Source organism: Bufo bufo, chromosome 10 (genome assembly GCF_905171765.1).
Source record: "Bufo bufo chromosome 10, aBufBuf1.1, whole genome shotgun sequence".
In the NCBI taxonomy this organism is placed as follows: domain Eukaryota; kingdom Metazoa; phylum Chordata; class Amphibia; order Anura; family Bufonidae; genus Bufo; species Bufo bufo.
Window position 1 is genome coordinate 48587243 of NC_053398.1, and position 72089 is coordinate 48659331.

The window sequence follows — 72089 nt, forward strand, 5'->3', positions numbered from 1 at the left end:
GAAAATGGCAAATTTGGGAATACTTTTTCAACCCAGAACAAAAACTGTGCTTTTACGGTCACTACAAATAATTTGACCAGCTAAAACAGTACTGCTTTAGAGGAATATAAATGTCAGGGCTATTTTTAAGGCGCTGTGTGACAGGTATACCTTTAATCACAGAATTAGACTTGTATCTGCACTGTATCGTGTGTGTTAAGTTTTTCAGAATGACACTATCAGCACCTTGAATCTAATATACCCTTTTTGGGATAGATTTAAAGTAGGCCTGATATAGCAGAAACTACCAATTTAGAAAATGGCAAATTTGGGAATACTTTTTCAACCCAGAACAAAAACTGTGCTTTTACGGTCACTACAAATAATTTGACCAGCTAAAACAGTACTGCTTTAGAGGAATATAAATGTCAGGGCTATTTTTAAGGCGCTGTGTGACAGGTATACCTTTAATCACAGAATTAGACTTGTATCTGCACTGTATCGTGTGTGTTAAGTTTTTCAGAATGACACTATCAGCACCTTGAATCTAATATACCCTTTTTGGGATAGATTTAAAGTAGGCCTGATATAGCAGAAACTACCAATTTAGAAAATGGCAAATTTGGGAATACTTTTTCAACCCAGAACAAAAACTGTGCTTTTACGGTCACTCACTACAAATAATTTGACCAGCTAAAACAGTACTGATTTAGAGGAATATAAATGTCAGGGCTATTTTTTAGGCGCTGTGTGACAGGTATACCTTTAATCACAGAATTAGACTTGTATCTGCACTGTATCGTGTGTGTTACGTTTTTCAGAATGACACTATCAGCACCTTGAATCTAATATACCCTTTTTGGGATAGATTTAAAGTAGGCCTGATATAGCAGAAACTACCAATTTAGAAAATGGCAAATTTGGGAATACTTTTTCAATCCAGAACAAAAACTGTGCTTTTACGGTCACTTACTACAAATAATTTGACCAGCTAAAACAGTACTGATTTAGAGGAATATAAATGTCAGGGCTATTTTTTAGGCGCTGTATGACAGGTATACCTTTAATCACAGAATTAGACTTGTATCTGCACTGTAGCGTGTGTGTTAAGTTTTTCAGAATGACACTATCAGCACCTTGAATCTAATATACCGTTTTTGGGATAGATTTAAAGTAGGCCTGATATAGCAGAAACTACCAATTTAGAAAATGGCAAATTTGGGAATACTTTTTCAACCCAGAACAAAAACTGTGCTTTTACGGTCACTACAAATAATTTGACCAGCTAAAACAGTACTGCTTTAGAGGAATATAAATGTCAGGGCTATTTTTAAGGCGCTGTGTGACAGGTATACCTTTAATCACAGAATTAGACTTGTATCTGCACTGTATCGTGTGTGTTAAGTTTTTCAGAATGACACTATCAGCACCTTGAATCTAATATACCCTTTTTGGGATAGATTTAAAGTAGGCCTGATATAGCAGAAACTACCAATTTAGAAAATGGCAAATTTGGGAATACTTTTTCAACCCAGAACAAAAACTGTGCTTTTACGGTCACTCACTACAAATAATTTGACCAGCTAAAACAGTACTGATTTAGAGGAATATAAATGTCAGGGCTATTTTTTAGGCGCTGTGTGACAGGTATACCTTTAATCACAGAATTAGACTTGTATCTGCACTGTATCGTGTGTGTTACGTTTTTCAGAATGACACTATCAGCACCTTGAATCTAATATACCCTTTTTGGGATAGATTTAAAGTAGGCCTGATATAGCAGAAACTACCAATTTAGAAAATGGCAAATTTGGGAATACTTTTTCAATCCAGAACAAAAACTGTGCTTTTACGGTCACTTACTACAAATAATTTGACCAGCTAAAACAGTACTGATTTAGAGGAATATAAATGTCAGGGCTATTTTTTAGGCGCTGTGTGACAGGTATACCTTTAATCACAGAATTAGACTTGTATCTGCACTGTAGCGTGTGTGTTAAGTTTTTCAGAATGACACTATCAGCACCTTGAATCTAATATACCGTTTTTGGGATAGATTTAAAGTAGGCCTGATATAGCAGAAACTACCAATTTAGAAAATGGCAAATTTGGGAATACTTTTTCAACCCAGAACAAAAACTGTGCTTTTACGGTCACTACAAATAATTTGACCAGCTAAAACAGTACTGCTTTAGAGGAATATAAATGTCAGGGCTATTTTTAAGGCGCTGTGTGACAGGTATACCTTTAATCACAGAATTAGACTTGTATCTGCACTGTATCGTGTGTGTTAAGTTTTTCAGAATGACACTATCAGCACCTTGAATCTAATATACCCTTTTTGGGATAGATTTAAAGTAGGCCTGATATAGCAGAAACTACCAATTTAGAAAATGGCAAATTTGGGAATACTTTTTCAACCCAGAACAAAAACTGTGCTTTTGCGGTCACTACAAATAATTTGACCAGCTAAAACAGTACTGATTTAGAGGAAAATAAATGTCAGGGCTATTTTTTAGGCGCTGTGTGACAGGTATACCTTTGATCACAGAATTAGACTTGTATCTGCACTGTAGCGTGTGTGTTAAGTTTTTCAGAATGACACTATCAGCACCTTGAATCTAATATACCCTTTTTGGGATAGATTTAAAGTAGGCCTGATATAGCAGAAACTACCAATTTAGAAAATGGCAAATTTGGGAATACTTTTTCAACCCAGAACAAAAACTGTTCTTTTACGGTCACTACAAATAATTTGACCAGCTAAAACAGTACTGATTTAGAGGAATATAAATGTCAGGGCTATTTTTTAGGCGCTGTGTGACAGGTATACCTTTAATCACAGAATTAGACTTGTATCTGCACTGTAGAGTGTGTGTTAAGTTTTTCAGAATGACACTATCAGCACCTTGAATCTAGTATACCCTTTTTGGGATAGATTTAAAGTAGGCCTGATATAGCAGAAACTACCAATTTAGAAAATGGCAAATTTGGGAATACTTTTTCAACCCAGATCAAAAACTGTTCTTTTTTACGGTCACTACAAATAACTTGACCAGCTAAAACAGTACTGATTTGGAGGAAGATAAATGTCAGGGCTATTTTTTAGGCGCTGGGTGACAGGTATACCTTTAATCACAGAATTAGACTTGTATCTGCACTGTAGCGTGTGTGTTAAGTTTTTCAGAATGACACTATCAGCACCTTGAATCTAATATACCCTTTTTGGGATAGATTTAAAGTAGGCCTCATATAGCAGAAACTACTAATTTTGAGAATGGCAAATTTGGGAATAGTTTTTCAACTCAGAACAAAAACTGTGCTTTTACGGTCACTACAAATAACTTGACCAGCTAAAACAGTACTGATTTGGAGGAATATAAATGTCAGGGCTATTTTTTAGGCGCTGGGTGACAGGTATACCTTTAATCACAGAATTAGACTTGTATCTGCACTGTAGCGTGTGTGTTAAGTTTTTCAGAATGACACTATCAGCACCTTGAATCTAATATACCCTTTTTGGGATAGATTTAAAGTAGGCCTCATATAGCAGAAACTACTAATTTTGAGAATAGCAAATTTGGGAATAGTTTTTCAACCCAGAACAAAAACTGTGCTTTTACGGTCACTACAAATAACTTGACCAGCTAAAACAGTACTGATTTGGAGGAATATAAATGTCAGGGCTATTTTTTAGGCGCTGGGTGACAGGCTCAACTTGCCCCTGATGTAGTATATGGCCAAAAAATAACCACACTATTGATGGTTAAATGCACTTGGGTGACACAGGCTCAGCCTGCACCTGATGTAGTATATGGCCAAAAAATAACCACACTGTTGATGGTTAAATGCACTTGGGTGACACAGGCTCAGCCTGCACCTGATGTAGTATATGGCCAAAAAATATCCACACTGTTGATGGTTAAATGCACTTGGGTGACACAGGCTCAGCCTGCAGCTGATGTAGGATATAGCAAAAAATAACAACACTATTGATGGTTAAATGCACTTGGTGGTAGCTTGTGCTGGCGCACCACAAGCCACAAAATGGCCGCCGATCAACCCAGAAAAAAGTTATATAAAAACGCTCTGGGCAGCCTAAAAAAAGTGAGCAATTTAATATCAGCACTTCAATGATCCACAGCTGGAGATCGATCAGATCACTGAATTAAGTCTTTTGGAGGAGTTAATCTGCCTAATCTCGCCCTAATGTCGCAGCTGAAACCTCTCCCTATGCTTGAATCAGCAGAGTGACGTGCAGCGCTACATGACCCAAGCTTATATAGAGGCTGGGTCACATGCTGCACTGGCCAATCACAGCCATGCCAATAGTAGGCAAGGCTGTGATGGCCTCTTGGGGCAAGTAGTATGACGCTTGTTGATTGGCTGCTTTGCAGCCTTTCAAAAAGCGCCAAGAAAGCGCCGAACACCGAACCCGAACCCAGACTTTTACGAAAATGTTCGGGTTCGGGTCCGTGTCACGGACACCCCAAAATTCGCTCATCCCTAGTGGCACAGTGTAGGCTATATGTGTATAACATAAACATGTTTCACATGAAAACTTACAATTACTTGGCTTGGCCCTTTGGGATCTCGGACACCACTTCATCACTTTGGCAGGGGGCTCGGCGGAGCTGATGTTGTGCTTTATCCTAATGAGAAAGATTTCATAATAAGGATTTGGAGAAGGGGCAGAGGGGTCACAGAGCAGGGAGATTCTGGTGCTGCTACTAGGGGGTCATACCATGGGGGAGTAATAAAGCCCACCATAATGCCCCCCCAGTAAAAAATAACAGTTTTTACTGGGGGGGTGACAATGCAAAAAATGCCCCCTTGTAATGCCCCAGTTGAGCTAATGTCCCCATAGTGCCCCCATAATGTGCCAGTAAAAAATACCCCTATATAGTGCCCCCAGTAAATGACCCCATAGTGCTCCTCTCCCCCCTTCCTCCTAGTGCCCCCCATAATGTACCAGTATAAAATGCCCCATATATCGTGCCCCAGTAGATGCCCTCAGTGTCCCCCATAATTTGCAAGTATAAAATACCCCTTCTTAGTGCCCCCCGTAGATGACTCCATAGTACTCCTCTCCCCCTTCCCCATAGTACCCACCATGTGTCCCAGTATAAAATGCTACTGTACAGAGCCCCCCATATAAAATACCCCTTCTTTGTGACCTCAGTAGATGCCCCTATAGTGCCCTCAATAACGTGCCAGTAATAAGTGCCCCCAATAACGTGCCAGTAATAAGAGCCCCCCCAATGTTCCAGTGACAAGAGCCCCACATCATGTGCCAGTATTGTAATAAGCCCCCCATCATGTGCCAGTAATAAGCCCCCCAATGTGCCAGTAATAAGCCCCCCAATGTGCCAGTAATAAGCCCCCCCCAATGTGCCAGTAATAAGCCCCCCAATATGCCAGTAATAAGCCCCCCAATGTGCCAGTAATAAGCCCCCCAATGTGCCAGTAATAAGCCCCCCAATGTACCAGTAATAAGCCCCCAATGTGCCAGTAATAAGCCCCCCAATGTGCCAGTAGTAAGCCCCCCAATGTGCTAGTAATAAGCCCCCCCCAATGTGCCAGTAATAAGCCCTCCAATGTGGCAGTATTAAGCCCCCCAATGTGCCAGTAATAAGCCCCCCAATGTGCCAGTAACAAGAGCCCCCCTTATTGTGCCTGTAAAAATATTGTAAAAAAAAAATTGTACTTACCTCCATGTCAGCGATGCGATGCAGGCCTCTTCCGGCCTGTGTCCCGCGCTGTATGGCTCAGGCGGCGCGATGAAGTCATCGCGCCGCCTGCGCCGGCCTCTGATAGGCTGCCGGCCTAGTGCCTGCAGCCTATCAGAGGAAGGGGAAGGGACACGCCTCTCCCTCCCCTGCACCGCCACAGCACAGGCAGATTACTATGGAGATGAGCGCAATGGAAGCGCTCATCTCCCTGCACCCGACTGCGGCAGTGCGGCGGCTCACTTGGGGGGGGGGGGCCTTTTAGTTGGGGGGCACAGTGTGATGTAGGGGGGGCCGTGGCCCCCTCTGGCCCCCCCTGGCGACGCCACTGCACAGATGTAGGGTCTTGGCAAAAATGAATATAATTGCTGTAGTTCAAACTTCTATTTGACTGTCACACAGAACTTGCATAAAATGGCCGCCGCCGCCACCCACCTAACTAATAGATGGATAAAAGTTATTTTTCTGTGTCACTGGGCTCAGGGCAGGGTAAAAAAATTGTGCACTGCACCATCAAAACTAAATCTATGTAGATCGCTGAGTTAACTAGCACGTCTGATTAAAGATTCTTTCCTATTCTCTCCCTCACAGCAGCAGCATCCTCTCCCTACACTAGTAACAGCAGAGTGACGTGCAGCGATATGTGACTCAAGCTTATATAGAGGCTGGGTCACATGCTGCACTGGCCAATCACAGCCATGCCATTAGTAGGCATGGCTGTGATGGCTTCTTTTAAGGCACAGAGTTAAACGCTTGTTTATTGGCTGCTCTGCAGCCTTTCAAAAAGCGCCATTAACTCGCCGAACACCGAACCCAAACTTTTACTGAAATGTTCGGGTTCGGGTCCAGGGTCCAAAAATCCTAAAGTTCGGTACGAACCCGAACTTTACAGTTCGGACTCGCTCAACCCTACCGTTGATGTGAGAGGCGCAAAAACCATAATAGTGAAAACCCCAGGACACAAGAAAGCCCATTACACAGTTTTTTTTGTCCTGCGGCGCAGATGGCATAAAGCTGCCACCATGCTGATCTTCATAAGGAAGAACATGCCAAAAGAGGTGATCCCAGGAAAAGTGATTGTCCATGTTCACGACAAAGGGTGGATGGACGAAAATGGCATGAAAATATGGATCGAAAAGGTGTCATCCAAACACCCTGGAAGACTTTTGAAGAAACCGGCCCTACTAGTGCTTGAACAGTTTAGGGCACATATCAGTGAAACCCCAAAAACGAGATTTAAAGAAGTGAACACTCATCTACCCTTAATTCCTGGGGGGCTTACCAGCCAGTTACAACCTCTGGATGTTTCCATTAATAAGCCATTTAAAGTGTTCATAACGGAGGATTGGAACAAGAGGATGGCAGCTGGAAACCATGACCTGACTCCCACTGGATGGATGAAGAGGCCCACTATCATTCTTATGTGAGTGGGTGAAAACATCATGGCAGGCAGTCAACGATTAAAGGGGTTGTCCGGGTTCAGAGCTTAACCCGGACATACCCTTATTTTCACCCACGCAGCCCCCTGAGGCTATCATCGGAGCATCTCATGCTCCGATGCGCTCCCTTGCCCTGTGCTAAATCGTGCATGGCAAGGGCTCTTTTGTTTATCATAACCGCCCGGCAGTGTGTTCAGTAACGTCACCAGCTCTGATGGGTGGGCTTTAGCACTGCCCTAGCCGTTTTTCTAACTAGGGCAGTGCTAAATCCCGCCCATCAGTGCCGGTGACGTCACTCGGCTTCCTGGCAGCCCCATGGAGAGCCCCGATACTTCATCAGATCTCCAAAAAATGCCTTTGCCCTGCGCGATTTAGTGCAGGGCAAAGGAGAGCATCAGAGCATGAACTGCTCCGATGCTCAAGTCAGGGGGGCTGCTGGGGTGAAAATGGAGGTATGTCCAGGTTCAGCTCTGAACCTGGACAACCCCTTTAAATCGTTGTCAGATCCTTCAAAAAGTGTGGCATCAGTAATGCCTTGGGCGGCACTGAAGACAATATGCTGTACGACAAATCTGAAGACAGTGATACCAGTTATACTGTGACACAGAGCGTGATTAACTTGGACAGTAGTGATGAGTAGTGTTGGGTGCGAATATTCAAATAGCGAATATTAATCATGAATATCGGCACTTCAAGAATTCGTGAATATTTAGAATATAGTGATATATATTCGTAATTTTGAATATTATTTTTTTTTTATTACAGTACACATGATCCCTCCCTGCCTCTAGCTTGAGGGCCAATGAGAAAGCTGCAATATCTCTGTCATATCTTAGCAACATACCTAGCATCCAATAGGAAAGTTGCCTACCCCTTACTATATAAGAACCTCCCCAGCAGCTATTTTCTAAAGTCTATTGCAGTTATGAAAGAGAAAGAAGTGTCATTGCTGTGCTCTGTGCTTTGTTGTATTACATTACAGTTAAGGCTTCATGCACACGACAGTATTTTTTCACGGTCTGCAAAACGGGGTTCCATTGGTCCGTGATCCGTGACCGTTTTTTCGTCCGTGGGTCTTCCTTGATTTTTGGAGGATCCACGGACATGAAAAAAAAGTCGTTTTGGTGTCCGCCTGGCCGTGCGGAGCCAAACGGATCCGTCCTGACTTACAATGAAAGTCAATGGGGAGGGATCCGTTTGACGTTGACACAATATGGTGCAATTGCAAATGGATCCGTCCCCCATTGACTTTCAATGTAAAGTCAGGAGTTAATATACCATAGGATCTGAGTTTTCTCCAATCCGATGGTATATTTTAACTTGAAGCGTCCCCATCACCATGGGAACGCCTCTATGTTACAATATACCATCGGATTTGAGTTAGATCATGAAACTCATATCCGACAGTATATTCTAACACAGAGGCGTTCCCATAGTGATGGGGATGCTACAAGTTAGAATATACTACGAACTGTGTACAACACCCGATCTCTTACAGGGGGCTGTGATCAGCACAATTAACCCCTCATTTGCCGCACCTGAAGGGGTTAATTGTGCGTATCATAGCCCCCTGTAAGAGATCAGGGGCTGCCAGGCAGCAGGGGGCAGACTCCCCTCCCTCCCCAGTTTGAATATCATTGGTGGCCAGTGTGCAGCCCCCCGACCCCCCTCCCTCCCTCTATTGTATTATCATTGGTAGCCAGTGTGCGCCCCCCCCCCGGCCCCCCCTCCCTCTATTGTATTAATATCATTGGTGGCCAGTGCGGCCCCCCCCGGCCCCCCCTCCCTCCCTCTATTGTATTATCATTGGTGGCCAGTTGCGCCCCCCCCCCCCCCCGCCCCCCCTCTATTGTTTTAATATCATTGGTGGCCAGTGTGCGGCCTCCCCTCTCCCCCCCCGATCATTAATACAATAGAGGGAGTGACAGGTCTGTGCGGCGCATTGCTTAATGATCTATCACTTACCAGTAGGAGGAGCTCCCGACTGGTCACAGACAGCGCAGCAGGTAAGTATGATGCTTCTAATATTGCTAAGTAACCATGGCAACCGGGACTGCAGTAGCGTCCTGGTTGCCATGGTTACCGATCGGAGCCCCAGCGATTAAACTGGGACTCCGATCGGAACTCTCCGCTGCAACCAATGATCGGGGGGGGGAGAGGGGAGGCCGCACACTGGCCACCAATGATATTAAAACAATAGAGGGGGGCGCACACTGGCCACCAATGATAATACAATAGAGGGAGGGAGGGCCGCACACTGGCTACCAATGATAATACAATAAAGGGAGGGAGGGGGGCCGGGGGGGCCACACTGGCCACCAATGATATTAATACAATAGAGGGAGGGGGGACGGGGGGGGGCACACACTGGCTACCAATGTTAATACAATAAAGGGAGGGAGGGGGGCCGGGGGGGCCACACTGGCCACCAATGATATTAATACAATAGAGGGAGGGGGGGCCGGGGGGGGCCGCACTGGCCACCAATGAAATTAAAACTGGGGAGGGAGGGGGGTCTGCCCCCTGCTGCCTGGCAGCCCCTGATCTCTTACAGGGGGCTATGATACGCACAATTAACCCCTTCAGGTGCAGCACCTGAGGGGTTAATTGTGCGGATCACAGCCCCCAGTAAGAGATCGGGTGCTGCCAGGCAGCAGGGGGCAGTCATGTACACAGTTTGTAGTATATTCTAACTAGAAGCGTCCCCATCACTATGGGAACGCCTCTGTGTTAGAATATACTGTCGGATTTGAGTTTTCACGAAGTGAAAACTCAGCTCTGAAAAAGCTTTTATGCAGACGGATCTTCGGATCCGTCTGTATGAAAGTAGCCTACGGACACGGATCACGGACATAGATGCCAATCTTGTGTGCATCCGTGTTTTTTCACGGACCCATTGACTTGAATGGGTTCGTGAACCGTTGTCCGTCAAGAAAATAGGACAGGTCATATTTTTTTGACGGACAGGATACACGGATCACGGCCGCGGATGACAAACGGTGCATTTTCCGAGTTTTCAACGGACCGATTGAAAGTCAATGGGTCCGCAGAAAATCACGGAAAACGGAACAACGGCCACGGGTGCACACAACGGTCGTGTGCATGAGGCCTAATTCAGATAGTTAGGGAGAGATAGTCAGTGTAGGTTAGATTGATCTATAGTGTAAGTTCCAGTGCAGGGTGTTAGGTAGTGTGATAGGTTCCGCTGTCCATACATACATGCTACAGACATAGTACTGTGATGTCACAAGTTGCGAAAAAATATGCGCATCATTAATTGCCGAAAATTTGCAAGCGTGAATATATTTGAGCACTCTATCTGTATGTAAAGCTATTCTAATGTTCTGCCGTACCAACCATTTTCTCCAGTGTCAGGAAACTTATACCATCTTGAAAAATGTAGCATAAGTGACCCACCCCTGTATTTCGAGCGCATTACGCAAATATTACATTGCCGATGTTTGCAATCAAGAATATAATCTCGAATTTGCGAATATATGACGAATATTCTAAAAAATATTCGCGAAATATCGCAAATTCGAATATTGCCCCTGCCGCTCATCACTAGTTATGAGGAGTTTTTTGGGTTCCCTGATGAATAGAGGACTACTGTACCTGGACATTTAAGTCAGTAATGATGGTTGTTAATGCTGCTGGTTACTACTGTTAATGTTTACAGTGTTAAAATATTGTTCTGTTATTTTAATAAAAATTTGAACACACCTTTTGTTCAAAATATATTTTTTCCTATTTTCACTCTCTAAAACCTAGGTGCGTCACTACCACAGCAGCCTACCTATGCATGTTTTTGCAATGCTCAGTGTTCTACACAAATATACAGGCTCTCTGCAGCCAGCAAATAGCTGTTTTTTTTTTTTTACACGATTCGTCACAAATAAATACAGATTGAATCTAATCTTTTTGGAAAATTCGGAGAACCACCCAAATCGAATTTTATGAAAAGTTTTCTCATCTCTAGCACATGACTGACACCCCAGGGTGTACAGAGATAGGGCAAGTCAATACTTACATCCTACCTAGGATGAAGTTCCTGGTGGAATCCCTATTTAATTGTTAGTGCAGACCACAGTTATTCTCATGTGTGCAGCACGCATGTCCCTGAGATCACTCATGTATTTTTATAAGTACAGTGGGGAAAATTTTTATTACACAGAGTATTATGCGTCATATATAAGAGGACAGAATTAAAGGAGACAGAACCAATCAGTACTTACAAAAATACCCTTACAATATAGATATCATCCTCTGGTTATAGAAGAACATATACATAAAGCTATGAGGATTCCAAGGAGCAGCCTCTTGGAGTACAGACAAAAGGAGGACACAAAAGGGTGCCTTTATTGGTCATGCAGCCAAATGAATATTCTAAAAACAATTGCAGCGGACCTCCAACTCATATTCAATAAAGACAAAAGACTAAAATAAATATTTACGGAGTTACCTCTTCTGGCATACAAGCAACCATCAAACTTGATGAATCTCCTTGTCAGGAGTGCCCTCTCATCACCTTCACAGACGGGCACTTTTCCATGCAACCACAAAAAAATTCAAGACCTGCACACGTCTGCACAAATACAGTACATATACCCAACACCCAACAGACCTATAACACGGACACCTTCTCATGTGAATCCTCCAATGTGGAGTACATAATACTCTGTACAAGGTGTCCTAATGGAGGAATTTATATCAGGGAGACTGCGATGCAGAATGAACTTGCACCTATTCACGATAAACCATCCTGCTGATACCCCCAATACTGTGCCCGTTGTGCTCCCCAATACTGTACTGCAGAAATAACAGTGCCACACAAATATTGTCCCATAATAATAGTGCTCCCAGACTGCCCTAAGTAATAAACTACTACAGTACCAACAATAGCAACCCCTTTTGTAGTTATGCCTCCATATTGCGCCCAATACTACTGCTTCCTCAGTATCCCCAGTATTAATAATGTCTCCATTGGTCCTCTAGAAGAAATAAGATACCGTATAGTGCCCCCAGCAGTAACAAGCCCTTCTAAAAGGCACCCCTGTAGAACCCCCAGTAGAAATAAGGCTGATTTATAAGGCACCACTATAGATCCCACAGAAGTAATAGATCACCCTATAGTGGCACAGTATTTATAATTACCCTTGTAGTAGCCTCAGTATTTATAAAGCCCCACTTATAATGCCCCTTGAAGTGCAACTACATATAATGAACCCCACTATTGTATTATATATTACGTATTATAATGCCCCCATTGTGCCCCTTGTAGTAGCCCCTGTAAGATAATGCCTCTTGTAGTATATATATAATAGACCCCACTGTAGTATATATAATGGTCCCCTCTGTAACATATTTGATCATCCTCTGTGTATCATATATAATGGCCACTTCTTTAGCATATATTATGACCCCCTCTGTGGCATAAATAATATCCCCCTCTGTGGCATATGTAATGGTCCTGCTCTGTGGCATATATAATGGCCTCCCCTCTGTGGTACATATAAGGCCCCCTCTCTGGCCTATATAATGTCCCCCTCTGTGGCATACATAATGTCCCCCCTTTGTGACATATATAATCCCCCCTCGTGGCATATATAATGGTCCCCTCTGTGGCATAAATAATGGCCCCTTTCTGTTGCATTTATAATCCCCCCTCTGTGGTATATATAATGGCCTCCCTCTGTGACATATATATTGACCCCCTCTGTAGTATATATAATGCCCCTCCTCTGTAGTATATATAATGGCCTTCCTCTGTGGTTTATACACAGCGCTCCAAATTATTATGCAAATTGGTTTTACTGTAAGTGTCATATTTATGTCACTTTTTTCAATGAAACTCATGGATGGTATTGTGTCTCAGGGCTCTTTGGATCACTGAAATCAATCTCAAGTATCTGTGATAATTAGTTTAGTCAGATGTAGAGTTGAGCGAACACCTGGATGTTCGGGTTCGAGAAGTTCGGCCGAACTTCCCGGAAATGTTCGGGTTCGGGATCCGAACCCGATCCGAACTTCGTCCCGAACCCGAACCCCATTGAAGTCATTGGGGAACCCGAACTTTTGGGCACTAAAAAGGCTGTAAAACAGCCCAGGAAAGAGCTAGAGGGCTGCAAAAGGCAGCAACATGTAGGTAAATCCCCTGCAAACAAATGTGGATAGGAAAATGAATTAAAATATAAATTAAAAAAATAAAAATGAACCAATATCAATTGGACAGAGGTCCCATAGCAGAGAATCTGGCTTCACGTCAGCAGAGAATCAGTCTCTTCATGCCATAGCAAAGAATCTGGCTTCATGTCAGCAGAGAATCAGTCTCTTCATGCCATAGCAGAGAATCTGGCTTCATGTCAGCGCAGAATCAGTCTTCATGTCATAGCAGAGAATCAGGCTTCACGTCACCCACCACTGGAACAGGCCACTGTCACACATTTAGGCCCAGGCACCCAGGCAGAGGAGAGAGGTCCCGTAACAGAGAATCTGGCCTGATGTCAGCACAGAATCTGTCTTCATGTCATAGCAGAGAATCAGGCTTCACGTCACCCACCACTGGAACAGGCCACTGTCACACATTTAGGCACCGGCACCCAGGCAGAGGAGAGCGGTCCCGTAACAGAGAATCTGGCCTTATGTCAGCGCAGAATCAGTCTTCATGTCATAGCAGAGAATCAGGCTTCACGTCACCCACCACTGGAACAGGCCACTGTCACACATTTAGGCCCAGGCACCCAGGCAGAGGAGAGAGGTCCCGTAACAGAGAATCTGGCCTTATGTCAGCGCAGAATCTGTCTTCATGTCATAGCAGAGAATTAGGCTTCCCGTCACCCACCACTGGAACAGGCCACTGTCACACATTTAGGCACCGGCACCCAGGCAGAGGAGAGCGGTCCCGTAACAGAGAATCTGGCCTTATGTCAGCGCAGAATCTGTATTCATGTCATAGCAGAGAATCAGGCTTCACGTCACCCACCACTGGAACAGGCCACTGTCAAACATTTAGGCCCAGGCACCCAGGCAGAGGAGAGAGGTCCCGTAACAGAGAATCTGGCCTTATGTCAGCGCAGAATCTGTCTTCATGTCATAGCAGAGAATCAGGCTTCACTTCACCCACCACTGGAACAGGCCACTGTCAAACATTTAGGCCCAGGCACCCAGGCAGAGGAGAGAGGTCCCGTAACAGAGAATCTGGCCTAATGTCAGCGCAGAATCTGTCTTCATGTCATAGCAGAGAATCAGGCTTCACGTCACCCACCACTGGAACAGGCCACTGTCACACATTTAGGCACCGGCACCCAGGCAGAGGAGAGCGGTCCCGTAACAGAGAATCTGGCCTTATGTCAGCGCAGAATCAGTCTTCATGTCATAGCAGAGAATCAGGCTTCACGTCACCCACCACTGGAACAGGCCACTGTCACACATTTAGGCCCAGGCACCCAGGCAGAGGAGAGAGGTCCCGTAACAGAGAATCTGGCCTTATGTCAGCGCAGAATCTGTCTTCATGTCATAGCAGAGAATTAGGCTTCCCGTCACCCACCACTGGAACAGGCCACTGTCACACATTTAGGCACCGGCACCCAGGCAGAGGAGAGCGGTCCCGTAACAGAGAATCTGGCCTTATGTCAGCGCAGAATCTGTATTCATGTCATAGCAGAGAATCAGGCTTCACGTCACCCACCACTGGAACAGGCCACTGTCAAACATTTAGGCCCAGGCACCCAGGCAGAGGAGAGAGGTCCCGTAACAGAGAATCTGGCCTTATGTCAGCGCAGAATCTGTCTTCATGTCATAGCAGAGAATCAGGCTTCACTTCACCCACCACTGGAACAGGCCACTGTCAAACATTTAGGCCCAGGCACCCAGGCAGAGGAGAGAGGTCCCGTAACAGAGAATCTGGCCTAATGTCAGCGCAGAATCTGTCTTCATGTCATAGCAGAGAATCAGGCTTCACGTCACCCACCACTGGAACAGGCCACTGTCACACATTTAGGCCCCGGCACCCAGACAGAGGAGAGCGGTCCCGTTACAGAGAATCTGGCCTTATGTCAGCGCAGAATCTGTCTTCATGTCATAGCAGAGAATTAGGCTTCCCGTCACCCACCACTGGAACAGGCCACTGTCACACATTTAGGCACCGGCACCCAGGCAGAGGAGAGCGGTCCCGTAACAGAGAATCTGGCCTTATGTCAGCGCAGAATCTGTATTCATGTCATAGCAGAGAATCAGGCTTCACGTCACCCACCACTGGAACAGGCCACTGTCAAACATTTAGGCCCAGGCACCCAGGCAGAGGAGAAAGGTCCCGTAACAGAGAATCTGGCCTTATGTCAGCGCAGAATCTGTCTTCATGTCATAGCAGAGAATCAGGCTTCACTTCACCCACCACTGGAACAGGCCACTGTCAAACATTTAGGCCCAGGCACCCAGGCAGAGGAGAGAGGTCCCGTAACAGAGAATCTGGCCTAATGTCAGCGCAGAATCTGTCTTCATGTCATAGCAGAGAATCAGGCTTCACGTCACCCACCACTGGAACAGGCCACTGTCACACATTTAGGCCCCGGCACCCAGACAGAGGAGAGCGGTCCCGTTACAGAGAATCTGGCCTTATGTCAGCGCAGAATCTGTATTCATGTCATAGCAGAGAATTAGGCTTCACGTCACCCACCACTGGAACAGGCCACTGTCAAACATTTAGGCCCAGGCACCCAGGCAGAGGAGAGAGGTCCCGTAACAGAGAATCTGGCCTTATGTCAGCGCAGAATCTGTCTTCATGTCATAGCAGAGAATCAGGCTTCACGTCACCCACCACTGGAACAGGCCACTGTCAAACATTTAGGCCCAGGCACCCAGGCAGAGGAGAGAGGTCCCGTAACAGAGAATCTGGCCTTATGTCAGCGCAGAATCTGTCTTCATGTCATAGCAGAGAATCAGGCTTTAGGTCACCCACCACTGGAACAGGCCACTGTCAAACATTTAGGCCCAGGCACCCAGGCAGAGGAGAGAGGTCCCGTAACAGAGAATCTGGCCTTATGTCAGCGCAGAATCTGTCTTCATGTCATAGCAGAGAATCAGGCTTCACGTCACCCACCACTGGAACAGGCCACTGTCAAACATTTAGGCCCAGGCACCCAGGCAGAGGAGAGAGGTCCCGTAACAGAGAATCTGGCCTTATGTCAGCGCAGATTCTATCTTCATGTCATAGCAGAGAATCAGGCTTCACTTCACCCACCACTGGAACAGGCCACTGTCACACATTTAGGCCCAGGCACCCAGGCAGAGGAGAGAGGTCCCGTAACAGAGAATCTGGCCTTATGTCAGCGCAGAATCTGTCTTCATGTCATAGCAGAGAATCAGGCTTCACGTCACCCACCACTGGAACAGGCCACTGTCACACATTTAGGCCCCGGCACCCAGACAGAGGAGAGCGGTCCCGTAACAGAGAATCTGGCCTTATGTCAGCGCAGAATCTGTATTTATGTCATAGCAGAGAATCAGGCTTCACGTCACCCACCACTGGAACAGGCCACTGTCAAACATTTAGGCCCAGGCACCCAGGCAGAGGAGAGAGGTCCCGTAACAGAGAATCTGGCCTTATGTCAGCGCAGAATCTGTCTTCATGTCATAGCAGAGAATCAGGCTTCACGTCACCCACCACTGGAACAGGCCACTGTCAAACATTTAGGCCCAGGCACCCAGGCAGAGGAGAGAGGTCCCGTAACAGAGAATCTGGCCTTATGTCAGTGCAGATTCTGTCTTCATGTCATAGCAGAGAATCAGGCTTCACGTCACCCACCACTGGAACAGGCCACTGTCACACATTTAGGCCCAGGCACCCAGGCAGAGGAGAGAGGTCCCGTAACAGAGAATCTGGCCTTATGTCAGCGCAGAATCTGTCTTCATGTCATAGCAGAGAATCAGGCTTCACGTCACCCACCACTGGAACAGGCCACTGTCACACATTTAGGCCCAGGCACCCAGGCAGAGGAGAGAGGTCCCGTAACAGAGAATCTGGCCTTATGTCAGCGCAGAATCTGTCTTCATGTCATAGCAGAGAATCAGGCTTCATGTCACCCACAACTGGAACAGGCCACTGTCACACATTTAGGCCCCGGCACCCAGACAGAGGAGAGGTTCATTCAACTTTGGGTTGCCCCGCAATATAATGGTAAAATGAAATTAAAAATAGTATTGAATGAAGAAGTGCCCTGGAGTAGAATAATATATTGTTAAGGGGAGGTAGTTAATATCTAATCTGCACAAGGGATGGACAGGTCCTGTGGGATCCATGCCTGGTTCATTTTTATGAACGTCAGCTTGTCCACATTGGCTGTAGACAGGCGGCTGCGTTTGTCTGTAATGACGCCCCCTGCCGTGCTGAATACACGTTCTACCAACGTGCACTTGTACTCGCGCATCTTCCTATCACGCTCCAGTGTGGGAAGTAAGGTGGGCACATTGTCTTTGTACCGGGGATCCAGCAGGGTGGCAACCCAGTAGTCCGCACACGTTAAAATGTGGGCAACTCTGCTGTCGTTGCGCAGGCACTGCAGCATGTAGTCGCTCATGTGTGCCAGGCTGCCCAGAGGTAAGGACAAGCTGTCCTCTGTGGGAGGCGTATCGTCATCGTCCTGTGTTTCCCCCCAGCCACGCACCAGTGATGGGCCCGAGCTGCTTTGGGTGCCACCCCGCTGTGAACATGCTTCATCCTCATCCTCCTCCACCTCCTCCTCATCCTCGTCCTCCTCGTCCTCCAGTAGTGGGCCCTGTCTGGCCACATTTGTACCTGGCCTCTGGTGTTGCAAAAAACCTCCCTCTGAGTCATTTCGAAGAGACTGGCCTGAAAGTGCTAAAAATGACCCCTCTTCCTCCTCTTCCTCCTGGGCCACCTCCTCTTTCATCATCGCCCTAAGTGTTTTCTCAAGGAGACATAGAAGTGGTATTGTACCGCCACTGGCCATGTTGGTGGAGTACTCGAAGCAGCGCAACAGGGCACACAGGTCTCGCATGGAGGCCCAGTCATTGGTGGTGAAGTGGTGCTATTCCGCAGTGCGACTGACCCGTGCGTGCTGCAGCTGAAACTCCACTATGGCCTGCTGCTGCTCGCACAGTCTGTCCAGCATGTGCAAGGTGGAGTTCCACCTGGTGGGTACGTCGCATATGAGGCGGTGAGCGGGAAGGCCGAAGTTACGCTGTAGCGCAGACAGGCGAGCGGCGGCAGGGTGTGAACGCCGGAAGCGCGATCAGACGGCCCGCACTTTATGCAGCAGCTCTGACATGTCGGGGTAGTTGCGAATGAACTTCTGCACCACCAAATTCAGCACATGCGCCAGGCAAGGGATGTGCGTCAAACCGGCTAGTCCCAGAGCTGCAACGAGATTTCGCCCATTATCGCACACCACCAGGCCGGGCTTGAGGCTCACCGGCAGCAACCACTCGTCGGTCTGTTGTTCTATACCCCGCCACAACTCCTGTGCGGTGTGGGGCCTGTCCCCCAAACATATGAGTTTCAGAATGGCCTGCTGACGTTTACCCCGTGCTGTGCTGAAGTTGGTGGTGAAGGTGTGTGGCTGACTGGATGAGCAGGTGGAAGAAGAGGAGGAGGAAGCTGAGTAGGAGGAGGAGGAGACAGGAGGCAAAGAATGTTGCCCTGCGATCCTTGGCGGCGGAAGGACGTGCACCAAACAGCTCTCCGCCTGGGGCCCAGCCGCCAATACATTTACCCAGTGTGCAGTTAGGGAGATATATAGCGTCCCTGGCCGTGCTTACTGGTCCACGTATCTGTGATTAGGTGGACCTTGCCACAGATGGCGTTGCGCAGTGCACACTTGATTTTATCGGACACTTGTTTGTGCAGGGAAGGCACGGCTCTCTTGGAGAAGTAGTGGCGGCTGGGAACAACATACTGTGGGACAGCAAGTGACATGAGCTGTTTGAAGCTGTGTGTGTCCACCAGCCTAAATGACAGCATTTCATAGGCCAGTAGTTTAGAAATGCTGGCATTCAGGGCCAGGGATCGAGGGTGGCTATGTGGGAATTTACGCTTTCTCTCAAATGTTTGTGAGATGGAGAGCTGAACGCTGCCGTGTGACATGGTTGAGATGCTTGGTAACGCAGGTGGTGGTGTTGGTGGTACATCCCATGTTTGCTGGGCAGCAGGTGCCAAAGTTCCTCCAGAGGCAGAGGAAGAGGCCGAGGCGGCGGCAGCAGCAGCAGAAGAGGCCGAGGCGGCAGCAGCAGAAGAGGCAGCAGGGGGAGCCTGAGTGACTTCCTTGTTTTTAAGGTGTTTACTCCACTGCAGTTCATGCTTTGCATGCAGGTGCCTGGTCATGCAGGTTGTGCTAAGGTTCAGAACGTTAATGCCTCGCTTCAGGCTCTGATGGCACAGCGTGCAAACCACTCGGGTCTTGTCGTCAGCACATTGTTTGAAGAAGTGCCATGCCAGGGAACTCCTTGAAGCTGCCTTTGGGGTGCTCGGTCCCAGATGGCGGCGGTCAGTAGCAGGCGGAGTCTCTTGGCGGCGGGTGTTCTGATTTTGCCCACTGCTCCATCTTTTGCTACGCTGTTGGCTCGGTCTCACCACTGCCTCTTCCTCCGAACTCTGAAAGTCAGTGGCACGACCTTCATTCTATGTGGGGTCTAGGACCTCATCGTCCCCTGCATCGTCTTCCACCCAGTCTTGATCCCTGACCTCCTGTTCAGTTTGCACACTGCAGAAAGACGCAGCAGTTGGCACCTGTGTTTCGTCATCATCAGAGACGTCCTGAGGTGGTATTCCCATGTCCTCATCATCAGGAAAAATAAGTGGTTGTGCGCTAGTGCATTCTATCTCTTCCACCCCTGGGGAAGGGCTAGGTGGATGCCCTAGGGAAACCCTGGCAGCAGAGTCTTCAAACAGCATAAGAGACTGCTGCATAACTTGAGGCTCAGACAGTTTCCCTGATATGCATGGGGGTGATGTGACAGACCGATGGGCTTGGTTTGCATGCGCCATCTGTGCGCTTTCTGCAGTAGACTGGGTGGGAGATAATGTGAACGTGCTGGATCCACTGTCGGCCACCCAATTGACTAATGCCTGTACCTGCTCAGGCCTTACCATCCTTAGAACGGCATTGGGCCCCACCAAATATTGCTGTAAATTCTGCTGGCTACTGGGATCTGAGGTAGTTGGTTCACTAGGACGTGAGGCTGTGGCAGAACGGCCACGTCCTCTCCCAGCACCAGAGGGTCCACTAACACCACCACGACCATGTCCACGTGCGCGTCCGCGTCCCTTATTAGATGTTTTCCTCATTATTCCCGTTCACCACAATTTTGAGAATGGCAAATTTGGGAATAGTTTTTCAACCCAGAAAAAAAAATGTGCTTTTACGGTCACTACAAATAACTTGACCAGCTAAAACAGTACAGATTTGGTTGAATAGAGATGTCAGGCCTGTTTTTTTTTGCGCTTTGTGACAGGTATAGGTTTAATCACAGAATCAGACTTCTATCAGCACGGTAGCGTGTGTCTTAGGTTTTTCTGAATGACACTATTCAGCACCTTCAATGTAAGATATCCTTTTCGGGATAGATTTCAAGTAGGCCTCAAATACCAGAAACTAGTTATTTTGAGAATGGCAAATTTGGGAATAGTTTTTCAACCCAGAACAAAAAGTGTGCTTTTACGGTCACTACAAATAACTTGACCAGTTAAATCAGTACAGATTTGGTTGAATAGAGTTGTGAGGCCTGTTTTTTTTTGCGCTGTGTGACAGGTATAGGTTTAATCACAGAATCAGACTTCTATCAGCATGGTAGCGTGTGTCTTAGGTTTTTCTGAATGACACTATTCAGCACCTTCAATGTAAGATATCCTTTTTGGGATAGATTTCAAGTAGGCCTCAAATACCAGAAACTAGTTATTTTGAGAATGGCAAATTTGGGAATAGTTTTTCAACCCAGAACAAAAAGTGTGCTTTTACGGTCACTACAAATAACTTGACCAGCTAAAACAGTACAGATTTGGTTGAATAGAGATGTGAGGCCTGTTTTTTTTTGCGCTGTGTGACAGGTATAGGTTTAATCACAGAATCAGACTTCTATCAGCACGGTAGCGTGTGTCTTAGGTTTTTATGAATGACACTATTCAGTACCTTCAATGTAAGATATTCTTTTTGGGATAGATTTCAAGTAGGCCTCAAATACCAGAAACTAGTTATTTTGAGAATGGCAAATTTGGGAATGGTTTTTCAACCCAGAAAAAAAAGTGTGCTTTTACGGTCACTACAAATAACTTGACCAGCTAAAACAGTGCAGATTTGGTTGAATAGAGATGTGAGACCTGTTTTTTTTGCGCTGTGTGACAGGTATAGGTTTAATCACAGAATCAGACTTCTATCAGCACGCTAGCATGTGTCTTAGGTTTTTCTGAATGACACTATCAGTACCTTCAATGTAAGATATTCTTTTTGGGATAGATTTCAAGTAGGCCTCAAATACCAGAAACTAGTTATTTTGAGAATGGCAAATTTGGAAATGATTTTTCAACCCAGAACAAAAAGTGTGCTTTTACGGTCACTACAAATAACTTCACCAGCTAAAACAGTGCAGATTTGGTTGAATAGAGATGTGAGACCTGTTTTTTTTTGCGCTGTGTGACAGGTATAGGTTTAATCACAGAATCAGACTTCTATCAGCACGCTAGCGTGTGTCTTAGGTTTTTCTGAATGACACTATCAGTACCTTTAATGTAAGATATTCTTTTTGGGATAGATTTCAAGTAGGCCTCAAATACCAGAAACTAGTTATTTTGAGAATGGCAAATTTGGGAATGATTTTTCAACCCAGAAAAAAAAGTGTGCTTTTACGGTCACTACAAATAACTTGACCAGCTAAAACAGTGCAGATTTGGTTGAATAGAGATGTGAGACCTGTTTTTTTTTTTGCGCTGTGTGACAGGTATAGGTTTAATCACAGAATCAGACTTCTATCAGCACGCTAGCGTGTGTCTTAGGTTTTTCTGAATGACACTATCAGTACCTTCAATGTAAGATATTCTTTTTGGGATAGATTTCAAGTAGGCCTCAAATACCAGAAACTAGTTATTTTGAGAATGGCAAATATGGGAATGGTTTTTCAACCCAGAAAAAAAAGTGTGCTTTTACGGTCACTACAAATAACTTGACCAGCTAAAACAGTGCAGATTTGGTTGAATAGAGATGTGAGACCTGTTTTTTTTTGCGCTGTGTGACAGGTATAGGTTTAATCACAGAATCAGACTTCTATCAGCACGCTAGCGTGTGTCTTAGGTTTTTCTGAATGACACTATCAGTCCCTTCATTGTAAGATATTCTTTTTGGGATAGATTTCAAGTAGGCCTCAAATACCAGAAACTAGTTATTTTGAGAATGGCAAATTTGGGAATGGTTTTTCAACCCAGAACAAAAAGTGTGCTTTTACGGTCACTACAAATAACTTGACCAGCTAAAACAGTGCAGATTTGGTTGAATAGAGATGTGAGACCTGTTTTTTTTTGCGCTGTGTGACAGGTATAGGTTTAATCACAGAATCAGACTTCTATCAGCACGCTAGCGTGTGTCTTAGGTTTTTCTGAATGACACTATCAGTACCTTCAATGTAAGATATTCTTTTTGGGATAGATTTCAAGTAGGCCTCAAATACCAGAAACTAGTTATTTTGAGAATGGCAAATTTGGGAATGGTTTTTCAACCCAGAAAAAAAAGTGTGCTTTTACGGTCACTACAAATAACTTGACCAGCTAAAACAGTGCAGATTTGGTTGAATAGAGATGTGAGACCTGTTTTTTTTTTGCGCTGTGTGACAGGTATAGGTTTAATCACAGAATCAGACTTCTATCAGCACGCTAGCGTGTGTCTTAGGTTTTTCTGAATGACACTATCAGTACCTTCAATGTAAGATATTCTTTTTGGGATAGATTTCAAGTAGGCCTCAAATACCAGAAACTAGTTATTTTGAGAATGGCAAATTTGGGAATGGTTTTTCAACCCAGAAAAAAAAGTGTGCTTTTACGGTCACTACAAATAACTTGACCAGCTAAAACAGTGCAGATTTGGTTGAATAGAGATGTGAGACCTGTTTTTTTTTGCACTGTGTGACAGGTATAGGTTTAATCACAGAATCAGACTTCTATCAGCACGCTAGCGTGTGTCTTAGGTTTTTCTGAATGACACTATCAGTACCTTCAATGTAAGATATTCTTTTTGGGATAGATTTCAAGTAGGCCTCAAATACCAGAAACTAGTTATTTTGAGAATGGCAAATTTGGGAATGGTTTTTCAACCCAGAACAAAAAGTGTGCTTTTACGGTCACTACAAATAACTTGACCAGCTAAAACAGTGCAGATTTGGTTGAATAGAGATGTGAGACCTGTTTTTTTTTGCGCTATGTGACAGGTATAGGTTTAATCACAGAATCAGACTTCTATCAGCACGCTAGCGTGTGTCTTAGGTTTTTCTGAATGACACTATCAGTACCTTCAATGTAAGATATTCTTTTTGGGATAGATTTCAAGTAGGCCTCAAATACCAGAAACTAGTTATTTTGAGAATGGCAAATTTGGGAATGGTTTTTCAACCCAGAAAAAAAAGTGTGCTTTTACGGTCACTACAAAAAACTTGACCAGCTAAAACAGTGCAGATTTGGTTGAATAGAGATGTGAGACCTGTTTTTTTTTGCGCTGTTTGACAGGTATAGGTTTAATCACAGAATCAGACTTCTATCAGCACGGTAGCGTGTGTCTTAGGTTTTTCTGAATGACACTATCAGTACCTTCAATGTAAGATATTCTTTTTGGGATAGATTTCAAGTAGGCCTCAAATACCAGAAACTAGTTATTTTGAGAATGGCAAATTTGGGAATGGTTTTTCAACCCAGAAAAAAAAGTGTGCTTTTACGGTCACTACAAATAACTTGACCAGCTAAAACAGTGCAGATTTGGTTGAATAGAGATGTGAGACCTGTTTTTTTTTGCGCTGTGTGACAGGTATAGGTTTAATCACAGAATCAGACTTCTATCAGCACGCTAGCGTGTGTCTTAGGTTTTTCTGAATGACACTATCAGTACCTTCAATGTAAGATATTCTTTTTGGGATAGATTTCAAGTAGGCCTCAAATACCAGAAACTAGTTATTTTGAGAATGGCAAATATGGGAATGGTTTTTCAACCCAGAAAAAAAAGTGTGCTTTTACGGTCACTACAAATAACTTGACCAGCTAAAACAGTGCAGATTTGGTTGAATAGAGATGTGAGACCTGTTTTTTTTTGCGCTGTGTGACAGGTATAGGTTTAATCACAGAATCAGACTTCTATCAGCACGCTAGCGTGTGTCTTAGGTTTTTCTGAATGACACTATCAGTCCCTTCATTGTAAGATATTCTTTTTGGGATAGATTTCAAGTAGGCCTCAAATACCAGAAACTAGTTATTTTGAGAATGGCAAATTTGGGAATGGTTTTTCAACCCAGAACAAAAAGTGTGCTTTTACGGTCACTACAAATAACTTGACCAGCTAAAACAGTGCAGATTTGGTTGAATAGAGATGTGAGACCTGTTTTTTTTTGCGCTGTGTGACAGGTATAGGTTTAATCACAGAATCAGACTTCTATCAGCACGCTAGCGTGTGTCTTAGGTTTTTCTGAATGACACTATCAGTACCTTCAATGTAAGATATTCTTTTTGGGATAGATTTCAAGTAGGCCTCAAATACCAGAAACTAGTTATTTTGAGAATGGCAAATTTGGGAATGGTTTTTCAACCCAGAAAAAAAAGTGTGCTTTTACGGTCACTACAAATAACTTGACCAGCTAAAACAGTGCAGATTTGGTTGAATAGAGATGTGAGACCTGTTTTTTTTTTGCGCTGTGTGACAGGTATAGGTTTAATCACAGAATCAGACTTCTATCAGCACGCTAGCGTGTGTCTTAGGTTTTTCTGAATGACACTATCAGTACCTTCAATGTAAGATATTCTTTTTGGGATAGATTTCAAGTAGGCCTCAAATACCAGAAACTAGTTATTTTGAGAATGGCAAATTTGGGAATGGTTTTTCAACCCAGAAAAAAAAGTGTGCTTTTACGGTCACTACAAATAACTTGACCAGCTAAAACAGTGCAGATTTGGTTGAATAGAGATGTGAGACCTGTTTTTTTTTTGCACTGTGTGACAGGTATAGGTTTAATCACAGAATCAGACTTCTATCAGCACGCTAGCGTGTGTCTTAGGTTTTTCTGAATGACACTATCAGTACCTTCAATGTAAGATATTCTTTTTGGGATAGATTTCAAGTAGGCCTCAAATACCAGAAACTAGTTATTTTGAGAATGGCAAATTTGGGAATGGTTTTTCAACCCAGAACAAAAAGTGTGCTTTTACGGTCACTACAAATAACTTGACCAGCTAAAACAGTGCAGATTTGGTTGAATAGAGATGTGAGACCTGTTTTTTTTTGCGCTATGTGACAGGTATAGGTTTAATCACAGAATCAGACTTCTATCAGCACGCTAGCGTGTGTCTTAGGTTTTTCTGAATGACACTATCAGTACCTTCAATGTAAGATATTCTTTTTGGGATAGATTTCAAGTAGGCCTCAAATACCAGAAACTAGTTATTTTGAGAATGGCAAATTTGGGAATGGTTTTTCAACCCAGAAAAAAAAGTGTGCTTTTACGGTCACTACAAAAAACTTGACCAGCTAAAACAGTGCAGATTTGGTTGAATAGAGATGTGAGACCTGTTTTTTTTTGCGCTGTTTGACAGGTATAGGTTTAATCACAGAATCAGACTTCTATCAGCACGGTAGCGTGTGTCTTAGGTTTTTCTGAATGACACTATCAGTACCTTCAATGTAAGATATTCTTTTTGGGATAGATTTCAAGTAGGCCTCAAATACCAGAAACTAGTTATTTTGAGAATGGCAAATTTGGGAATGGTTTTTCAACCCAGAAAAAAAAGTGTGCTTTTACGGTCACTACAAATAACTTGACCAGCTAAAACAGTGCAGATTTGGTTGAATAGAGATGTGAGACCTGTTTTTTTTTGCGCTGTGTGACAGGTATAGGTTTAATCACAGAATCAGACTTCTATCAGCACGGTAGCGTGTGTCTTAGGTTTTTATGAATGACACTATTCAGTACCTTCAATGTAAGATATCCTTTTTGGGATAGATTTCAAGTAGGCCTCAAATACCATAAACTAGTTATTTTGAGAATTGCAAATTTGGGAATGGTTTTTTAACCCAGAACAAAAAGTGTGCTTTTACGGTCACTACAAATAACTTGACCAGCTAAAACAGTGCAGATTTGGTTGAATAGAGATGTGAGACCTGTTTTTTTTTTGCGCTGTGTGACAGGTATAGGTTTAATCACAGAATCAGACTTCTATCAGCACGCTAGCATGTGTTTTAGGTTTTTATGAATGACACTATTCAGCACCTTCAATGTAAGATATTCTTTTTGGGATATATTTCAAGTAGGCCTTAAATACCAGAAACTAGTTATTTTGAGAATGGCAAATTTGGGAATGGTTTTTCAACCCAGAACAAAAAGTGTGCTTTTACGGTCACCACAAATAACTTGACCAGCTAAAACAGTACAGATTTGGTTAAATAGAGATGTGAGGCCTGTTTTTTTTTGCGCTGTGTGACAGGTATAGGTTTAATCACAGAATCAGACTTCTATCAGCACGCTAGCGTGTGTCTTAGGTTTTTCTGAATGACACTATCAGTACCTTCAATGTAAGATATTCTTTCTGGGATAGATTTCAAGTAGGCCTCAAATACCAGAAACTAGTTATTTTGAGAATGGCAAATTTGGGAATGGTTTTTCAACCCCGAAAAAAAAGTGTGCTTTTACGGTCACTACAAATAACTTGACCAGCTAAAACAGTGCAGATTTGGTTGAATAGAGATGTGAGACCTGTTTTTTTTTGCGCTGTGTGACAGGTATAGGTTTAATCACAGAATCAGACTTCTATCAGCACGCTAGCGTGTGTCTTAGGTTTTTCTGAATGACACTATCACTAGCTTCAATGTAAGATATTCTTTTTGGGATAGATTTCAAGTAGGCCTCAAATACCAGAAACTAGTTATTTTGAGAATGGCAAATTTTTGGAATGGTTTTTCAACCCAGAAAAAAAAGTGTCCTTTTACGGTCACTACAAATAACTTGACCAGCTAAAACAGTGCAGATTTGGTTGAATAGAGATGTGAGACCTGTTTTTTTTTGCGCTGTGTGACAGGTATAGGTTTAATCACAGAATCAGACTTCTATCTGCACGGTAGCGTGTGTCTTAGGTTTTTCTGAATGACACTATCAGTACCTTCAATGTAAGATATTCTTTCTGGGATAGATTTCAAGTAGGCCTCAAATACCAGAAACTAGTTATTTTGAGAATGGCAAATTTGGGAATGGTTTTTCAACCCCGAAAAAAAAGTGTGCTTTTACGGTCACTACAAATAACTTGACCAGCTAAAACAGTGCAGATTTGGTTGAATAGAGATGTGAGACCTGTTTTTTTTTTGCGCTGTGTGACAGGTATAGGTTTAATCACAGAATCAGACTTCTATCTGCACGGTAGCGTGTGTCTTAGGTTTTTCTGAATGACACTATCAGTACCTTCAATGTAAGATATTCTTTTTGGGATAGATTTCAAGTAGGCCTCAAATACCAGAAACTAGTTATTTTGAGAATGGCAAATTTTTGGAATGGTTTTTCAACCCAGAAAAAAAAGTGTGCTTTTACGGTCACTACAAATAACTTGACCAGCTAAAACAGTGCAGATTTGGTTGAATAGAGATGTGAGACCTGTTTTTTTTTGCGCTGTGTGACAGGTATAGGTTTAATCACAGAATCAGACTTCTATCAGCACGCTAGCGTGTGTCTTAGGTTTTTCTGAATGACACTATCAGTACCTTCAATGTAAGATATTCTTTTTGGGATAGATTTCAAGTAGGCCTCAAATACCAGAAACTAGTTATTTTGAGAATGGCAAATTTGGGAATGGTTTTTCAACCCAGAAAAAAAAGTGTGCTTTTACGGTCACTACAAATAACTTGACCAGCTAAAACAGTGCAGATTTGGTTGAATAGAGATGTGAGACCTGTTTTTTTTGCACTGTGTGACAGGTATAGGTTTAATCACAGAATCAGACTTCTATCAGCACGCTAGCGTGTGTCTTAGGTTTTTCTGAATGACACTATCAGTACCTTCAATGTAAGATATTCTTTTTGGGATAGATTTCAAGTAGGCCTCAAATACCAGAAACTAGTTATTTTGAGAATGGCAAATTTGGGAATGGTTTTTCAACCCAGAAAAAAAAGTGTGCTTTTACGGTCACTACAAATAACTTGACCAGCTAAAACAGTGCAGATTTGGTTGAATAGAGATGTGAGACCTGTTTTTTTTTGCGCTGTGTGACAGGTATAGGTTTAATCACAGAATCAGACTTCTATCAGCACGCTAGCGTGTGTCTTAGGTTTTTCTGAATGACACTATCAGTACCTTCAATGTAAGATATTCTTTTTGGGATAGATTTCAAGTAGGCCTCAAATACCAGAAACTAGTTATTTTGAGAATGGCAAATTTGGGAATGGTTTTTCAACCCAGAACAAAAAGTGTGCTTTTACGGTCACTACAAATAACTTGACCAGCTAAAACAGTGCAGATTTGGTTGAATAGAGATGTGAGACCTGTTTTTTTTTGCGCTATGTGACAGGTATAGGTTTAATCACAGAATCAGACTTCTATCAGCACGCTAGCGTGTGTCTTAGGTTTTTCTGAATGACACTATCAGTACCTTCAATGTAAGATATTCTTTTTGGGATAGATTTCAAGTAGGCCTCAAATACCAGAAACTAGTTATTTTGAGAATGGCAAATTTGGGAATGGTTTTTCAACCCAGAAAAAAAAGTGTGCTTTTACGGTCACTACAAAAAACTTGACCAGCTAAAACAGTGCAGATTTGGTTGAATAGAGATGTGAGACCTGTTTTTTTTTGCGCTGCTTGACAGGTATAGGTTTAATCACAGAATCAGACTTCTATCAGCACGGTAGCGTGTGTCTTAGGTTTTTCTGAATGACACTATCAGTACCTTCAATGTAAGATATTCTTTTTGGGATAGATTTCAAGTAGGCCTCAAATACCAGAAACTAGTTATTTTGAGAATGGCAAATTTGGGAATGGTTTTTCAACCCAGAAAAAAAAGTGTGCTTTTACGGTCACTACAAATAACTTGACCAGCTAAAACAGTGCAGATTTGGTTGAATAGAGATGTGAGACCTGTTTTTTTTTGCGCTGTGTGACAGGTATAGGTTTAATCACAGAATCAGACTTCTATCAGCACGGTAGCGTGTGTCTTAGGTTTTTATGAATGACACTATTCAGTACCTTCAATGTAAGATATCCTTTTTGGGATAGATTTCAAGTAGGCCTCAAATACCATAAACTAGTTATTTTGAGAATTGCAAATTTGGGAATGGTTTTTTAACCCAGAACAAAAAGTGTGCTTTTACGGTCACTACAAATAACTTGACCAGCTAAAACAGTGCAGATTTGGTTGAATAGAGATGTGAGACCTGTTTTTTTTTGCGCTGTGTGACAGGTATAGGTTTAATCACAGAATCAGACTTCTATCAGCACGCTAGCATGTGTTTTAGGTTTTTATGAATGACACTATTCAGCACCTTCAATGTAAGATATTCTTTTTGGGATATATTTCAAGTAGGCCTTAAATACCAGAAACTAGTTATTTTGAGAATGGCAAATTTGGGAATGGTTTTTCAACCCAGAACAAAAAGTGTGCTTTTACGGTCACCACAAATAACTTGACCAGCTAAAACAGTACAGATTTGGTTAAATAGAGATGTGAGGCCTGTTTTTTTTTGCGCTGTGTGACAGGTATAGGTTTAATCACAGAATCAGACTTCTATCAGCACGCTAGCGTGTGTCTTAGGTTTTTCTGAATGACACTATCAGTACCTTCAATGTAAGATATTCTTTCTGGGATAGATTTCAAGTAGGCCTCAAATACCAGAAACTAGTTATTTTGAGAATGGCAAATTTGGGAATGGTTTTTCAACCCCGAAAAAAAAGTGTGCTTTTACGGTCACTACAAATAACTTGACCAGCTAAAACAGTGCAGATTTGGTTGAATAGAGATGTGAGACCTGTTTTTTTTTGCGCTGTGTGACAGGTATAGGTTTAATCACAGAATCAGACTTCTATCAGCACGCTAGCGTGTGTCTTAGGTTTTTCTGAATGACACTATCACTAGCTTCAATGTAAGATATTCTTTTTGGGATAGATTTCAAGTAGGCCTCAAATACCAGAAACTAGTTATTTTGAGAATGGCAAATTTTTGGAATGGTTTTTCAACCCAGAAAAAAAAGTGTCCTTTTACGGTCACTACAAATAACTTGACCAGCTAAAACAGTGCAGATTTGGTTGAATAGAGATGTGAGACCTGTTTTTTTTTGCGCTGTGTGACAGGTATAGGTTTAATCACAGAATCAGACTTCTATCTGCACGGTAGCGTGTGTCTTAGGTTTTTCTGAATGACACTATCAGTACCTTCAATGTAAGATATTCTTTCTGGGATAGATTTCAAGTAGGCCTCAAATACCAGAAACTAGTTATTTTGAGAATGGCAAATTTGGGAATGGTTTTTCAACCCCGAAAAAAAAGTGTGCTTTTACGGTCACTACAAATAACTTGACCAGCTAAAACAGTGCAGATTTGGTTGAATAGAGATGTGAGACCTGTTTTTTTTTTGCGCTGTGTGACAGGTATAGGTTTAATCACAGAATCAGACTTCTATCTGCACGGTAGCGTGTGTCTTAGGTTTTTCTGAATGACACTATCAGTACCTTCAATGTAAGATATTCTTTTTGGGATAGATTTCAAGTAGGCCTCAAATACCAGAAACTAGTTATTTTGAGAATGGCAAATTTTTGGAATGGTTTTTCAACCCAGAAAAAAAAGTGTGCTTTTACGGTCACTACAAATAACTTGACCAGCTAAAACAGTGCAGATTTGGTTGAATAGAGATGTGAGACCTGTTTTTTTTTGCGCTGTGTGACAGGTATAGGTTTAATCACAGAATCAGACTTCTATCAGCACGCTAGCGTGTGTCTTAGGTTTTTCTGAATGACACTATCAGTACCTTCAATGTAAGATATTCTTTTTGGGATAGATTTCAAGTAGGCCTCAAATACCAGAAACTAGTTATTTTGAGAATGGCAAATTTGGGAATGGTTTTTCAACCCAGAAAAAAAAGTGTGCTTTTACGGTCACTACAAATAACTTGACCAGCTAAAACAGTGCAGATTTGGTTGAATAGAGATGTGAGACCTGTTTTTTTTGCACTGTGTGACAGGTATAGGTTTAATCACAGAATCAGACTTCTATCAGCACGCTAGCGTGTGTCTTAGGTTTTTCTGAATGACACTATCAGTACCTTCAATGTAAGATATTCTTTTTGGGATAGATTTCAAGTAGGCCTCAAATACCAGAAACTAGTTATTTTGAGAATGGCAAATTTGGGAATGGTTTTTCAACCCAGAAAAAAAAAGTGTGCTTTTACGGTCACTACAAATAACTTGACCAGCTAAAACAGTGCAGATTTGGTTGAATAGAGACGTGAGACCTGTTTTTTTTTGCGTTGTGTGACAGGTATAGGTTTAATCACAGAATCAGACTTCTATCAGCACGCTCGCGTGTGTCTTAGGTTTTTCTGAATGACACTATCAGTACCTTCAATGTAAGATATTCTTTTTGGGATAGATTTCAAGTAGGCCTCAAATACCAGAAACTAGTTATTTTGAGAATGGCAAATTTGGGAATGGTTTTTCAACCCAGAAAAAAAAGTGTGCTTTTACGGTCACTACAAATAACTTGATGAGCTAAAACAGTGCAGTTTTGGTTGAATAGAGATGTGAGACCTGTTTTTTTTTGCGCTGTGTGACAGGTATAGGTTTAATCACAGAATCAGACTTCTATCAGCACGCTAGCGTGTGTCTTAGGTTTTTCTGAATGACACTATCAGTACCTTCAATGTAAGATATTCTTTTTGGGATAGATTTCAAGTAGGCCTCAAATACCAGAAACTAGTTATTTTGAGAATGGCAAATTTGGGAATGGTTTTTCAACCCAGAAAAAAAAGTGTGCTTTTACGGTCACTACAAATCACTTGACCAGCTAAAACAGTACAGATTTGGTTAAATAGAGATGTGAGGCCTGTTTTTTTTTTTGCGCTGTGTGACAGGTATAGGTTTAATCACAGAATCAGACTTCTATCTGCACGCTAGCGTGTGTCTTAGGTTTTTCTGAATGACACTATCAGCACCTTCATTGTAAGATCTCCTTTTTGGGATAGATTTCAAGTAGGCCTCAAATACCAGAAACTAGTTATTTTGAGAATGGCAAATTTGGGAATAGTTTTTCAACCCAGAAAAAAAAGTGTGCTTTTACGGTCACTACAAATAACTTGACCAGCTAAAACAGTACAGATTTGGTTGAATAGAAATGTCAGGTCTATTTTTTAGGCGCTGGGTGACAGGCTCAACTTGCCCCTGATGTAATATATGGCCAAAAAATAACCACACTGTTGATGGTTAAATGCACTTGGGTGACACAGGCTCAGCCTGCACCAGATGTAGTATATGGCCAAAAAATAATCAGACTGTTGATGGTTAAATGCACTTGGGTGACACAGGCTCAGCCTGCAGCTGATGTAGTATATGGCCAAAAAATAACCAGACTGTTGATGGTTAAATGCACTTCGGTGACACAGGCTCAGCCTGCAGCTGATGTAGGATATAGCACAAAATAACCACACTATCGATGGTTAAATACACTTGGTGATTGCTTGTGCGGGCGCACCACAAGTCACAAAATGGCCGCCGATCACCCCAGAAAAAAAGTGATCTAAAAACGCTCTGGGCAGCCTCAAAAAAGTGAGCAAGTCAATAATAGCACTTCAATGATCCACAGCTGCAGATCGATCACAGAATTAAGTCTTTTGGAGGAGTTAATCTGCCTAATCTCGCCCTAACGTCGCAGCTGCATCCTCTCCCTACACTGATCATAGCAGAGTGACGTGCGGCGCTACGTGACTCCAGCTTAAATAGAGGCTGGGTCACATGCTGCACTGGCCAATCACAGCCATGCCAATAGTAGGCATGGCTGTGATGGCCTCTTGGGCCAAGTAGTATGACGCTTGTTGATTGGCTGCCTTGCAGCCTTTCAAAAAGCGCCAAGAAAGCGCCGAACACCGAACCCGAACACGGTCTTTTACGAAAATGTTCGGGTTCGGGTCCGTGTCACGGACACCCCAAAATTCGGTACGAACCCGAACTATACAGTTCGGGTTCGCTCATCCCTAGTCAGATGAGCCAAATTAAAGGAAAAGTACTTAAGAAGGATGTTCTACATTATTATGTAGCCCACAGTTTTCAAGCAATTTGGGAAAGAAAAAGGATCTCTCTGCTGTTGAAAAGCATCAAATTGTGTAATGGCATCGACAAGGTATGAAAATATGAAATATTTCACGAAAACGTAAGCATGATCATCATACTGTGAAGAGATTTCTGGCTGATTTAGGGAACAGATGTGTTCGTGCAGATAAAGGCAAAACAAGGAATATTTCTGCTAAACAAATTTAGCAGATTAAGAGAGCAGCTGATAAAATGCCATTACAAAGCAGCAAACAGGTATTTTAACCTACTGGTGCTTCTGGAGTCCAGCGAACCCGAAAGGTGTGGGATCCTCCAGAGGCTTGCAGTTGTGCATAATCTTACTAATCTGCCACCATTAACAAGTTCTCACAAGCAGAAATGGTTGCAGTGGGCCCAGACATACATGAAGACTAATTTTCGAACAGTCTTATTTACTGATGAATGCCGTGCAACTCTGGATGGTCCAGATGGATGGAGTAGTGGATGGCCACAATGTCCCAACAAGGCTGCGATGCCTTAGGAAGTGGAGTCATGCTGTAGGCTAGAAACATGGGGAGAGAGCCGGTAGGCCCCTTTACAGTCCTTGAAGGTATGAAAATGACCTGTTTCTGACTGACCACTTTCATCCATGGTACAAAAAGAAGAACCGTGCCTTCTGTACCAAATCCATCTTCATGCAGGACAATGCACCATCTCAAGCTGCAAAGAATACCTCTGAGTCATTGGCTGCTATGGGCATAAAGCAGAGAAGCTCATGGTGTGGCCACCATCCTCCCCTGACCCCAAACCTATTGAGAACCTTTGGAGTACCCTCAAGCAAAAGATCTATGAGGGTAGGAGGCAGTTCACATCAAAACAGAAGCTCTGAGAGGCTATTCTGTCATCCTGCAAAGAAATTCAATCAGAAACTTCTAAAAACTCACAAGTTCAAATGATGCAAGAACTGTGAAGGTAAGATGTTTTTGATTGATATAGCGTTTGATTTCTGTAAATGTGACCTCTTAATGCTGCAAATTCAACAAATGACCTTTTTTAGTTCTTTACAACCTATAAAAGAGCATTTAGAGCTTTTTGTGAAAAAAATACCGTTATCATTGGGAGGTTTGTTCAATAAAATTTGATTTATGCCACAACAGTTGATGACTTCAAAATTATACTGACTGTTATTTGCATTTAGGAAAATCAGAGAAAAATATAATTTGCTTAATAATAAGAAATGTAGTGTATAATGGCCCCCTTGTGTAGTATATACTGTATAATGACCTTCCTCTGTTGTATATATAATGGCCTCCCTCTGTGGTATATATAATGGTTCCCCTCTGTGGCATATGGACCCCCTCGGTGCCATATATAAATGACCCCCTCTTTATTATATATAATGTCCTCCCTATAAGACTGGGGACAGGAGCCATAGCTTCCTATGCCCCCCATAAAACTGCCACCCCGCTCATATGGGCAGCGGCACTGTGATCAAGTGGAGCAGCTGAGCAGGAGGCCGTAAGCTACTATCAGGTAGAAACCCTAACATCAGGAGGAAAGGGTGCGCCCCTTTTTACTTCAATGTCCCTAGGGAGCAATGGGAGCGATAATGTGAGGAAAGCCACTGTGATAGACGTTCAGCTGCCAGTGCCACTACCACTCCCATCCTCCGCTTCGACTTTCCAGGGGCTTGCTGCACTGGCAGCATCCAGGGTCCACTTTTCCAGAATTCGCAGGTCCCTTCATGTAATCAGTAGTTGGTAGACTGAGATTCCCTGTTTACTTTTAACTTAGTTAAAAAATATAATATAATTTTGAATATAATTTTGAAGGGGGGCCACTCTTTTAGCACCAAGATTTGCCTTACTCATAGTGCAGAAAGGGTTAAATGGTTGGGGTACCATATTTTTTTGATCACAGCAATTAGTGTAATGGGGATGGTCAGGAGAAATTTGAGGGAGGGGGCCCAAGTTGGGTAAACAGCCTGGGCCTATGATGCACTTAATCTATCCCTGAGTCAGGCGATTATGAGAAGTGAATGATTTATAACCGATAGTTGTCTGAAATATTTATCAAAGGACCTTTCTTCACATAGCTAGAATTCAGTTGCATATTAGCATCCCTAAGTTAACCGAGATAAGCAAGTTAAAGGGTAACTAAACCTTTGTGAAAACACAAAAGAGCAGGAATGCTGCTCAGAGTGTTCTGCCCTTCGGCTTTTACCAGCTCTGCTCTGCTTTCTGAGCATGTGAAGTACAGATCCCATATATTTCTATTGAATTATATTCCACACTCTCAAAAAGCCAAACAGAGTTGATACCAAAAGAGCAGAGTGCTATAAGCAGCATTTTTTTTTTTTTTTTTTTACAAAGGTTTAGATACCTTTTACGTTCACATAAAGGGGTTGCCCCCTCAGAGACATCCACTTTCATAATGCAGATCATGCAAGGTCCCACTTCTGGCACCTCCAGGAAACAACTGATCTTGCCGGGGGTGGGGGAGATGCGAGTGGCATTATGTGGACATCCAAGCAACTCCTCTACAGTAGAATGGCAGAATATAGAATTCCATGTTGGCCATTCAGAGTCCGCTGAAGCGGGGGATGTGTCTAGAGATGCTAGTCTCTGTTCTTGCTTATTAAAGGGGATCCTGAAAGGGGACCCTACCTCTATGATGTCTATATGTCCTAATAGGCAATATCAACATTGGTTGTTTTCATGAAACAACTCCTTTGAAATGGATTGAGCCCAGGGCCTACTGTCATATTATGCACACCAAAATACAGCTGCATTATTGTCATCTGAATAAAGTCTAAGAGTCAAAAGCAGTTACTGAAGAAGATCATGATCTGCTACAGTGACTGTTGTAGGCCTCAGAGGTGTAGAGTAAAATGGAGGCTTGTGGGGTACCCTGGTCATCACATAAGCACTCAACTTTTCAGTCTTCCCTACATACATTAACTATTGGGCCCGCAAATTAAATGCATCATGTTACCAATCTGTCCATCTCTAATAAATGCAGGAATACCAAAAGACTTTTATATGTTTGGAACTTTGATAAATATTCAGTAGTAAAAAGAAGTTTATCCCACAAAAAATAAAAAATAAATAAAAAAATATATATATATGATAATGAGCAAGATTTATCACAGCCCGGTGGCATATATCGGGCTTACGATAACCAGGTGTGCTGTCAGATGCTGCACCTCAGGGGCTGGCATAGATTTCTGTATTCTTGTACACAGGAAAACTAGTGTAGAAGATGATAAATATGGCTGGGCCAATAGCCCCGCCTCTCACCACTCCCCCTTTCTGGTAAAGTGGCGAGGTCGGCGGAGAAACGGCACTTGCCCAAAAGTTTTTGTTCAAGTGGAACACACAGTGTGCGACTTTTTTTAACGCAACAAATGTGGTATAAGCTAATGATAAATCTGGCCCACTGTGTCCATCCCCACAGTCACAAGAAAAGAGTCAAATTTCTTCAAATAAACGTTTCTGTAAGATTTCATCATTTACACAATTATCGCATAGACCTGAAACCGGTTAAGTGAGTCCCTCTTTCATATTTCCAATCCTAATGAACTGAATAAACATTCTTTTTTTCTACACAGGTGCCATAATATAACCTAGCCTACACCTGTATGAGCCCATTTCCCTCTGACAACGCATGAAAGACACCTTACATTTTGACATCTGCAGACAATTCGAGGTGAACTTCTTGGTGGTGAGTAGTGTTCATGTTCTTCCTATAGAGAGGGTTTTTATAAGTAAGTCGTCTTGTTTATGATTAGTACAATTGTCTGTATTATGTATGTATACCTCTTCTCATATGTACAGCACTATGGAATGAATGGCGCTTTAATAATAAATAATAATAAATAATAATAATGAATGGTGGCAAATAACAAAAACTTCTTATATTTAGTCATTTACTTATGAAAATCATAAGGTCTTTATAGTATGTTTATAACATACAGTATAATTGGTATAATGTGTTTTGTTTTAAACTTTTCAAGAGCAACCATTCATCTTTTAGTATACAAAACAATGTGAAATAGATGTGCAGTTCTCGCCCTTCATATTAATATTATAATGCTTACATGCTGTTTGTTATTTTCAGATGTGGTTGCTTTTGATCTCTACTACATTACAGCATAGTAATAATTGTTGACTGTGAATTAGCTGCATTGTCTGAGTCTGGGGACAACTTTCTTCCTCAGAAGCTTAAGATGCTCCTCTGTCACCAGACTATACCGTCCATGGTCAATTTACTTGTTCAGCTTGTTTTCTCTACTGTGTACAAACACAAGCTCTGTATATGGAGAGATGATTTCCATTACAGCAAAAGTCAAAGGCTCAACAACCCAAAGTATTGTAGGCAGGCGCGGACTGGCCCACAGGGGTACAGGTGAATCCTCTGGTGGGCCCCTAGTCTCCCACCCCCTGCACAAGTGGAACATAACACAGTAGACTTACTGCACTACATACATATATTCAATGTACAGCACCTCAACCAGCCCATGTTCATATAAAAAACTTGATGGATTATTAAAGAAACTTCCAGTGTATTATTATAAACACGATCAGAGCTGAGATGACTTCTAGGTATAGAGGAAAGCTAGCCGGTATCCTCTTCTGCCCAGGACCTACCTTCTCAAAGTTGCTGCAGGGACCCCCATATTCAATCATCTGGTAGCATCTTGCTGCTGTGTGAGCAGGTAATATTTGAATGTATCCGTATGGTGGGCTACCAAAATAAATTTTACTGGTGGGCCCTAAGCACCCCATCCGACACTGATAGGGCTGTAGGGCTTTATTAGACAAGTAGATTTCATAACGATGGCGATTGACGGTCGAATAGTTAGCGACTTGTTACTGTTTGAAAGTGCTTACATTACACAGAGCAATGTTCACTGTAGTAATTGATAATTCAATCATTATAAACTCGTCAGTAGTGATGGACGAAAATTGGCCGGGACGGTTCGCGAACACGATCGCACGAACGTGATCAAATGTTCACGAACCGCAATTTTGCGGCGGGCCCCATTCACTTTAATGGCAGGCGAACCTGAAAAACCTTCAGTTCATATTTGCAGCCACCAAATACTTAGTAGAAGTGTACAAATAGTCCCACAACATGGAAAGTGACATACTAAAGGGGGATCAATAACAAAAATTCCAACTAAAATATGCATCTTAATCAGGGGACATTTTTATGCGTCTTAACATAGTAACATAGTAACACAGTATAAAAGGCCAAAAAAATACATTTGTCAATCCAGTTCGGCCTGTTATCCTGCAAGTTGATCCAGAGGAAGGCAAAAAAAACCTTTGTGAGGTACAAGCCAATTTTTCACACTTAAGAGGGAAAAAATTCCTTCCCGACTCCAATCAGGCAATCAGAATAACTCCCTGGAACAACGACCCCTCTCTAGTAGCCATAGCCTGTAATATTACTACACTCCAGAAATACATCCAGGCCCCTCTTGAATTCTTTTATTGTACTCACCATCACCACCTCCTCAGGCAGAGAGTTCCATAGTCTCACTGCTCTTACCGTAAAGAATCATTTTCTTTGTTTGTGTACAAACCTTCTTTCCTCCAGACGCAGAGGGTGTCCCCTCGTCACAATCACAGTCCTGGGGATAAATAGATGATGGGATAGATCTCTGTACTGTCACCTGATATATTTATACATAGTAATTAGATCGCCCTGTTGAAGCCTAGAAAATTTTTATTTTAGGCCACGGGAGTACAGGCATTAAAAATTAGGCATTCACCTGACATAAAAGAAATTCTGATTATGTGGCTCGAGGTACTGTCACAGCGGGGAGTGGGGTAAAAGGGAATCAGCCTGGCCAAAAGGAGTAATAAGGGAGCAGGTCACCTCCTACAGCGTCCCTAATCCCCTCCCTGACTCCTCACCGTATGAGCGGACCCCGATGGTAGGACAACTCATACTCAGGATTCCTAGAGACCCTAAGTTGCCCTGGTAATCCCTCACCAAGGAGCAGGGAAGAGACGAGCTGTTCATCCCAGTAATGGAGGAACAGGAGTCTCTATCTGAGGCCAGGCTGCAAGGAGAGGGGAACACATACAGCATAAGGAGATGGCAGGTAAGCGAAACCAATAACACACTTACCTGCCACAGACACACTGACTGGAACCCGTGCACTAGTGCTGCTGTCCACACCAACATTAAAGGACACAGCACACACCACAAACCACACAGGAAACCAGGACATCCAAAGCTGCAATAAACATGAGACAGGGGAATGTCTAGTAAACATGCTGAACACCAAACACCACTAGACATGTAACACCAAACTAGACATACAAACACCCTGAACATAACCCACTCCATACAAATAGGGACAGGAAGGGAAAGAGACACCAGAATTCTATTGATGACCACAAAGGTGGCCCTCACTGGACAGATGGAACACCCTGGACTGGAGCAGAGCTCCAGCACCAACAACAGCTGAAGTACAACTGACTCCAGCCAGAAAACCACAGAAGATATAAGCCAAATGACCACACCCAGTCAGGGAGTTAACCCTTACAGCACCAGACAGAGGAAGGCTACAACTTGAAGGGGAAGTGCACAAATTAGCATACCAAACATGTAACCACCGGCAACAGCATGCGTGGCAACCATGTCACGGCAATCACCCAGAAGGCCGATACACTGCCACCGCATGCTCTCACAGCAACACGTTGCCACGGGCAACCGCAAGTGTGGCAACGGTGTCAAAGCTTACACCATAGGCCGTGACAGGTGCATTATGCGGTCAATGGATACAAATTTTACTGTAGGCCACTGGACTACAGGCCCCAAACATTAGGCATTCACCAGATCAAGTGATTACGTGGCCGGAGGTATATTACACAGTCAATGGATATCAATTTTACTGTAGGCCAGTACAAATACGGGTCAAATACATATGTTTAAAAGAACTAAAAATATAAAATTGGATTAAAAACATGGCTAACGAAATCCCCCTCTTGAAAAAAATCCTAATGATAATAGTTGAAATTCTATAACACGTAGTCGTCACTGGTATTGAATTCCTCCGAGGCCGCAAGAATTATTCATTCAGCATACATAAAAGAACAAGTATGTGGCTGGAGGTAGATTACATGGTCATTGAATATCAATTTTACAGCAGGCCAGTGTACTACAGGCCCCAAAAATTATGCATTCAGCATACATAAAAAAACAAGTAAGTAAGTGGCTAAATGTAGATTACACGGTCATTGGATATCAATTTTACAGCAGGCAAGTGTACTACAGGCCCCAAAAATTATGCATTCCGCGTACATAAAAGAACAAGTAAATATGTGGCTGGAGGTCTATTAGACGGTCAATGGATATCAATTTTACTGATGGCCAGTACAAATATAGGTCAAATACATATGTTTAAAAGAACTAAAAATATTAAATTGGATTAAAAACATGGCTAACGAAATCCCCCCTCTTGAAAAAAACCCTAATGATAATAGTTGAAAGATGTAGTCATCACAGGTGTTGAATTCCTCTGAGGCCCAAAACTTTAGGCATTCAACGGACAGAAAAGGCCTTTTATGCCGCTGTATTTACCTAAGGCAGGGACCAATATTTGTTCTGGGTGGTGGCGGATATTTGTGGGCTGGTATGAGGAAATTCAATTAAACATGGTCGTCACAGGTGTTGAATTCCTCAGAGATCCATGCCTCATTCATTTTTAGAAATGTGAGGTAGTCCACACTGACGTGACTTAGGCGAGTGCGCTTATCGGTCACGATCCCCCCTGCTGCGCTGAACGTCCTTTCGGACAGGACACTGGACGAGGGGCAAGCCAACAGTTCCATGGCAAATTTTGCCAGCTCTGGCCACAGATCAAGCCTGCACACCCAGGTCCAGGGGTTCCTCGCTTCTCAGAGCGTCCACATCGGCCGTTAACCCGATGTAGTCGGACACCTGTTGGTCTAGGCGTTCCGTGAGGCTGTATCTGGAGGGCCGCTGTTGATGGGTTGGCTGCAAGAATGATCTCATATCTGAAGTGACCAACACATCTTCAAACCGCCCTCTTCTTGCATGCATTGGTACCCACAACTGTTTCTCTGTGAGTGGAAATTCCTCTGCCAGTGCCCGCAAAAGCTAAATGAAGCATTTCTCGAAGCAAGGCCTGGAAGTGCTGCATTCTGACAGCTCTCTGTGATGCTGTTAACATGTCCGCCATTTTATGTTTGTATCAGGGGTCCAAGTACGTTCCCACCCAGTACTGGTCCTTGCCCTTTATGCTTTTTATATGGGAGTCCCTCTTCAAACACTGGAGCATAAAGCCCCCCATTTGCATTAAACTGGAAGCGGTGGAGTAGCCTGGCTCTTGCTCATCGTCCAGGATAATGTCGTCCTCGGTCTCCTCCCCCCAGCCATGGACAACATCAGGGATCCCAGAAATGTTTAAAGCATGCTCTTCTTGCTCCTCCTCCGCCCCGGCACCATCCTCCTCTGACTCCTCTTCAGACTCCTGTTGACTTGTCTCAGATGGAGTAGCCCCCCCTGGGAATTCATCCAGCATTGCGACTTCCAGCTCCTGCTCCTAAACAGCTTGATCAATGAGATGACACAATGCACGCTCCAGAAAGAAGGCATAAAGTACGATGTCACTGATGGCACCCTGGCTGCGACTGAGCAGTTTGGTGATCTTATCAAATGGCCGCAGAAGTCTGCATGCGTCGCGCATGAGCAGCTCATGCCGCAGAGTTCGTACAGGTAGTCATTAACTGCACGTTTCTGCTCGAGCAGCCTATCAAGCATATACAAGGTGGAGTTCCATCGCGTCGGGCAGTCACAAATCAAACGGGTGACGGGCAGGTGGTGTTGCCGCTGAACGTCAGCAAGGCGAGCCATAGCCGTGTAAGATCTTCTAAAATGGCCAGGGATTTTCCTGGCCTGCTGCAAGACGTCCTGGACCCCCGGGTATTTGGCAACGAATCGCTGCACGACTAAGTTCAGGACGTGTGCCTTGCATGGCACATGTGTCATTTTGCCCTGCTTCAGCACGATCAGCAGATTGGCACCGTTGTCACACACCACTTTACCAACGGTCAAATTGAGCGGAGTTAGCCACTGATCGGTCTGTGACCGCAAAGCTGGAAGAAGTGCAGGACCGGTGTGGCTCTTGGCTTCCAGGCACAACAGCCGCAGCACAGCATGGCAACGTGTCACCTGGCACGTTGAATAGGTTCTAGGGAGCTTGGGGGGTGCAGCGGAAGAGGCGGTAGCAGTGGAAAACGAGGAGTCAGCCGAGGAGGAGACGGAGGATGGAGTAGGAGGAGGAGAAGAAGAGGCAGGCCTGCATGCAATCCGTGGTGGTAACACCAAATCCACACGAGTGCCACGGGTTACATGCTTGACAGCTGTCAGAAGGTTCACCCAGTGGGCAGTAAAAGTTATGTACCTTCCCTGCCCGTGTTTGCCAGACCATGTGTCTGTGGTCAGATGTATTTTGGCACCGACACTGTGTGCCAGAGATACATTCACTTGCAGCTGAACGTGGCCATATAGCTCTGGGATGCCTTTCTGGGAGAAATATTTCCCTCCGGGTACCTTCCATTGTGGTGTGCCAATGGCCACAAATTTTCTAAAGGCCTCCAAGTCCACCAGTTTATATGGCAGTAGTTGGCGGGCTAGCAGTTCCGACAAGCCAACGGTCAGCCATTGGGCAAGAGGGTTATCCGGCATCATCATCTTTTTACGCTCGAACATTTGGGCCACGGAAGCCTGCCTTTTGCCAGATGAACGCGATGACGGCACGGTGGAAGGTGGAGTGGAGGACAAATGGGAGAAGAAAGGAGAAGGGGAAGGAGAAGAGGCAGGCCGTGTCTTTGTGGGTTCTGACGGTGTTGCTCCCACTGGGCTCGGTGATGGGAGGCCAGGTGCCTTCTTAAGGCGGTCGTCCCTAGGTAAGTGTTGGGCTTACCGCGACTTATGCGTTGACAGCACAGGCTGCAGATGGCAACACTATTGTCAGCAGCGGACACGTTAAAAAAAGCCCACACTGCGGAGCCATGTGCCGGCGTCCTGGGAGCTCTAGATGTGACCGTGCATGGTGGATGGCTCGCTCCAGAAGCATTAGCAGTCTTTTGCCTCCTGTGCACTGTAAGTTCTGCCTGCTTCTCCTCATTCTCCTCCCTATCTGCCGCTCCATCTCTCCCTCTGAACTCCCCTCCTCTTCCTCTCTTGTGGGCACCCACGTGACGTCCATAGACACGTCGTCATCATCCCCATAACCACCACTGACATTAGAGATCTCGGAGTAGGCAGAAACAGCAGGGACCACCCTCCTTGGGCTGATCTAGGTACTGTCGTCAGACTGCTGGGTGGCGACCGTTGATACCTCCTCTTCCTGATCCGATGCCAAGAATGGCTGCGCATCAGTAAGGTCTTGTAATGGATGGGAAAATAATTCCTCTGACTTGAGCGGATGGGATATGGTGGTGGTGTCTTTGGGGGTACACACAGCAGAGAGTGAAGAGGGTGCAGATAGAGAGGACGAGGAGGGTGCAGAAGGATGAGTGAGCCACTCAACCAAGTCTGGTGCGTTCTTTGACGTAATTGCACGCACCTTCTGCAACTTCCCACTTAGGCTCTGGCCTGGTGCACCTGCCCGACCCCTACTACCCCTGCGGAATGGCCTGCCTCTTCCTCTGCCTGTCATTTTCAAAATGACCCTGTGACAAAAGTCCCTATAGAAGAGCAGTATTTGTGGAAGAAGGTATATCACACCCCTGCTTCAATCAGTTTTTTGGGGGGGGCAACTGGTATATCACACCAGTAGAAATTATTTGTTCCAATGTTGTTTGTCACTATCTGTAGCGGAGGTAACGCAACAAAACCGCAAATAAATGCTGCACTACCCAAATGCACTATATAGAAAGTATATAATTGGTATATAACACCCCTGCTTCAATCAGTTTTTTCGGGGGGCAACTGGTATATCACACCAGTAGAAATTATGTGTTGCAATGGCGTTTCTCACTATCTGTAGCTGAGGTAACGCAGCAAAACCGCAAACAAATGCTGCACTACCCAAATGCACTATATAGAAAGCATATCATTGGTATATAACACCCCTGCTTCAATCAGTTTTTTCGGGGGGCAACCGGTATATCACACCAGTAGAAATGATTTGTTCCAATGTCGTTTGTCACTATCTGTAGCTGAGTTAATGCAGCTAACCCGCAAACAAATGCTGCACTACCCAAATGCACTATATAGAAAGTATATAATTGGTATATAGCACCCCTGCTTCAATCAGTTTTTTTTGGGGAGCAACTGGTATATCACACCAGTCAAAATTATTTGTTCCAATGGCGTTCGTCACTATTTGTAGCTGCGGTAACGCAGCAAAACCGCAAACAAATGCTGCACTAACCAAATGCACTATATAGAAAGTATATTATTGGTATATCACACCCCTACTTCAATCAGTTTTTTTGGGGGCCACTGGTGTATCACACCAGTAGAAATTATTTGTTCCAATAGTGTTTGGCACTATGTGTAGCTGCAGTAACCGCACACAACTGCTGCACAATACAAATGCACTATAATATACTTTCTATGTTAGAAAGTATATTATAAGTATATTACACCCCTCAGTAAGTCACACCTATTGATAGCACACCTAAACCAGTCCTTTAAAGGACTTTTGTGGTCCTATTTGTGGCGAGCGCAGCACTATGAAGTGCCTTTTGCGCTGTGGCATTAGAAGAGTTTTGATATCTCTGACTTTTAGTCTAACCAGTCTATTACTCTGTAATTCCTCTAGCGCTGTTCTATGGAAACAGTAGGTTTAAAGAGCACACCAAACGCTTCAAATAACTTCTTTATTAACTTAAACTTTTCTTCATATATAACACTGCCGCCTCCGCAGCAGATAGTCTATGTACAAAACACGTGTTGAAAAGATATCACAAAATGGCGGTATGCATAAGATGGTGGTTCAACTGTTCAATCTTGTCATTCAACATAAAATGCTGGATAAATTTCTCTCTTCAGTATCTGTACTCTCACTTTAAGTTATTTAAGCACTTTATGATCTCTCTGAGAGGTATATCTGAGGTCTAACTAATAGTTTACTTGCAGTATACAGTTAGTAGTGACTATTTGCAGATTAGTTGAGTATGATCTGGTATGGTTGTATGCAATTTGTATTGCAATATGAAATCTCAATGCTTGCAATGTGTAGCTTGCAATTTGTATTTGCTATTGGGTGGAACTGGTAGTAACTGGTTCAGTATACAGTTCTAATCACTATACTAACAGTAGGAACATTATATAACTGTTTTAAATACCTATTTTGGCCTCACTGCTTCCATAAAAACACAGCTCTCAGTGGAGTGAATATCTTTTCAGCTCCTATATTTGGTGAATAATGATTCTAGCAGCTTCTGCTAGGGGAATTCCCAGACAGGCTGTGTGTGAGGCTGGCTGTGACTTGTGAAAACTCTTTCTGTGTGAGAAGTTGGCTGTGATTGGTCTAGACTTCTGCCCAGCAACAACAGATTAACACTATGCTTTCTGTTGTTTCTGCTGTGTCACCGAGCTTACCTTATATTAAAAAAAAATAATCTTAAAGGCATATAATCTTTTTCTGCTTCTGTGAACACAAAATATAACAGTTATATGACATCTAAAACATGATGTCACAGTAAATAACTTTGCTTTTGTCTTGAACACATAAACATAGCAACTATATTAAGGTTATTGGCAGGTCCAGCTGCATAAACATACAAGATATATTAGCAAACTAGGACAAGTCTTAGCTGGCCAGCTACACTATTAGGGCTCTTTCACACCTGCGTTATTGTCTTCCGGCATAGAGTTCCGTCGTCGGGGCTCTATGCCGGAAGAATCCTGATCAGGATTATCCTAATGCATTCTGAATGGAGAGTAATCCGTTCAGGATGCATCAGGATGTCTTCAGTTCCGGTACGGAACGTTTGTTGGCCGGAGAAAATACCGCAGCATGCTGCGCTTTTTGCTCCGGCCAAAAATCCGGAACACTTGCCGCAAGGCCGGATCCGGAATTAATGCCCATTGGAAGGCATTGATCCGGATCCGGCCTTAAGCTAAACGTCGTTTCGGCGCATTGCCGGAGCCGACATTTAGCTTTTTCAGAGTGGTTACCATGGCTGCCGGGACGCTAAAGTCCTGACAGCCATGGTAAGTGTAGCGGGGAGCGGGGGAGCAGTGTACTTACCGTCCGTGCGGCTCCCCGGGCGCTCCAGAGTGACGTCAGGGCGCCCCAAGCGCATGGATCACGTGATCGCATGGATCACGTCATCCATGCGCATGGGGCGCTCTGACGTCATTCTGGAGCGCCCCGGGAGCCGCACGGACGGTAAGTATACTGCTCCCCCGCTCCCCACTACTACTATGGCAACCAGGACTTTAATAGCGTCCTGGGTGCCATAGTAACACTGAAAGCATTTGGAAGACGGTTCCGTCTTCAAATGCTTTCAGTACACTTGCGTTTTTCCGGATCCGGAGTGTAATTCCGGCAAGTGGAGTACACGCCGGATCCGGACAACGCAAGTGTGAAAGAGGCCTTAGCTAGTGTTTGGTGTCCCTAACAGTTTGCTCCACACAGCAACCTCTCCCTACACTGGCAAAAGACTGAATGTAAATGCAGATCAGGTTTATTTATAAGGTAAGGGGTATGTCCATGTGCTGAAACGTCTCAATTGGCTGTCCTGTACCACCTGATGGATGTGCCCTGGGTCAAAGTACTTCACAATGTAAAAGAATATGGCGCCGGCGGACATCGCCATATGTTCGCCCGTTCGGCGAACCGCGAATGAGCAAAGTTCGAAATGACCGCCGGGCGAACCGCAAGGCCATCTCTACTCGTCAGTGCATAAATATACGCTTTTATTTACCAGACTCTGTAAGATGGAAAAGTGTGGTGTGCTTTTGTATGCTTTTTTTCCCCCCCAATGTATACGTTAAACTAATGGCAAAAATTTAATCTTAACCCACCCTTATACACAAAGGGGGACATTTATCATTTGCTTTTGTTTTGTGTTAGTTATAAGCCTGTCTTTGCTTTGTGTGCCTGCCCCAAATTTATAAACTGGTGCACCTTAATAATATATTTGGTGTAAGTGCAATGTGGTTTGCACCAATATGTGGAAAAGTACACCAGAAGTCACACATAGTTAATGTGCCATAATCCAGGTCTAATCTCACTTTTACCTCTTAAACATAGAACACTGTGAAAAGTGTCAAGAAGCGCCAAATGTCACCAAATGTTGCAGAAAACGGTACATATGCCATGACTTGCAACTTTTTTAAGCCACAAAACTGACATATCTGATTTGATAAATGTTTTCCAAAGATTATAGCTCTTGGACTACACCACACCTTCTAATCTTCTAACGAGCGGGTGACAATTTATTACACGCTCAGATATGTGCCCAATGAACAAGAATTTTTAAGCATGCTGAAAGATCACAATCAGCGAAAATCTAACAATTTTGCTGTGGTTAGAAACTACCACACAGTGCGAAGATCGCTTTTTTGAGAATGGTATTCCGATTTCTCGTTCGGTTCGCAATATCTCATATGGGCTTAACCCACCAGTGAGCTAACAATAAAAGGCTGCGTCATTATGGCAACACTGTCTGAAAAGTTAGCCCTACCATAGGAGTGTGCACAGGGTGTGCCGGGTGTGCCTGCACACACCCTAATCAAGCCTACTGACCGGCGAATACTAATGAAGCGCTTCCATTTTGGAAGCGCTCATTAGTACTGGAGGACCAGGAAGCAGTGAACGCTATGTACTTATTGCTTCATGGTCCTCAGCTGTCGGCTGTGCAGGGCTGCGCACAGCGTGAGGCGCTTTGTGACGTCACGCTGTGTGTGCCAGTTCAGAGCACAGCCGACAGCAGGAGGAAGAGGATCGCGGGCAGCAAGGAGCAGCGGCGCCCACGAGCAGAGAGGTAAGTGTTTTTTTATTTTATAAAAAAATGAGGCTGCTGGGGGCATAATGGAGGCTAATGAGAGGCATAATGGGGGCTAATGAGAGGCATAATGGGGGCTAATGAGGCATATGGGTTCTAATGAGGCATATAGGGGCTAATGAGGCATAATAGGGGCTAATGAGAGGCATAATGGGGACTAATGAGGCATAAGGGCTGATAATGGGGGCTAATGAGGCGTAAGGGCTGATGATGGGGGTTAATGAGGCATAAGGACTGATGATGGGGGCTAATGAGGTATAATGGGAGCTAATGTGGCATAATGGGGGCTAATGAGAGGCATAATGGGGGCTAAAGAGGCATAAGGGCTGATAATGGGGGCTAATGGCATAAAGGCTTTACAGGTGAAACTTGAAAAATTAGAATATCGTGCAAAAGTCCATTTATTTCAGTAATGCAAATTAAAAGGAATTGCATTAATACAGCTTAAAATTTGAATTTTGTGAAAAGGTTCAATAATCTAGGCTTAAAGTGTCACACTCTAGTCAGCTAATTAATCCATATTCCCTGATCAAGGGGTACCTCAAAATTGAGACTTTGGGGTTTCATAAGCTGTAAGCCATAATCATCCAAATTATAACAAATAAAGGCTTGAAATATCTCGCTTTGCATGTAATGAGTCTATCTCATATATTAGTTTCACTTTTTAAGTTGCATTACTGAAAAAAATTAACTTTGCACAATATTCAAATTTTTTGAATTTCACCTGTATATATATGTATATATATATATATATATATATATACATACATACACACACGCGCGCGGTGTGTGTGTGGTTTGTGCTTTAGGGTGCACACTTTAATACAATAGGCTGCGCACACCTATGAGCCCTGCAAACAGCTGCTCCCAAAGATGGCCAGCCTGATATGCAACATAGTATTGCATGCAAGATGCTCAGATGAATGTCCATCTGGACCAGGTCAGCCAGAGAGAGAACCACAGACACATAGTGGCTCTCCTCTCTAGATAAGAAGGGGAGCCAGGTACAGGTGATATCTAGGAGGGGCCATATATTGTGTGAAATAAAGTGGTTGATAAGAAGCCTCCAGGCGTGGGCTGCCATCAGTTTCTAAGATTTCTACATGTGATCCTTTCCAGGGGGGTTAAAAGTCTCAGGTGTCTTGAGGTTATCCTGTTGACTACCCCCCTGTGAAGTGAGTGTACACTGGTTTCTTTTATCCCAGTAGACTTTCATCCCATTCTACACAGATGCCTACTGAACATCTGTCCACTTACGGCATATACTATTCAATATAGTCTCTCTAATCTATATCCACTAGGGAGTGACGCCTTATTGGGTGTTTTCTTTTTTTGGACTTCCTCTGGTGGGTTTGTGTATTATATCCCACCTGTACCTGTCTCCCCTTCTTATCTATTTTCACTGGGGGTGGACCCGGGTCCCACTCCCACGAAACACCTGTGCTGCCTTCCCAATATAGTAACCAGTAAATAGTTCATCTACGTGTATCTGCTTATTTTTACCACTTCTTTCCTTTTAGTGGGAGGTACCTTCTCCTAATCTGGGTCGAATACCCTTGATTAGTACCTTGCACCATAACCCTCTATTTAGTTTTTTTCTTTCTCGTCCCCTCTCTAGAGACATTAATTTGCCCTTTTAGGATGCAGTTTATGTATGGTTAAGCAGTGGAGATCAAGTGAAACCTATAATGCAGGTCCAGAGAAGTTTATAACATGTTGTATACATTATATAGATGAGCCAACCGTTTGAGATTTGGTTCGTTTCAAGTTCGCCAAATTTTTCAAAACTTCGGTTCAGACAGGAATCATTTCTACCTTAACCAAAGTTGCTCCAATTGCCCTGAAAAAAAGGTGTATAACACCCTCTAGTCTGTTTGGACTCTAGATGTTTTAGGAAAAGTAATGTTATCTTTTTTTTGTTAATTTTTTATGAGTTTTTTTTTTGCCATCACAGAGGTAGAATGCCTACCATATGACAAGCACAAGTGCTAATTGTTAGAAATAAAGAGTCTCTTCTTGAGAGCAGCAGGAGTACAGTGTGCAGTAGTAGCAACATAGGATGGAACATTCAGTACAAGGCAGTAGATCAGCTGTTTATGGGTAGTAGTAGTGACGGATGTGTAGCGTTAATAGTGGTGGCTATAAGGGATTATATGCAAGAACTGCAGCGGTGGCAGCAGCCATATGGCAGTGGGGTGGGTGACTCTGCGGGGGTGGAGGTGGGGTCGGGGGCTCCCTTTCAGACACACTGGCAGCAGACGTCTGCTCACCAAAAGCTATAGCAAGCTGGGTACACCGTGTTTCCTGGTTATAACATAATTTGTCCTCCCATTCAGATGGTGGAAAACATTCCCCCATTTTGCTTTCATAGTGAGGGTCTAAAAGCATGGCTATCCAGAAATCATCAGACTGCTTGATCTCAATGATACCCCTGTCACTGCGTAAGCAAGCGAGCATACAGCTGGCCATTCTGGCCAGCGTGCCCTTGAAGCCATTTTTTTCTGGTTACACCCCCCACAGATATGATTGGTTGTTGTGGCTGGTCCCATCATCATCATCATCCTGCTCCTCCAACTCTGACTCCTCCTCCAGTGGCAGCTCCTCATCCTTCAATGGAGTTTCTCCTTGTGGGTCCCCAACAGCTAGAGGGCGGACAACAAGATGTGCAGTGTCCTGAAACACACTGCTTAATACTGTGATTGTGTTTCATGAAAATGTGCTTTTGCCTGAGTTTCCATAAAGTTGCACAGGGAGGGGAAGGTTCTAACAAACCTCCTAGGGCTGACTCCGCCCTGCTCTCTGGAGAGAAGAGGAAGAAGGAGGTGAGTGTGATGTCTGAGGAAAAAGCTGCACCTCAGCCACCATTTTGCAGAGTTATCAAAACTCCAGAGTTAGTTCCATGTACCAGCCCATAGAAGGAAAAGAATATAGAGATCCAGGCAACCCAGAGAGGGAGTGAGAATATTGGCAAAGGAAGGTAATTGTCATTTATCAGGCTCTAGTCTCCTTTGCAATAGGTAGAGAGATTCTAAGCTACCAGCTGCCCACCATAACCAAAGACAGAAAGGCCACCTGTCAGGAGATAGTATTCCTAGAGAGGATACAGAAGTATATGACTATACAGTACAGCAGAGATAGTACATCCCTCCAGCCTGCATAAACAAGGGATTGCTTGTTATAGAGGAAAACTACCCCTTACACAACTTTTGGGAACTAACCTGAGCCATTGTAGAAGCTGCCTTACTGTAAATGATTTTTGCGCACATTGATGACCTTTGGATCAGCTTCAGTAAAGTACTGGGAATTTGTTAAGAGAACTTGACTCCTTATTGTGTGAACTTATCACCTATTTGCACCTTAACCACTTAAGGACCACAGGTTTATACCCCCCTAGTGACCAGGCCCTTTTTTACTAATCGGCACTTCACAACTTTAACGGTTTATTGCTCAGTCATGCAACTTGGCACCCAAATGAATTTTACCTCATTTTCTTCTCACAAATACAGCTTTCTTTTGGCGGTATCTGATTGCTGCTACGATTTTTCGTTTTTCCGATATTAATCAAAATAGGCCAAAATTTTCTAAAAAAAAAGTGTATTTTTAACTTTATCTGGTTAAATTGTTCAAATATAATTACATTTCTATACAAGTTTGTGTCAGAATTTATTGTGCTACATGTCTTTGAGAAAAAAAAATCCAATAAGTGTATATTTATTGGTTTGCGCAAAAGTTTACAAACTATGGTACAAAAATGGGAATTTCCGCATTTTGAAGCAGCTCTGACTTTCTGAGCACCTGTCATGTTTCTTGAGGTGCTAGAATGCCAGGATAGTATAAATACCCCACAAGTGACCCCATTTTAGAAAGAAGACACCCCAAGGTATTCCGTGAGGGGCATGGCGAGTTCCTAGAATTTTTATTTTTTTGGCACAAGTTAGCGGAAAATAATGTTTTTATTTTTTCTTACAAAGTCTCATAATCCACTAACTTGCGACAAAAAATAAAATTATACATGAACTCGCCATGCCCCTCACGAAATACCTTGGGGTGTCTTCTTTCCAAAATGGGGTCACTTGTGGGGTATTTATACTGCCCTGGCATTTTAGGGGACCTAAAGCGTGAGAAGTAGTTTGGAATCCAAATGCATAAAAAATGCCCTGTGAAATCCTAAAGGTGCTCTTTAGAATTTGGGCCCCTTTGCGCACCTAGGCTGCAAAAAAGTGTCACACATGTGGTATCGCCGTACTCAGAAGAAGTAGGGCAATGTGTTTTGGGGTGTATTTTTACATATACCCATGCTGGGTGAGAGAAATATCTCAGTAAAAGTCAACTTTTCCCATTTTTTTATACAAAGTTGTCATTTTACAGAGATATTTCTCTCACCCAGCATGGGTATATGTAAAAAGACACCCCAAAACACATTGCCCAACTTCTCCTGAGTACGGCGATACCACATGTGTGACACTTTTTTGCAGCCTAGGTGCGCAAAGGGGCCGAAAGTGCAACGAGTACCTTTTAGGAGGGCATTTTTAGACATTTGGATTCCAGACTTCTTCTCACGCTTTAGGGCCCCTAAAATGCCAGGGCAGTATAAATACCCCACATGTGGCCCCATTTTGGAAAGAAGACACCCCAAGGTAATCCGTGAGGGGCATGGCGAGTTCATAAAAGATTTTTTTTTTTTGCACAAGTTAGCGGAAATTGATTTTTTTTTGTTTTTTCTCACAAAGTCTCCCTTTCCGCTAACTTGGGACAAAAAGTTCAATCTTTCATGGACTCAATATGCCCATCAGCGAATACCTTGGGGTGTCTTCTTTCCAAAATGGGGTCATTTGTGGGATGTTTGTACTGCCCTGGCATTTGAGGGTCTCCGCAATCATTACATGTATGGCCAGCATTAGGAGTTTCTGCTATTCTCCTTATATTGAGCATACGGGTAATGAGATTTTTTTTTTTTCGTTCAGCCTCTGGGCTGTAAGAAAAAATGAACGGCACAGATTTATTCATTCGCATCGATCAATGTGGATGAAATAATCTCTGGCAAAAAATGTGCAAAAAAAAAAAAAGGAGGGGAAAGGCGTCTGCCAGGACATAGGAGCTCTGCCCAACATCCAAACCCACTCAGCTCGTATGCCCTGGCAAACCCGATTTCTCCATTCACATCAATCGATGTGGATGAATAAATCATTGCCGGAATTTTTTTTTTTATTTTTTTTTATACAAAGTGTTTGCCAAAGCATATGAACCCCGCCCCTCAGCTCATATGCCACGGCAAACGTATCTTTTTTACTGCAGAGGAGAAATCTCGTCTTGCAGCGCCGCATACACCGACTTTTGTGTAATCTGACAGCAGCGCAATGCTTCTGTCCGAATGCACATCAGTGCTGCAGCTGCTTGATCGCTTGGTCCACCTAGAAGGTAAAAACAAAAACAAAAAACAGGCCGCAACGCAATACATTTATTAACATTAACTTTATATAACATTTAAACAGAACATTAACTTTTATAAACTTTATTGAACTTTTGAAACAGAACATTAACTTTTTTGCTTACCTGTGATTTTTATTTTTTTTACCTTTAGAGGACAAACCTCTCCTTCCCCATGGGACAATGTGCAAAGCGCAAATCGCCCAGAGATGTAGCGAAGTACATTATGTCCCAGGTGAAAGGAGAGGTTTGTGGCAGCTCTGTGTGAAAGGGCCCTAAGACCCCTGTGTGCCTGTCCTGTGTCACGCAATCCCTACACTAATAGTGTACCTGTGTGTGGAACTTGCGGAAACACTCCCCTATGCATAGGGCAGGCTGGTCAGGACAGTCAGGACAAAAAAAAGGTGGTGTCACGCCATATTCCACCCCTGCTACAGACACGACATCTTTTTCTTGGGGAACGTTGAGTTGGGGTACCAGGATAGACACTGGGGAAGTGTCTGCCATGTAGCCGGCTAACTACATCAGGGACTTGGGGCACAGACCCTCCTGGATACAGGATTTCCGAAATGATCTCTTCCTGGAATTTTAGGAAGGATCTTGTTCTCCCAGCCTTACTGTAGAGAACAAAACTATTATATACAGCCAATTGAATTAAATATACAGACACCTTCTTATACCAGCGTCTGGTGCGGCGGGAAACTAAATAGGGAGCCAACATCTGGTCATTGAAGTCCACCCCTCCCATGTGAAGGTTATAGTGGTGGACAGAGAGGGGTTTCACAATGACTCCAGTTGCCCTTTCAATTTGGACAGTCGTGTCTGCGTGAATGGTGGACAGAAGGTAAACGTCCCTCTTGTCCCTCCACTTCACCGCGAGCAGTTCTTGGTCACACAAGGCAGCCCTCTCCGGGTACTAACGAGCCGTTGGGGGAAGCCCCGGCGACTAGGTCGCGCGGTGTCACAGCATTGTATTCCGACTAGATGTAAGTGCCGAACGCTTGAGTAAAATTGTCCACGTATAAGTGGTACCCCTTGTGGAGTAAGGGTGACACCAAGTCCCAGACAATCTTGCCACTGCTCCCCAGGTAGTGAGGACATCCGACCGGCTCCAGTTTTGAGTCTTTTCCCTCATAGACCCTAAAACGATTTGTATAGCCTGTGACCCTTTCACAGAGCTTATACAGTTTGACCCCATACCGGGCGCGCTTGCTGGGGATGTACTGTTTGATGCCAAGGCGCCCGGTAAAATGTACTAGGGACTCGTCTATGCAGATGTTTTGATTAGGGGTATACGCATCTGCAAATCTGGATGACAAATGGTCTATGAGGGGCCGAATTTTGTGGAGCCGGTCATAAGCAGGGTGGCCTCTTGGATGACAGGTGTTATTATCAGCGAAATGCATAAAGCACATGATGACCTCAAAACGTGGCCTGGACATTGCAGCAGAGAACATGGGCATGTAATGTATTGGGTCTTTAGACCAATATGACCGCAATACATTTTTTTAGTTAGACCCATGCTGAGGATAAGGCCCAAAAAATTTTTTAACTCAGAAACTGTGACTGGTTTCCACCGGTAAGGCTGGGCATAGAAGCTTTCCGGATTGGCGGTAATAAACTGTGTGGCGTAGCGGTTGCTTTCTGCCACAACTAGGTCATAGAGATCCGCGGTGAAGAACAGCTCAAAAAACTCGAGGGCTGATCCTAAATCAGCTGTCTCCACGCGAACTCCAGACTGGGCGGTGAAATGGGGCAATACGGGTGCGGCGGAAGCAGGGGAGTGCCAATTAGGATTTGCCAGCACCTCTGGGAGACTAAGGGTTCTACAGGCCTGTGAACGCGGTGGCTGCGACGGGGGAGTTACTGCACGTGCCACCGTACCAGCTTGAACTGCCTTTCTGGTGCTCGCCACTTCACCAGGGAATACGGCAGTGCTGGTAGAAGGTCCAGGATGTGCTGCGCTGCTGGTGTATGCCGCACCATAAACAAGATCAGAGCTAGCACCACTCTGCTGCAAATGAGGCTCATCATGCGGGGTATGCAGAACCCTGACATGGGATCGGGTACGCCTGACCGTAGCCAGAAGTTCTATCGCAAATTGGGAAAGCTCAGGCCACAGGTCAAGCCTGCACACCCATTAGTCAAGGGGCTCATCGCTCCTCAGAGTGTCGATATCTGCAGTTAAGGCAAGGTAGTCTGCTACCTGTCGGTCGAGTCGTTCTCTGAGGGTTGACCCCGAAGGGCTGTGGCGATGCGTAGGACTTAAAAAGCTCTGCATGTCCTCCATCAACAACACGTCTCTAAAGCGTCCTGTCCTTGCCAGCGTGGTCGTGGTAGGAGGAGGATTACTTTCACCTCTTCCCATGTTAGATTCCCGTTGTGCTGTGACATCACCCTTATACGCTGTGTAAAGCATACTTTTAACTTGTTTTGGAACTGCTGCATCCTTTCCGACTTCCGGTAATTCGGTAACATTTCAGCCACTTTCTGCTTATACCGGGGGTCTAGTAGCGTGGCCACCCAGTACAGGTCATTCTCCTTCAGCCTTTTTATACGAGGGTCCCTCAACAGGCATGACAGCATGAAAGACCCCCTTTGCACAAGGTTGTATGCCGAGCTACTCATGTCCCGTTCCTCGACCTCACTGATCTCATTGAAGGTCTGTTCTTCCCCCCAGCCACGTGCAACACCACGGGTACCAGATAGGTGACAACAAGCACCCTGGGACGCCTGCTGTGGTTGGTCTTCCTCCTCCTCAAAGCCACATTCCTCCTCTGATTCCTCTTCCTCACACTCCTCTTCCAGCGTTGCCGCAGGTCCAGCAAGCGATGCTGATAAGGCTGTTTCTGGTGGTGATGGTGACCACAACTCTACCTCTTCCTCTTCACGCTCATTTACGGCCTGATCCAGCACTCTTCGCAGGGCACACTCCAGGAAGAAAACAAATGGGATGATGTCGCTGATGGTGCCTTCGGTGCGACTGACTAGGTTTGTCACCTCCTCAAAAGGACGCATGAGCCTACAGGCATTGCGCATGAGCGTCCAGTAACGTGGCAAAAAAATACCCAGCTCCGCAGAGGCTGTCCTAGCACCCCGGTCATACAAATACTCGTTGACGGCTTTTTCTTGTTGGAGCAGGCGGTCGAACATTAGGAGTGTTGAATTCTAACGTGTCGGGCTGTCGCAAATCAAGCGCCTCACTGGCATGTTGTTTCGCCGCTGAATATCGGAAAAGTGCGCCATGGCTGTGTAGGAACGCCTGAAATGGCCACACACCTTCCTGGCCTGCTTGAGGACATCCTGTAATCCTGGGTACTTATGCACAAAGCGTTGTACGATCAGATTCAACACATGTGCCATGCACGGCACATGTGTCAACTTGTCCAAATTCAATGCCGCCAACAAATTGCTTCCATTGTCACACACCACTTTGCCGATCTCCAGTTGGTGCGGGGTCAGCCACTGATCCACCTGTGCGTTCAGGGCGGACAGGAGTGCTGGTCAGGTGTGTCTCTCTGCTTTCAGGCAAGTCAACCCCAAGACGGCGTGACACTGTCGTATCCGGGATGTGGAATAGCCCCTGGGGAGCTGGGGGGGTGCAGTTGATGTGGAGCAAGACGCAGCAGCAGAAGAGGACTCAGCCGAGGAGGTTAGCGAAGAGGATGGAGTAGGAGGAGTAGAGGAGGTGGCAGCAGGCCTGCCTACAAGTCGTGGCGGTGTCACCAACTCCTCTGTAGAGCCACGCATTCCATGCTTGGCAGCCGTCAGCAGGTTTACCCAATGCGCAGTGTACGTGATATACCTGCCCTGACCGTGCTTTGCAGACCAGGTATCAGTGGTCAGATGGACTCTTGCCCCAACACTGTGTGCCAGATATGCCATGACTTCTATTTCCACAAGAGAGTACAGGTTGGGGATTGCCTTTTGTGAAAAAAAAAATTAGTCCGGGTACCTTCCACTGCGGTGTCCCAATAGCTACAAATTTTTTGAAGGCCTCAGACTCTACCAGCTTGTATGGTAAAAGCTGGCCAGCTGTGACTCTGTGAAATTGGCTTCTTACGATCAAACATTTCCTTGACAGACACCTGACTGTGGGCAGATGAGCAGGAACTGCTGAAGGTGAGAGGCGGAGTGGCGGGTGTTTGAGAGGGGGCAAGGAGGACAGCAGTGGTTGACGTGGCTGAAGATGCTGGACCAGGAGGAGGATGGTGGCTTTCAGTTTGTGTGCTGCTTGTACTCATCATGTGTTGATCCCATAGGCGTTTGTGATGTGAGATCATGTGCCTTCACAAAGCAGTTGTACCTAGGTGGGTGTTGGACTTCCCACGACTCAGTTTCTTTTGTCACAGGTTGCAAATGGTATCACTGTTATCAGAGGCAGACACACAAAAAAAATGCCACACTGCTGAGCTTTGCAATGACGGCATTCTGGTGGTGGCAACAGCATGCGTTGATTGGCGTGCTGTCTGGCTGACCCCGGGTGCCGATACATGCTGTCTGACTGTGCCACTAGCTCCTTGCGACGACCTCCCCCTGCTTCCAACTCGTCTCCTCCTCCTCTCTGTCTCCCCATCTGAACTTTCCCCCTGTTCTTCTTCTCTTCGAGCGGGCACCCACGTGACATCCACGGACACATCGTCATCATCAACCGCTTCACTTGTATCTGACAACTCAGCAAAGGAAGCAGCAGCGGGTACAACATCATCATCACACCGTACGTCCATGTGTGTAATGCTGCCTGACTGAGACATATCCCTGTTATCTACATCCTCTGGCAATAATGCTTGCGCATCACTCATTTCTTCCAACTGATGTGTAAATAACTCCTCTGACAGATCAAGTGAAGCGGCTGTGGTGCTAGTGTTGGTGGTGGCGGCAGGTGGTAACTTGAGAGGTGCCCGAAGCTGAGCTGGAGGAGGATGGTGCGTCAAGGTTCCGAGCGGAAGATGTAGAAGATTGGGTGTCCTGTGTTAGCCAGTCAACTATGTCCTCAGAACTTTTCGAGTTCAGGGTACGTGGCCTCTGAACACTGGGCATTATTCTAGGGCCAAAGGAAATCACAGCAACACGACCACGACGGCCCTTGCGGGTGGCCTGCCTCTGCCTGTCATTTTTTTTAGATTAGTGGTACTATGCATGCAAGGTACTGTGCCACCCAATATGAGTGGTGGGCAGTGGGCACAGTACAGTCTGTGGGCCTGACACACACTGGCAGGCAACTGCTATTATATTACAGAGAAAAATGTGTATTACTTTTTTATCTGCAAGCTACTGTGCCACCAGATATGAGTGGTGGGCACTGTCAGTGGGCACAGTACACTCTGTGGGCCTGACACACACTGGCAGGCAACTGCAATTATATTACAGAGAAAAAAATGTATTACTTTTTTATCTGCAAGCTACTGTGCCACCAGATATGAGTGGTGTGCACTGGCAGTTGGCACAGTACACTCTGTGGGCCTGACACACACTGGCAGGCAACTGCAATTATATTACAGAGAAAAAAATGTATTACTTTTTTATCTGCAAGCTACTGTGCCACCAGATATGAGTGGTGGGCACTGGCAGTGGGCATAGTACACTCTGTGGGCCTGACACACACTGGCAGGCAACTGCAATTATATTACAGAGAAAAAAAAATATTACTTTTTTATCTGCAAGCTACTGTGCCACCAGATATGAGTGGTGGGCACTGGCAGTGGGCACAGTACACTCTGTGGGCCTGACACATACTGGCAGGCAACTGCAATTATATTACAGAGAAAAAAAATTATTACTTTTTTATCTGGAAGCTACTGTGCCACCAGATATGAGTGGTGGGCACTGGCAGTGGGCACAGTACACTCTGTGGGCCTGACACACACTGGCAGGCAACTGCAATTATATTACAGAGAAAAAAATGTATTACTTTTTTATCTGCAAGCTACTGTGCCACCAGATATGAGTGGTGTGCACTGGCAGTGGGCACAGTACACTCTGTGGGCCTGACACACACTGGCAGGCAACTGCAATTATATTACAGAGAAAAAAATGTATTACTTTTTTATCTGCAAGCTACTGTGCCACCAGATATGAGTGGTGTGCACTGGCAGTGGGCACAGTACACTCTGTGGGCCTGACACACACTGGCAGGCAACTGCAATTATATTACAGAGAAAAAAAATTTACTATCCCTGCCCGTAACAGCTGCTCCAGGTGTTCACCGTGGCATGCACCTAACTGCATGACAATTGCAAGGAGCAGCCCATCTTCTCCATCACATGACAGTACAAGGCGAGGTTGGCTTTTTGGGGGAAACAATGCTCCCAGTAAGGCGGAGCACACACCATCAGCTCCCTAAAGGCAGTAGACTCTACTAAATGGCATGGCAGGGACTGCACTGCCAGCAACTTGGCCATGTAGGAATTAAGCTTTCACAACATTTGTTTCCTGGCCACGTACTCTGTTATTAATGGCTGATGAAGAAGCAGAGTAGGAGGCTGTCTGAGTGGGAGAAGCAGCTGATGATGATGATGATGATGACAAGGACACCATCTACATTTGGATGTCGCCTGACTCGCCTGGCTGCTGCAAAGGAGACCAGGAGAAGGAGGAAACTCTTGTTGCGCTAGCTGGCAGACACCTCTGTTTTCCCATTAGATCATATGATGACACTTTATGTGGTTCAGTAGAGCTGTGGTGAATATACTTGTGTTTGACTACCCACGGCTTTTTTTACTCTTGCAGATCTTGCACAGGGCAATGCTGTTGTCTTCTAGCAGAATGGATAAAAACTGACAGATGGGAGATACTCGCACAGACTTATCGGCAGCCGAGCTTGACTAGTTCTGACACGTTTTGGGCCTAATGCACCCACAGAATCAGCGGCATCACCAGTTCCCAAAGTATATCTGGCCCTGGCAGTTCTTTGAGAGGTTCTGGACATACATTGCCTCTACTCTTTATTGCTGCCACTGCCACAACCCTCCTCATCAGATGTTACCTCCTCAGCAGCCAAAACTGACTCCCAGGTGCTGTCCAACATACATAGTAACATAGTAACATAGTTTCTAAGGCCGAAAAAAGACATCTGTCCATCTAGTTCGGCCTGTTATCCTGCAAGTTGATCCAGAGGAAGGCGAAAAAACCCTGCGAGGTAGAAGCCAATTTTCCCCACTTAAGGAGGAAAGAAATCCTTCCCGACTCCAATCAGGCATAGAATAACTCCCTGGATCAACGACCCCTCTCTAGTAGCTATAGCCTGTAATATTATTACACTCCAGAAATACATCCAGGCCCCTCTTGAACTCTTTTAGTGAGCTCAGTACTCCATGTGTGGTCTGATTAGTGATTTGTAAAGTGGAAGGACTATGTTCTCATCACGGGCAGCTATGCCCCTTTTGATGCAACCCATTATCTTATTGGCCTTGGCAGCAGCTGCCTGACACTAGTTTCTACAGCTTAGTTTGCTGTTCACTCAAATTCCTAGATCCTTTTCCATGTCAGTATTACCCAGTGTTTTACCATTTAGTATGTATTGGTGACTTGCATTATTCCTTCCCATGTGCATAACCTTACATTTGTCAGTGTTAAACCTCATTTGCCACTTCTTTGCCCAAGCCTCCACTCTATCCAGATCCATCTGTAGCAGTATACTGTCGTCTTCAGTGTTAATTACTTTACACAGTTTAGTGTCATCTGCAAAAATTTATATTTTACTGTGCAAGCCTTCTACAAGATCATTAATAAATACAGATGCAAGAAAAAGTATGTCAACTCTTTGGAATGATATGGATTTCTGCACAAATTGGTCATAAAATGTGATCTGATCTTCATCTAAGTCACAACAATAGACAATCACAGTCTGCTTAAACTAATAACACACAAAGAATTAAATGTTACCATGTTTTTATTGAACACACCATGTAAACATTCACAGTGCAGGTGGAAAAAGTATGTGAACCCCTAGACTAATGACATCTCCAAGAGCTAATTGGAGTGAGGTGTCAGTCAACTGGAGTCCAATCAATAAGATGAGATTGGAAGTGTTTGTTACTGCTGCCCTGCCCTATTTAATTAAAAGGGCCTGCCAGCCTTCCCCCTTCCCCGCCCATGCCACGTCCACTTTTTTAGACCTGACACGAGCAGGAAAGAAGTTACAGATTCTGCTGCACCATGGCGTGGAGTATATCTGGTCATAAATTACCACCATTGTTTCTCTACCCTGCCTTGTGTGGAGAGCCTGGTTGTTTATCAATATCTTCTGTCCTTGTTTGTCTGTGAATGCCATGCTCCCTGTTCTGCATGGGTTCCATGCATGCTTGTGTGATTCTGTTATGTACTTGTTTGTCTGTAGTCACCATGCTTCGTCTTCCACCTGGGTTTCTAGTATGTTTTTATCATGCATTTATGTCCTGATTTGTCTGTGAACACCATGTTTCTGGTTCCACTTGGGTTCTAGGTATGTTTGTACGTCTGTCTGAGAATGCCATGCTCCCTTTTCCACATGGGTTCAAGGCATGTTTGCATATCTTTATCTAAATGCCATTCTCCCTGTACCCTAATCCACATGGGTTCCAGGCTATGTAACCATGTTTCTATTTTGCAATATCTTCATGTCCTGTGAACGCCATGCTTCCGGTTTTGCATGGGTTCCAGGTATGTTTGTCTGTCTGTCTGAGAACACCATGTTCCTTGTTCCGCATGGGTTCCAGGCATGCTTGTATTTCTCTAATTATGTTCTGATCTGTCTATGGTTCATCATGCTCCATGTATCCTGATTTGCATGGGTTCCTGGCTATATTGCTCTGTCTGTGATCCTGTATCCTGGTCTTGTGTCTGAACAGTGTTCTATATTGTATTGTATAGTAGCGATGTCGAGCTCTCAGGTGGAAAGTTCATCTGACCTGCTCAGCACGGATCTGGGTTGTGTTCACACCCTTCGTACATGCAACAAGACCAAAGTAGATCCAGTGAGTAAAATCAAGAAAGTCTTTATTTCTTCTGATTAAAATGTAGAAAACAATATCCCTGTGAAAAAATCTGACGAGTTTCGACCAATACAGGTCTTAATCATAGATTGAGATAGTATAATGAAGCAAAATATAATCAATATTTAAATGACTGAAAAGGGGAAGGGGCTATATTGCTAGTGATCTCAGCTGTAGAATACTCTGCTTAGGGTACTTTCACACAAGCGTTTTTCTTTTCCGGCGCTGAGTTCCGTCCTAGGGGCTCAAATCCGGAAAAGAACTGATCAGTTTTATCCTAATGCATTCTGAATGGAGAGTAATCCGTTCAGGATGCATCAGGATGTCTTCACTTCAGTCTTTTTGACTGATCAGGCTTTCCAGAAAAACGTAGCATGCTGTATTTTTACCTCCGGCCAAAAATCCTGAACACTTTGACTGAACGCCGGATCCGGTCTTTTTCCCATTGACTTGCATTAATGCCGGATCCAGCGGCTTTTGCATGTTAAACCTGAAAAATGTGAAAAAAAAGTTAAAGTCCATAAATGGCGGATCCGTTATTTCCAATGCATTTTTTCATTGTGATCAAAATCCTGATCAGGATTCAAATGTAATCTGTTTTCACACGTTTTTCCGGATCCGGTGGGCAGTTCCGGTGTCGGAATTGAACACCGGATTAAAACAATGCTAGTGTGAAAGTAGCCTTGGTTTTCAATTCAAACAGACCCTAGTGTAGTAAAGACCTGTTGTATATTTAGCAATGGCCCACGATTCCATCACAAAAACAAACAAATAAAAGAAAAACATATATGTATACATGATATCTTTAGATTAACCCCTTAAGGACCTGTGCCGTACTGTACAGCACAGATATAAGTGACTTAAGGACCAGCGCCGTACATGTATGGCGCTGTGATCGGGCGGGTGCAAGAGATGCGCCAGCACGATCCGCGGCATGGGTCCGGCAGTCACTGATAGCCGGACCCCTGCTGCATGTGCCAGCAGCGGTGAAATCACTGATGCCGGCGCATTAACCCTTGATGTGCCGAGGTCAGCGCTGACCGTGGCACCTGTGATGTCCTTGCGGGGATCGGAGCTTCCATCAGGTCCCCGCGCTGCTGTGATGCAGCCCGGTGCCTTCCTTAGGCATCGTGGCTGCCTTCTTGATAGCCTGTGCGATCCGGCCCCCTGGATCAGACAGACAAACAGGCTGAAATGTATTACAGTGTGTAATACATTTGCAGCCAATGCATCACAATACAGAAGTATTGTGATGCATTGTAAAGAGGATCAGACCCCCAAAAGTTGAAGTCCCAGAGTGGGACAAAAAAAGAAAGTGTAAAAAAAAGTTTTACAAAAAATTAAGTTTCAAGTAAAAAAAAATAGGGAAAAAAGAAAAGTAAACTTATTAGGTATCGCCACGTCCGTATCAACCCGCAAAAAATTATACCCTACCTAAGACAATCGCCCAAAATATAAAAAAAAAAAACTATGGCTCTCAGACTATGGAGACACTAAAACATGATTTTATTTGGTTTAAAAAATGCTATTATTGTGTAAAACTTAAGTATATAAAAAAAGTATACATATTAGGTATCGCCACATCCATAACAACCTGCTCTATAAAAGTACCACATGACCTAACCCCTCAGGTGAACACCGTAAAAAAATTAAAATAAAAACGGTGTAAAAAAAGCCATTTACTGTCACCTTACATCACAAAAAGTGCAATAGCAAGCAATTAAAAAGTCATATGCACCCCAAAATAGTGCCAATCTAACCGTCACCTCATCCCGCAACAAATTATACCCTACCTAAGACAATCACCCAAAACATTAAAAAAAATTATGGCACTCAATATATACCGAGATTCCGGATTTTGTTGGCAATCCAGGAATCCAGATTCCCATAGTGGGCTTCACTGAAATTGACTTTTTTAGTTTTGTTTTCAGTGACCCATTTGTGAATCTGATGGTGGAGCAGAGGAACCTGTACGCCCAACAGTTCGTTGCTCAGCACTCGGGCTCCTTTTTGGCTAGACCCGGTGACTGGACGCCGGTCAGTGCAGCCGACATGAGGAAGTTTTGGGGCCTCGTGCTGCACATGGGTCTAGTGCAAAAACCAAGTGTCAGGCAATACTGGAGTGGGGATGTCCTCTACCAGACCCCACTCTACAGTATGGCCATGACTCGCCATCCGGTTTGAGGCCATCCGGAAATGCCTGCATTATGCAAATAATGCAGCATGTCCCCCCCCCAAGGTGATCCTGCCTATGACCATCTGTATAAAATACGGCCGATCATCGATCACTTCGGGGCCAAATTTGCGCAGTCCTACATACCTGGAAGGGAGGTCGCGGTTGATGAGTCTCTCGTTGCTTTCGAGGGGAGACTCAGTTTCCGCCAATACATTCCCACTAAGCGGGCAAAGTATGGCGTGAAAATGTACAAAATTTGTGAGAGTACCTCAGGGTACACTTACAAATTTCGTGTGTACGAGAGGCGAGATTCCCGTATTAAACCCCCAGAATGTCGCCCCACTCTGGGTGTTAGCGGGAAACTCGTGTGGGACCTTATGCACCCACTGCTAGATAAGGGTTACCACTTGTATGTGGATAACTTTTATACTAGCATTCCCTTGTTTCAGGTCCCTTGCCGCCAGATCCACGTCCGCTTGTGGGACCGTGCGGAAAAATCTGCGCGGCCTCCCTGCCGACCCCTCCAGGTACCTATCCCCAGGGGTGAGACCCGCGCACTTACCAGTGGAAACCTGTTGCTGGTCAGGTATAAGGACAAGAGGGATGTCCTTATACTGTCCACAATCCACGGTAACAGCACCACCCCCGTCTCTGTGCGAGTCCTCAAGCCCAATTGTATAGTCGACTACAATCGGTATATGGGAGGAGTTGATCTCTCTGATCAAGTCCTCAAGCCATATAATGCCATGCGCAAAACCCGGGCATGGTACAAAAAAGTTGCGGTCTACTTGGTACAGGTTGCCTTGTACAACAGTTTTGTACTATCCCGAAGCGCTGGCAGCACAGGGACATTCCTCCAATTATATGAGGCAGTCCTCAAGGACCTGATTTTTTCAGACCGGGAAAGAGCAGGCCGGAGTACCTCGGGAATTGGAGGCGCCTGGATCGTCCCTGGCCAACATTACTAGGTGTGGTCCCCCATACTGGAGAGAAGGGACGAATCCAAAAAAGATGCAGAGTGTGTCACAAGAGGGGGATACGGAAGGACACCACTACTCAATGTGACACTTGCCCCGATCATGCGGGCCTCTGCGTTATCGATTGCTTCAGGGAGTATCACACTTCCATGGAGTACTAAATTTTTATAATCCCCAACAGTCCCCTAGAGAACATAAAAAACTATGGCTCTCAGACTTTGGAGACACGGAAACAAAATTTTTCCCCAAAAAATATTACCTTTAGTGCAGGCATCCTCAAACTGCGGCCCTCCAGATGTTGTAAAACTACAACTCCCAGCTATCAGCAGGGCATGGTGGGAATTGTAGTTTTACAACATCTGGAGGGCCGCAGTTTGAGGATGCCTGCTTAGTGTCTCCAAAGTCTGAGAGCCATACATATTGGGCATCGCCGCGTCCATAAAAATCTTCTCTATAAGAATACCCCATAAACTAGCCCCTCGATAAACGCCGTCAAAAAAATCAAATAAAAACTATTAAAAAAAAAAACTTTTTTATTGTCACCTTGGATCCCAAAAAGTGTAATAACAAGCCATCAAAAAGTCATATGCACCCCCAAATAGTGTCAATCAAACTGCCATCTCATCCCGCAAAAAATGAGCCCCTACATTAGATAGTCGCCCAAAAACTGTAGCTCCCAGGCTATGGAGATACTAAAATGTTTTTTTTTGTTCCTCAAATGATAATATAGTGTAAAATCTAAATAAATTTTAAAATGTAGACATATTAGGTATCGCCGGGTCCGTAAAAATCTGCCCTGTAAAAATAACATTTGACCAAACCCCTCGGATGAACAGCGTTAAAAATATAAAATAAAAACCGTGCCAAAACCTATTTTTTGGAAAAATTTCCATTTGAATCCTTTTTTTCCGGTAATAAAGCAAGGGTTAGTTAACAGCCAAACAAAACTAAATATTTATTGCCCTGATTCTGTAGTTTGCAGAAACACCCCATATGTGGTCGTAAATGGCTATATAGCCACACGGCAGGGCATAGAACGAAGGGAATGCCATATGGTTTCTGGAAGGCAGATTTTTATGGACTGGTTTATTTACACCATGTCCCATTAGAAGCCCCCCTGATGTAGCCTAGACTAGAAACTCCAAAAAGTGACCCCATCTAAGAAACTACACCCCTCAAGGTATTCAAATTTTACTTTACAAACTTTGTTAACCCTTTAGGTGTTCCACAAAACTTAATGGCGAATGTAGAAACATTTTTTGTTACCTTGCCTCAAAAAAGTGTAATATACAGGGAGTGCAGAATTATTAGGCAAGTTGTATTTTTGAGGATTAATTTTATTATTGAACAACAACCATGTTCTCAATGAACCCAAAAAACTCATTAATATCAAAGCTGAATATTTTTGGAAGTAGTTTTTAGTTTGTTTTTAGTTTTAGCTATTTTAGGGGGATATCTGTGTGTGCAGGTGACTATTACTGTGCATAATTATTAGGCAACTTAACAAAAAACAAATATATACCCATTTCAATTATTTATTTATACCAGTGAAACCAATATAACATCTCAACATTCACAAATATACATTTCTGACATTCAAAAACAAAACAAAAACAAATCAGTGACCAATATAGCCACCTTTCCTTGCAAGGACACTCAAAAGCCTGCCATCCATGGATTCTGTCAGTGTTTTGATCTGTTCACCATCAACATTGCGTGCAGCAGCAACCACAGCCTCCCAGACACTGTTCAGAGAGGTGTACTGTTTTCCCTCCTTGTAAATCTCACATTTGATGATGGACCACAGGTTCTCAATGGGGTTCAGATCAGGTGAACAAGGAGGCCATGTCATTAGATTTTCTTCTTTTATACCCTTTCTTGCCAGCCACGCTGTGGAGTACTTGGACGCGTGTGATGGAGCATTGTCCTGCATGAAAATCATGTTTTTCTTGAAGGATGCAGACTTCTTCCTGTACCACTGCTTGAAGAAGGTGTCTTCCAGAAACTGGCAGTAGGACTGGGAGTTGAGCTTGACTCCATCCTCAACCCGAAAAGGCCCCACAAGCTCATCTTTGATGATACCAGCCCAAACCAGTACTCCACCTCCACCTTGCTGGCGTCTGAGTCGGACTGGAGCTCTCTGCCCTTTACCAATCCAGCCACGGGCCCATCCATCTGGCCCATCAAGACTCACTCTCATTTCATCAGTCCATAAAACCTTAGAAAAATCAGTCTTGAGATATTTCTTGGCCCAGTCTTGACGTTTCAGCTTGTGTGTCTTGTTCAGTGGTGGTCGTCTTTCAGCCTTTCTTACCTTGGCCATGTCTCTGAGTATTGCACACCTTGTGCTTTTGGGCACTCCAGTGATGTTGCAGCTCTGAAATATGGCCAAACTGGTGGCAAGTGGCATCTTGGCAGCTGCACGCTTGACTTTTCTCAGTTCATGGGCAGTTATTTTGCGCCTTGGTTTTTCCACACGCTTCTTGCGACCCTGTTGACTATTTTGAATGAAACGCTTGATTGTTCGATGATCACGCTTCAGAAGCTTTGCAATTTTAAGAGTGCTGCATCCCTCTGCAAGATATCTCACTATTTTTGACTTTTCTGAGCCTGTCAAGTCCTTCTTTTGACCCATTTTGCCAAAGGAAAGGAAGTTGCCTAATAATTATGCACACCTGATATAGGGTGTTGATGTCATTAGACCACACCCCTTCTCATTACAGAGATGCACATCACCTAATATGCTTAATTGGTAGTAGGCTTTCGAGCCTATACAGCTTGGAGTAAGACAACATGCATAAAGAGGATGATGTGGTCAAAATACTCATTTGCCTAATAATTCTGTACAGGGTGTATCTTTACATAGCTGCCAGTAAAATATAAACATAATGCACAAATCTGAAGGCATCTCTATCAATGGAAAGAGACATAAGAAGCAGTACTAAGGTGAAAGAATCAACATAAATCATTAGTTTTCTCTGTGAAGTGGCCCTTTCCTTCCTGATGCCCTAGGCACATGCCCTCATGTGCCTTGTTGTAAATATAGCCTTGCCTATAGAGCTATGCGCTGGCAATGAAGGGCTCCAACGGTACAACATAAGCCTTATATTTTCAGCTGACTTTGGGGCCAATCACTTGCCACTAGGTTCTATATCCTAAGGGTTCATTCACAAATAATACACTGTATCATTTTTTTATGGTATAACCTGCGTCTGCTATGACAGTAACACAGTAGCATTGAAAGTGAGATTGAGCATTGCACATACAGAACCCTAAGACCTCTTGCACACAAACGTATTTTATTTCCGTTTCCGTTCCGTTTTTGCGGTTTCTGTTTGCGGTCCGTATGCAGAACCATTCATTTCAATGGTTCCGCAAAAAAAAAACGGAATGTACTCTGTGTGCATTCCGTTTCCATATTTCTGTTCCGCTAAAAGATAGAACTTGTCCTATTATTGTCCGCATAACGGACAAGGATAGTACTGTTCTATTAGGGGCCAGCTGTTCCGTTCCATTTTTTGCGGACCGCAAAATACATACGGTCGTGTGCAAGAGGCCTAAGAGTGATTTACTTTGGTGGGCCCAGGGAAACCCCATTCTGACACTATAGGGCAGTGGTTCTCAACCTTTCTAAAGCCGTGACCCCTTAATACAGTTCCTCATGTTGTGGTGACCCCCAACCATTACATTTTTTTCCTTGCTACGTCATAACTAATTTTGCTACTGTTATGATGAGCCACCAAAAACAGACACCAATACACCAAATGTTAATTTAAATACACAAGTATTCATTCATAACCACAGAACTTTAGCATAAATACAAAATATTTGTAAACCAAATAAATATCTTTAAAATAAATAATAAACAACAAATACCCCCTAAAAAATAAATCAGTGGTGCGCACAGTACCCCTCAAATAAATAACTCAGTGGTGCTCACAGTACCCCCCCCCCCCCCCCCCCCCAATTTTTTTTTAATAAATCAGTGGTGCTCAGGGTACCCCTCAAATAAATAAATCAGTGGTGCTTCAAGTCCCCCCCAAATAAATAAATCAGAAGTGCTCAGGGTCCCCCAAATAAATAAATCAGCGGGGCTTCAGGTCTCCCCCAAATAAATAAATCAGCGGTGCTCAGGGTCCCCCAAATAAATAAATCAGAAGTGCTCAGGGTCCCCCAAATAAATAAATCAGCGGTGCTTCAGGTCCCCCCCCCCCCCCCCAAATAAATAAATCAATGGTGCTCAGGGTCCCCCAAATAAATAAATCAGAAGTGCTCAGGGTCCCCCAAATAAATAAATCAGCAGTGCTTCATGTCCCCCCAAATAAATTATGCCTTGCTCAGCCAAATAATTAAAATAAAATTAGCCAGGCTCAGCCAGGCTCAATTAAATCATTGGTGGCAGTGGTGCTCAGCGGCGGTGTCATTAACGAAAAAACTCGGACCTCAGCAGACAGGCGGCCCGACTTACCCGTCCAGACGTCAGGCTCCTTCAAGCACAGGCAGTGATAGGACATCACTTCCTGTGCGCGAGGATAAGGGGCCGCTGCCGTTGTGCGGGCGACCCACAATATGAAAGCCTCAGGCGACCCGCCGGAAAGGGCCGATCGACTCCCAAAGGGGACGCGACCCCTAGGTTGAGAACCGCTGCTATAGGGAGTCTCTAAATGTATCTTTATTAGTAATGTATCTTTTCCTCAACTGTGGTTGTCGTATGTGAAACCATATGTCAAATTATTATAAATTCTGATAATCTGTTAATTCTATTTTGAGCTACAGTATTACAGTACATACTTTCATGTTTCACATGCATCATAACATTACTATATTTATAAGGCAGATTTACTATAGGGCTGGGTCACATACCAGGAGTGTCAGAAGTTTATCTTGTTCTAATTTACTTAAGACACCTATACTTCTGTAAATAACTAAGGTTTAGTTCACATCTACATTGTGAATTCCATGTTCAAGTCATCAGAGGAGCAATAAAACAGAAAGGACTTTCTTGATTTATAATGGGGTCCATTGGGTTGCATCATGAAGTCTGTTATTTTGTAGGAAAAATATAGTGCTTTGTGTTGTGCTACTTTTTTCCACAAATGTGGTAGAATCTGTTAAGCCTCATTCAAACTTCAGTGTTTTGGTCAGTGGTTTCCATCAGTGGTTGTGAGCCAAAACCAGGATCGGAGTCTCCACAGACATAAGGTATAATGGAAAGATCTGAACCTGCACCTACATCTTTGTTTAGAGCCACACCTGGTTTTGGCTCACAATCACTGATGGAAATCACTGACAGAACACTGATGTGTGAATGAGGCATTATAGACATGCAGGTGTAAATGGAGACTAATGCCTCTTTTAGACTCAAGTCCCTTGTTGATCCTTAAATGTCCCTCTTTTTGACCTGGGGAATTAATGCATAAATGTGCATTAATACATTTACTAATTACTAATACATTTACTAATCATTTACTAATCTGAATGGTTTCTACTAGAGATGAGTGAATCGAACCCCATGAAGTGGAATTTGATCCGAATTTCAGGATAAATTTAATTTGCCTAGAAGCCGAATTTCCTCGTGCTTCGTGTCAGTGAATCGATTTAACCTGAAACAGTATAAAAAACAAAAAAATTCAAACTTACCTTATCCATTTGCTTGCGACGGGCCGCCAGCCTCCATCTTGCTTGAAGATCTCGGCCGAAATCCTGTACAGCGCGAGATTACATCATCATGCCGGCCGGCCAGTGTGGTGACGTAATCTCGCGCAGCACAGGATATTCAGGCAAGATGGCGGCGGTCGGCTTATCGCAGCAAATGGAGACGGTAAGTTTGATTTAATTTATTTTTATTTACACTCAGATGCCGCAATAATTTATGAACGCGGCATCTGAGGTACAATGACGGGGGCGGCACTATCGCAGCTA